General features: G+C 39.5%; 4 protein-coding genes across 10 annotated transcripts; 2 read left to right on the top strand and 2 right to left on the bottom strand.

Moving 5' to 3' along the window:
- Positions 1-34,567: 34,567 nt before the first annotated feature.
- LOC145133992 (uncharacterized) lies at positions 34,568-36,617 on the bottom strand. The gene is made up of 4 exons (XM_079068930.1): positions 36,232-36,617; positions 35,180-35,870; positions 35,011-35,080; positions 34,568-34,923 (listed from the first exon to the last, which is right to left on the bottom strand). Exons 1-4 carry the CDS (start codon positions 36,485-36,487, stop codon positions 34,804-34,806), a joined length of 1,137 nt encoding a protein of 378 aa, XP_078925056.1. The 5' UTR covers positions 36,488-36,617; the 3' UTR covers positions 34,568-34,803.
- A 170-nt stretch (positions 36,618-36,787) lies between these two features.
- Positions 36,788-38,457, top strand: LOC145133993 (ARM repeat superfamily protein). Of its 2 annotated transcripts, none has more exons than XM_079068932.1 (6): positions 36,788-37,026; positions 37,237-37,303; positions 37,499-37,606; positions 37,676-37,774; positions 37,864-37,989; positions 38,116-38,457. In XM_079068932.1, exons 1-6 carry the CDS (start codon positions 36,997-36,999, stop codon positions 38,262-38,264), a joined length of 579 nt encoding a protein of 192 aa, XP_078925058.1. In that variant the 5' UTR covers positions 36,788-36,996; the 3' UTR covers positions 38,265-38,457. The 2 variants fall into 2 exon arrangements, with proteins under 2 accessions (XP_078925058.1, XP_078925057.1); XM_079068931.1 differs by having other exon boundaries at positions 36,789-37,026; positions 37,490-37,606.
- Positions 38,458-39,725: 1,268 nt separating this feature from the next.
- Positions 39,726-42,565, top strand: LOC145133282 (uncharacterized). Of its 6 annotated transcripts, none has more exons than XM_079068229.1 (3): positions 39,726-39,901; positions 40,241-40,370; positions 40,453-42,062. In XM_079068229.1, exon 3 carries the CDS (start codon positions 40,507-40,509, stop codon positions 41,911-41,913), a length of 1,407 nt encoding a protein of 468 aa, XP_078924355.1. In that variant the 5' UTR covers positions 39,726-39,901; positions 40,241-40,370; positions 40,453-40,506; the 3' UTR covers positions 41,914-42,062. The 6 variants fall into 6 exon arrangements, with proteins under 6 accessions (XP_078924355.1, XP_078924352.1, XP_078924354.1 ...); XM_079068226.1 differs by having other exon boundaries at positions 40,227-40,370; XM_079068228.1 differs by having other exon boundaries at positions 40,074-40,370.
- A 622-nt stretch (positions 42,566-43,187) lies between these two features.
- LOC145130216 (uncharacterized) lies at positions 43,188-43,562 on the bottom strand. The gene has a single exon (XM_079065053.1). It carries the CDS (start codon positions 43,560-43,562, stop codon positions 43,188-43,190), a length of 375 nt encoding a protein of 124 aa, XP_078921179.1.
- Between the last annotated feature and the right edge of the window lie 28,527 nt (positions 43,563-72,089).

Genomic DNA, 72,089 nt, shown 5'->3' with positions numbered 1-72,089 from the left:
TTAGGTTAGGTCCCTTGTGATAGGTGTTTAGGGACGTAAAGTGAGGACAACGGGAATGGGTAATCAGGGTTATTGTTGATTGGTGAACTTAATAAGTTATTATTATTGTGGGTTGAAAACCCTATATGCTCCCAAGGCTCCCAAGCCTGACCCACTCAGCTTTTTATGATTACAGGTAGTGGACCCCGAGCATAGTCGGAGGACGATGAGAGATTTTTGGATTATAGGCCAGTAGTTGTAAATAACTGTTGTAAGGCTTATAATGTCTTGTTTATGCTTTTGATCTGTATCGGAACATGACATCCCGAGGTTTTGATATATATGGAAAATATATACCTTCTTAAAGAAGGGTTTTGATAAACTTTTATCATGTATTGTTTTGGGGACCAATTCCGCAACATCTTTTAAAAAGATTTCTCTGATTTTGTTTTAAAAAGCATAAAATAAATCGGTCTTTTCTGGCCGAGAAATTAGGGGATGTCACAGTTGGTATCAGAGCATTAGTTTAAGCGAACTAAGAAATTGTAGAATTTCTAGACTTAAACTTAGAATGCTAAGTGATGATTGTGAGATGAGTGTCTACCATATTTTAGACACAAGCACTAGTTTATTTTAGGAAAGGTGCCTAAAATGCGTTTATGTGCTAAATGATATATGATTGCCATATGTGCCATTAATTGTTCGGATCTATGGTCTGTTGCCGACCGGATCTGGAAACCTTATGTGTGTAGGATTCTAAGCGTATGATTACGAGATTAGAACTAACATGTAAACGTTTCGGAGTGATAAGGGAATTGAAATGTCTAACAAGGATAAAGACCTAAATTCGCCTTATTCGGTATATAGATTGTAATGGCAAGAACTCGAAGTGGAGCAGGAAATGCAAACAGAAACCAACAACCTCAACCCGAAGTGGTGGAACAGGTGCCTATAGTAGGAGCTGCACCAGAACCCATCACTATGGATTGAGTACGAACTATGATTCAGACCATGATGGCTGAACAGAGGGAGGAATTGAGGCAAATGTTGCTGAACAACAGGGATGAACCTTCAGTTCCTGTTGAACAACGTGAACTAAATGACGATCGATCTGAAGAAGGGAACAACAGCAGATCGGTTGGTCATAGTGAACCGCTTGTGGTTAGGAGAAATAACCACGAGGTTAGAATGGAGAGAAATGGGTGCAAGTATAAGGACTTTATGGCTTGCAAGCCATCGACCTTCACTGGAAAAGAAGATCCCGTCGGAGTAATGGACTGGATCTCGGAAATGGATTTGGCTTTCATGACTTGTGATTGCCAAGGCAAGTTACAAACCACTTTTGCAGTGCGTCAGTTCAGGGGTAGTGCTGCTCGTTGGTGGAACACTCTGGGGAAAACCCTAAGCCCTAATGAGCCACTGCAACTGACTTGGGCAGAGTTCTTGGTGAACTTTAAGCGCAAGTACTGCTCGGCCCAAAACGTACTTGAGTTAGAAAACCAATTTCTAACGTTGAAGAAGGGGAGTATGACCGTTGACGAATATACGAATAACTTCACAGACAAAATGGAGTTTGCTTTGCGTATTGTCCCAGATGAGCTGGTGAAAATTGACAGGTATGCAAAGGGACTTCCATGGGAGTATGCGGTGCCAGTACGTCAGGCATTTACTTTGGAGGCAGCTATCTGGGCTGCCAAGTCTGTTGAAGATATGATAGAGGGGAGAGCCGCCAGCAAGGTTGAAGTTGGCGAAAAGAGAAAGTTTGAAGGAACTTCAGGTTCCAATAAAAAGAACAAATTCTCGAAGTCTGGTTCGAGAAAATTCGGAGGAGGAGCCGAAGCCAAATGGTGTGACAAGTGCAAGAAGAAACATGCTGGGAAGTGCAGCGTGGAACTCACTTGTTACAAGTGTGGAAAGCCAGGGCATTATGCCAATAATTGCACCTTCACTTATAACGTCTGTCATGGGTGCCACGAAGAAGGGCATATTTTGAGGGATTGCCCGAAGAAGAAGGACGCAGCAAAACTCAATCTTCCACCAAAGCCGAAGGCGAGAGCCTTTCAGATGACACTCGAAGCTGCAAAAGAAGAAGTCGATGTTGCTTCAGGTACTAAGTACATCTGTAGATAGCCTCCTCAGACGCTGCTAAGTACATCTGTAGTGTTTCCCCCGGGAGCGGGGAGGCGAGAGTCGGGAGTTGTTGTAGTGCATCTTTTAATTTTTGCAAGGCCACATCTGCTTCCGCTGTCCATTTGAATTGCTTTTTGTCTAAGCATCCTTTGAGTGTTTGGTACAGAGGAAGCGCTTTCTCTGCGGATTTGGTGATGAATCTTCCAAGCGTCTTTAATTTGTCGTTGATATCCTGTACTCCTTTAAGGTTGTTGGGAGTTTTCGACTCGAGGAACTCTTGTATTTTGGTGGGATTAGGTAGAATCTCTTCCCTGGACACCTGATAACCAAGGAATTGTCCCTCCTCGACTCCGAAAGTACACTTAGCCGGATTTAACTTCATTTGCGATTTGACTAGCATTTTGAAGGTTTCTTCCACATATTGGAGTAACATCTCTTCATTGCGGCTTTTAAATACCATATCGTCGACGTGACTTTGATATTCCAACCGATTTGGTCGGCGAATACCTTGTCCACCAGTCTCTGGTAAGTAGCGCCAGCGTTTTTGAGCCCAAATGGCATTTTTTGATAGCAGAAAGTGCCATTTTCGGTACGGAAGGTTGTTTTTGCTTCATCTTTTCGCTTCATACAGCACCTGGTGATAGCCCTTATATGCGTCGAGAAAACATTTGAATCGGACACCTTCAAGTGATTGGACTTTCTGATCGATCTCCGGGAGGGAATAACAATCCTTTGGGCAGACGTTGTTGAGATCTGAATAATCTATGCACATTCGCCATGCCCCATTGGATTTCCTTACCATGACCGGGTTTGCTATCCATGTTGGGAACATTACTTCCTGAGTATGCCAGCACTCACCAGGTCGGCCACTTCTGTGTTAAAAGCCTTATTGCGGTCTGCCGCTTGTCCTCGCTTCTTTTGCTTCACATGGTAACTCCCAGGTGCGATATTAAGGCTATGTTCTATGACCCGTCGATCGACGCCCGTCAGATCCGTTGGCTTCCAGGCGAAGACGGTGGAGTATTGCCTCAGGAGTGCCACCAGTCGTGCCTTAGTTTTGTCTGTTAAGTGAGCGCTGATTCGCACGAGCTGCTCTAGATACTCCATGTTTACCTGGTGTTGTTCGGTGGAACATCCCTCCTTAGACTTCTTTGACGCACGCACGAGTTGTGGGGCGGCTATGATTTGGTGGAAATGTTGTGCTCTGTTTCTTGTGGCGAGGACCGTCGCCGATCCCTGGCGTGTGCTGAATTTAATGATGCCATGTATCGTCGATGGCATGAGATGGAGTAATGCGATTGCTGATCGCCCAAGCAGAATGTTGTGTTCTGCTGGGTATCAGATCACAGAGAATTCAACTATCCTTGTGACTTGGTCCCTTTCGTCGTGGCTAACCAACGTTAAGGGCAGCCGAACGGTACCTAGAGGCCACAAGCTATGCCCGATGAATCCTACTAATGGTCCACCGGTTGGGGGTTGTAGCCCTTCCTTCCACGTATCAGGTAGCTGCCTGAAACAGTGCTCATAGAGTATATCAGAGCAACTACCATTGTCAATGTATATTCGGTGGACCTTTGTGTTACGAATGAACCCTGATATAAGGAGTGGGTCTCGTGGATCCCAATTTGATAGTCTGGGATCATTGCTCGAGAAACTGATGTTAAGTAGGTTTCTCAAGAGTGCCTCAATCTCGCTTTCTGCATGGTGAGGTGCGTTCCTCTTACGGGAGTTAGAGATAGTGAATACCTCAGTGCCCTCAAATGGATTTGTCTACAACAAATTGGGATTTGATATCGTCATCTGATTTGGCAAGATATCTGATGACAATTGTCGGAAACTGCTCTAGAGGCCTGGTTCTGCTGTTGTTATCGTGATTGGTGGGATCTGTGTTATCAGCACCTGGGATGGTTCGTGTGTTTCGAACAGATCTTTTATTGCCATCCCAGTTACTGTTGGGCTTAGATCTCCCTTATATAGAGAACCAGAATCGTCTATTGGTTGTATCACTCTAAGGGTACGTCCAGCTGGTTTGGATGCTGAACGATGGATCCGACTTGGGTGCCTGCCTGAGAACACAGTCACAAAAGAATCGTTAAAGGACGACCGGGTGTTCTCCCGGGACGTCACTCCGACGATCAAATTAGTTTTCTGATAGAGAGAGAAAATCTGAGAGTTATTCTCATAAGAGAGAAGATGGATCCCTCCCTTGAGGCGGAAGAGATCCTTTTGTACCTGTTACTAACGGATCGTGGGGACCATGCCTCGTGAGCATGAAACGTGGCCTCCTCTTACTGGGAGAGCTATTCACGCTAACTAACTATCAGGTGACGTCAGTTCTGGGCGTCACCTGGGCTATTTTTTGCCTTCTCATTGGCTGTGGGTGAATGAGAAGATCATATGGAATGTTCTTACCATGTGATGAGAAATGAGTTGCTGCCCTGGCCTTGGCTCGCTTAGGCCAAGACCGGGTCTTAGCCAAGGATGTAACGTTTCTGTTACATTTTCCATTACACTTAACGTGGCCGTTAGGTAACGTTAACATTACTCTACCCTAATATCCTATCAAGAACATCAAAAACTATGATAATTATATATATATATATATATATATATATATATATATATATATATATATATGTGTGTGTGTGTGTGTGTGTGTGTTGGATCTATATGCTCAAGAATCATTATTGAGTGATATTTCTAATGACATATGATCCTATAGGGTCACACTTTAATCAAGTTGGTAATTATTGAATATTTATTAAGTATTTTATTATTAATAAATAAATTCTACTATTGTATTTAGTTAGAGAATTTTTTTTATGAAAATAATAAAAAAAAAACAACAAACCGGTTATTCTATCATATGGTATGATAAATAAGTCATATACATAGTTTTTGGATACTTTGGCTAACCATGATTTAAGTGGTTAATTAGATTTTTTGAATAAAGAAACTAGCAAACATCTTTTGTCTCTTTTAGGCTTTATGGTCGTAAGTTTTAAGAGAGTGTGGAGGTTGTTTGTCAACCTCCATGGTTTGTCTCTCTTACGTTTATGCTTTATAATACTTTAGATTATTTTATTCGTTTGACCTTACCTTGCATGGGAGTATATAAGGATGCCTTACGCACGAGAAATGGACTAGTTCTTTTCCCTCTAAACTCACAAAAAATTCATAGCTTTTTTGGCTCTTTCTTCCTTTCATCTTTGGAAGTCAAGTGTGAAGAATTGGTGCTTGCTTTATGTCTTCCTTTAGTTCTTATTTCATTAAGCACTTAAAGGCTTAAAGAACAAAGCATATAAGAAGGAATCTAGCAATTATTGGTACCTTAATCTTGGTGTTGGGTACTTGTAGAGAAGTTCAAGCTCCTTGTTCTTTCCATCTTTATCAACACCCCAAACCCAAGAGGGTCCAAAGGCTCCAAAGGTTGTTATTCTAAAACATCCTATGGTTGGTTTTAATGTCATTATAACCTCTTTAAAATGATCCTTATTTGTTTTATTTTGAAAATATACTCGAACATTATAGTAAATTTTATAGCTTCCATTGCCCGGTTTTCATGAAAAACTCTCTTATTTTTGTATCAAAACCCATCAGTGGTATCAGAGACATATTTTTATATGTTAGAATGATTTTTCATTTTTGATAATCTTTGGTTTTTGAAAAACAAGCATGGAGTTCTTTTTAGCTAAATAATGTCGAGGCAAACATCAAGAAATCTGGGAATCAAGTGTTGATGATTCGCAAGGGTCAAATCTCTAATGAGAAAATTGGTAATGCTAACGGTAAGGGGAAATGCAAAGTTGCCAAGAAAGGAAAGGGCAAGGGAAGCCTCGTGCTACCAACCCAACTACTAAACTCGAACCTGTTGCTGACTCTGATTGCTTTTACTGCATTGAAAAGGGACATTGGAAACGCAACTATCCCAAGTACCTAGAGGAAGTTAAGAAAAACAAGGCTAACCAGGTCAACACCTCATGTATATATATATATATATATATATATATATATATATATATATATATGTGATTGAATTATATGCATTTCGTACTGATTCTTGGGTATTCGATACTGGAAGTGGTACTAACATCTGCAATGATTTTCAGGGACTAGGGATGGAAATTCCACCCGAACCGGTAGGGAACCCGGTTGACCCGCCCCAATGAGGGACAGGTATTCCCCGCCAAAACGGATATCGGGTACGGGGTCGGGGATCCCCATTATGCTAAAACCGGGGATGGGGTGGGGGCCGGGTATAACAATCCCCAACCCACCCCGCCCCCGCTTTGATGACTATATATATATATATATATATATATATATATATATATATATATATATATATATATATATATATATATATATATATATAATATCGATCATTTATTGAATTTGAATTAAGTCCACTAAAATGAATTGATCTATATTAGACCATTAGAGATAGAGTCCATATACCAAATTATGTTCCCAATTCCAAGAGTTCATCAATCGTCACTTTGTTCGTCGATCTGTATACCAAATCGACACTTTTTGTTTTGATGCTTGTTAAACTTTATGATTGATGTAAAAAAAATCTGTTTATGGCATATGGTTTTGATCACTTATTAAACTTGGTTTTTTTTGTGTAAGTTGAGTTTAATATGTTGATAGATTGGGTATGGGTTGGGGATGGGCTGGGGAAAAGCCCAAAATACAAAGGGGAGGGGATTTGATTCCCCACATCTCTCGAGGACTGGGAAGGGGATGGGGACGAGGTTAGACACTTGGGGATGGGGACAGGGATGGTCAACCCCGCCCCAAACCCGCTCCATTTCCATCCCTATCAGGGACTAAAGTGTCACATCCGATTTTCAGGTATTTTTCATTATTGGTCCATTGAGTGAAAAATCTTTGCATTTCAGCATGTACGCTGGGCGTACGTGAGGAACGTGCAGCGTACATGATCAAGCCTTGGAAACGCGGGACTCATGCTATTACGTTGCGCGTACTAGCTCAGACCCTAAACCCTAAATTTATGGGTTTGCTCCCTATTTAATCAACATTATACCTTCCTTGGACCTTCTAGAGACAACTTCCATTCCTTCCAAACCCTAATCTCGAGTCTCATTTTTGTGTGTGAAGATTTTGAAGCTTTTTAGTGATTTTGGTGCTTTCTTGTTGAAGAAGAAGGCTATTGAAGAAGGTGGTGTTGCTTGCAAACTTGTGGATCCAGAAACTACCTCACTTTGTGCATCTTTTAAAGGTATAAAGTCCATACCTTGCTGATGTTCTTTCTAGATCTCTTTAGATGGGCTTTTATGAGCTTTTTATCCTAAATTTTGGATCTTTGTGAGTATGGTGCACTCCAGAGCATATTAGTTGTCCTTTCATGTGTTTTAGGTCATATAGAATCATAAAAATGCTTGCTTGAAGGTCCCTTTCTTTCCATGCAAGGGTGTGGTGGTTATGAGTATAGTTTAAGTTAGGGTTTTGAGGTTTAAGCTTATGTCAGCCATGCAAAGGCTTAAATCTATGGACCATATGGATTAAGACATTCTAAGGAGGTTATATCTATGTTTGGGTTGCATGTCTTAATGATTAAGACGTTGTGGAGTGACTTTTGGGATCAGACAGCGTACACTCAGCGTACTTATGGCTACGCTCAACTTAGCCAGGCCTGACCCCGACTCACCTTGTTCTTCGATTACGCGGGGCGTAGGGAGCATATGCCCAATGTACGCTCTGGATGGTTGACTTTTGCTGACTTTGACTTTTGGTCAAAGATTTAGGGTTTTGGACCATGGAAAGGGCAAAATGGTCTTTTTTTCCCTTCAGGGGCGTAGTTGTGGGATTGAACCAAGGAGTCGAGTTATAACCCTAAGTGACTAAAGTTACTTGTTGTGTTCTTTTTAGGCGGAGTCTAGTTCCTACAGTTCGGGTGTGAGATTTATCTGTCATCAGCATCAGGTGAGTCTCCTCACTTATTCTTACCTATGTGGTTGAATAGTTGTATCTGTGATGACCAACTGGGTCTAGCTGTTATTATTGTGTTATGTTGTTTATGTGTGACTGAGACCTCGGGTAGTCTCCAGGGTTGCTGATAACCCACAGGGCGTGCTGTTTGCCCACTGAGACTTTGTGTAGTCTCCAGGTTGCCGATAACACATAACTGTTTATGTGTTGTGCTGTATGAGATATCTTGGGGAACTCACTAAGCTTTGTGCTTACAATTGTTGATTATATGTGCTTCAGGTACTTCCTAGGATCATGGGAAAGCGAAGGTCTGATTGTACACACTAACTGGGATATTTTATTACTGGGCATTACGTGGCACTCTGATATTTGTAGTGATGATTTGTACTTGATACTTGTGATTTTCTAATGGCTTGGTTTATGAACAATATTTTGGGTAAATTAAAAATGAAAATTTTGGTTTGAAATTTGAGGTGTTACATAAAGAATGTTAGAAAACTTAAGGATGACGATTTGGAACTCGATGTGGGCAATGACACTCGAGTAGCTATCAAATCCATATGAAAATATCATCGTTTGCTTCCAAATGGTCTTAATCATGTTTTGAACAATTGTTGTTATGTACCTGTTGACGTATCCCACCGGGAATCTGTCAAAGATAACGGAACCGCTAGTTCGACATACGGATCGGTCAAGGAGCAACGCATGACTAACTTCGGGCCTTCGCCCTCGCCCTAGAGACCCCGTATCCGTTCCTTGGTGCCCATGCGCCAAGGCTAACATTGAAGACAAAACATTAACAAGAGTTCCCCAGAGCGACAGGTGTAGTGCTCTGGACGCCGCTTCTGGTAAAATCTGCACCAATAGCGAACAACCACCCATGGAACACGATCCTCCAATCAAAAGCCATCAACCCTTGCCAAACCTGAAAAGCTAGAAGATATTGTCGGGGATCTGTTCCCCCTAGCCACATGTATAAAAGGCACCCTTCTCCCCCAAGAGAAGGGGTCAAGATTAAGAACCCTTCAACACTCTCTTTACGCTTTTAACCCTCTCTCTCAGACCCACACTGACTTGATCGTCGGAGCCTCGTTACGGGACAACCTCCTGGACGACGACTGGTGGTTTCATCTTCTTTGTTGTGATCCACAGGATCTTTATTCCTGCCCTCAGAAAGACGGAGTCAAGCCGGTGACATATCACAACAGTTGGCGCCATCCGAGCTTGCACTCAGTCCTGCAAAACCCATTCAACAACACCAGGTGTCAGAAATGACGGACAAAGGACCACAGTGGCAAGAAGATGACACCACTAGCCCAGTTAGACTAATGCAGTCCCTCGAAGGAAGCGGTTCGTCGAAAATGGAAGGACAACCGCTAGCACAAACACCGACAACGCCGCCAGTCGACTCCATGGCGGAGTTCATCACTAGTTTATAGCGACTGACACCCTCCACAACGGCACATTCAGCCACGACGACCACCATGACGCCCCAAAGAGCACCGACAACACAATCACAACTAACAACTCACCAGCATCCATCCATGCACCAGGCAGGGACCAACACTTGGTGCCCGAGCACCATCACATTCGCTATACAACCAATGCTTGCATGTCACCTGTCTTCCCTGATGGCCGCCATGTCGCGCGTCCCGCTATTCGCACAACAACTAGTGTTCAACCCATACTCCTACTACTACCAAGGCATGTACCCCCCCCCACCCCAACACATCCGCAAAACAACAACAGTCAAGGCACACCGGTGCAAGGGACACACTCACACACCATGGGACCAACAGAGTCGAACTCAAAGTCAAATCAGTTGGTGCATGCATACCCCACACAGGCAGTGTATGTGCCACAAACGCCGAGATACAACCACGGGTGCGATTACGAATATGGTGAAGCGTACAACAGCCCCTATCACATGTAACACGTAATGGCCAGTGGAGCACCTGCATATCCACACATGCACGACTCAGTATCAAGCATCAGTTCGGCATTTTGCCAGGAGCTCTTGCAGTAAGAAACACCACATTTCGCCATGATCCCAAATATCCCAAAATATAACGGCACGACAGATCCCAACGAACACATATACACTTATGAATGGACGATGACATCGCTCCGAATGGACAAGAGGTTCACCTGCACTTACTTCCCAGTCACACTATCAGGAAACGCCATCAAGTGGTTCAAGGAGTTACGACCGGGAAACATCTCCAGCTTTGAACAATTGAGACATCTACTCCTCCTCAATTTCATGCAATCGAGAAAAGTCAAAGGAGATGTCAACTCGATCATGGCATGCAAGCAAAATGAGGGAGAATCCATCCGATCATATTATGACCGGTTCACCTTAGCAACTTTAAGTGTCTCAGGCCATGAAGAATTCTTAGTCACAGGCGCCTTCATCCAGGGGCTACTCCCAGACCCCCTGTCAAGAAAAATGCAAGGCACAGTACCGAAATCCAGAGATGAGCTTAAATACAGGGTCGAAAAATACTTCCGACAGATCGGAGGAGAAGAACGCAAACAAGCAAATTTAAAGGCTGTAGCGAACGCCTACCTCAGACAAGAATTATCCGGCTCCTACTCCCACCACAACTATAAAGAACACAACGATGGAAACCACGACAAACAGAACAGACATTCGAGACATTCCTCCTGCAGATTCTGCCCGTTTGTCAAAGGCAATCCGAGGAGCCACAGGTCAGAATTACACGCCGTAGAAAAAACCCCATAGTGGACGGAGAAGGAAAAAGCAAATACTACGAATACAACAAAAGCAAAACACACAACACCGGAGAATGTGCGATACTCAAAAGAGAAGTAGCGGACAAGCAATTGAAAGGAGACCTAACAAAAATAGCAAGGACCCTGCGGTGAGAGTTCGAAGCTGACCAAAAAGATGGGAGAACACGCAAGGAAGCAAGCAAACAACCAATCAAAAAAGAGGAGATTTTCACAATAGCGAGACCCAAGGATCAAGACAAGTACCAACGGCCGGCCAAAGGCGATGCCATCCCACCCGGAGGCACTCTAAACATCAGTTTATCGCCATTAGACCCGCGAGTGCCAGACTGGGACCCAATAGATCCAATCGTAATCCCCGCCACGATCATACAGCAGAAGACCTGGCGAGCCTTAGTCGCTGGAGGTAGTAGCACTGATATCCTTTATGAACACTATTTCAAGCAACTCCCGCCATGCTGGAGAAGGAACCCGAAACACCCAGCCCAGGCACCACTCGTTGGCTTCACGGGACACAAGTTGTGGCCACTCGACACCATAAACCTACCATTGACTATAACCAACATCGATGGGAAGGAACAAGTAACGAGGATAATTGAGTTCTCAGTAGTCAAGCAAAGGTCCGATAACGATATAATCCTTGGGCGCCCGACTCTTTTTCAATTACAGGCTATCCCATCGACAATACATGGCACAATCAAGTTCAGAACAACCAAATGTTCAGCAATGGTCACAACCATTAACACACGAGCAAAGCCAATCCGGGAAATCATCGTGTGGGCCATCGCGTGCATCCTAAAAAGAAGACGAACCATGATACTCACATCCAAAAGGGTCAAAGACGAGGAGAAAGACACCCACATCCCCAATAAGAAGAAAAAGTGCAAGCCCCGGGCATGTAGCCCAGAAGGGGAAGGGCACGGTAGCCACAACATTACCAAGCTAGACAGATTGCATGTTGTTAGTATGAACACCAAGAAGGGTTGGATACCACTAAGCATACCCATGCGCCTTCGCGAAGTGAAGACACAAAGTACGAAGAAGAAGCCTGACAGCAAACAAAACTAAGAGATCGCAAAAGCTGGGGGGAGGAAGACAGGGAACCACCCTGCAAAAGAAGATACAGACAGGAGGCTGCCAGCAACGGCAAAAGCCTGCAATTGACAAAAGATTCCCCCAGGACGGCACCTGGTCCAATCCAATTGTCCTAGCTTGGTAGGTATCAGGAGAAGGGGCTATGCGATCAAACTCCCATTGGATAATCACACCCCAACTAGCCAGTACAAGACCTAGAAGTAGAATAACATCAACTATCGAACCTCCGATACCTACCTAAATGATGTAAGTGTCTCTAAGACATAAAACAAAATATATATGCAATGAAAATTTAGAATGAACAAATATCAATATACTTTCGTACAAACGGCAAAAAAAAATGGGCTAATCACCCGTGCCGCATAACAATAAAATCATGGAGGAAAACACAATTGTAAGCCTTAAGGGCTCATAATTTCCCCTTAACAAACATGTCAACAAAGTCAGCAGAGCCGCAACTCCAGACCATGACAAACAAGAGGCTTTAAAGGATCATATCCTTTCCCTCAAAACATATAAACTCCCAGACTTTGAGGTGACGATGTCAGTTTGGTTCAGATAACAAGGGCCAGAGTGCAACTCTCCTTGGCCCGGGGCATAGAAAAAGGCCCCAAAACAAAGTCCCTTAGTTAAAAAAGGGACGTTCCAATGAAGCAGGCCATTTAGGGCCCGTACCTAAAAGCCAGCCAAAGCCTCACACTACGAGGTTAGGCCAAAGGATAAATAACAGGCTCAGATGCTCTGGATCACCAAAACTCATCAAAACAAATAACAACCACCCCCAAAAGGGCGACACTAGCCTCTAAGAAGAATTCAAGCCAAATATGGCCAACATAAACCATCAAACACAAGGACAAAATGAAACAATAGTGTAACAAAACAATAGAATGGGAATTTAACATACACAAGATAAATTGTCTACCCGTACAACCCCTCGGGATTTGCACAAAGACCACGCAGGGCCAAAAAAAACCAGTGAAACATTGTTTAAGTACCAAACAAACATAAACATTGTTTTGAAATATTCAAATAGGAAATAAAAGCCATCACTTTACAGGGGAAGCACAAGCATGAGAAGAGCCACCTTCGACCTGACTATCCTCAGCGTTAGAGTCATCACACAACTGTCGAAGGCCTGCCATGCCGAGCTCGCCCAGGCGGAGGTAGGAGGCAAAGTCTGTCTCCATAAACGCTTTCACAGCAGCGTGCATCACATGAATATGCTCCGTGGTAACAACTGCCTCCCCATGGACAAACTTCCCAACAATGACCTGTTCTCGGACCTCCTGTTTGCCATTCTCCACACCAGCGACACGCCATCTTCATCCACTTCACTCCCATCACAAACTCAAAACTTTCAACCACCTTTTCCACCACACAGACAATTCCTTTCTGAAGCAGCTACCCCAGATAATCTGTAACGCCCGCAGATTCGGGCTAGTCACTTTAGAGACAATAAGCGTCAAAAATGACTTTTGATAGAAGATTATTTAGAATAAATAATCATAACTAAGTTATAGTATATATCACAAGGGTTTCGTACATATAAAGAACGCTGAAATCCGAGTTATAACGAAGAAGTTATGACCTGTCGAAGTTTTACGGCAAAACCGGCACGACACCTGGAATGGTAAATAGTGAGTTTGTGATAAAATACTTTTTAGTCTTAGCGATGTAAATGAAGGTCGTAGTATATGTTAAACCGAGAGCGTGCATAAAAAGAACGTCCAAATCTGACTTCGTATGAGGAAGTTATGATTTTCTAAGATTTAGCATAGCAGTGCACAGCCCGGAATTCGAATTTTAGATCGACCAATTTTTAGTCGACACAATCTAAACGAGAATAGAAGATCTCGTTAATAAGAACTCAACGGTATAAAGACAGATGAAAACGGACGTCGGATGACAAAGCTATGAATTTTTAACGGACTTTACCTGTCCACGCCTGTTAAAATATAACTTTAAAAATAAAGTCAAAATTAGCCGACGTAGCCTAAACGAAAGTTGTAGATTACGTTGCCACCTACACGAGGATATAAAGAACGTCAAAAACAGAGCTCGTATGCGAAAGTTACGGAATTTAGAAGTCAGGATTATGCTGATGCGAAGAGGGTGACATGGCTTAATCTCGGCCCTTGCTTCCTCCCCATGGCCTCGCTTCGGATGACTGACAACTACCCCCTCGTACGCGCAACGTATCCTCATACACGCAGAGAACCCCAAGGAGTACGCCCAACGTAGTTCGAAGTTGTGGGCTATAAATAGATGCGAGGTTTCTCCCATTTCTTCACACCACAAGCTTTCTTTCTCTCTCAAACATCTCTCTAAACCCCTCCCAATCCCTAGTACTTCCCAAGCGCTAACAGGCGAGTCCCGGAGCGCCACAAGGCTCCGAGAAGAAGAGCTTTTGGCTCGGAAGTTCTGCCCCCGCAAAGCCCGATTCCTAGCCAAACCCTCTTATAATTAAGTTATTCTTACCCTACTTTAAGTATAGCTTATGTTTAAGTTCAATATCGTTATTATGAACCTATAAACAATATATGTATTATAAAATATAATATACAAAGTGTTATTATAATATCTTTAACTACTCGCGGTACAAGGAATATGGTTTGAAGGGCCACATAGGGTTGTTGGATTTCAGAAGTGCTTAAATGCCAAAATGGTCATGCCCTCCGGTGTTTCATGTATGGCCCCTGTCTGTACATAGTGGTTGAAAAGTATTATTTAACACTTATAAAACAATGTCGCTCGTAAATAGTCTCTATAAATATTAGACTAAAATTTAGTGGTAATGATACTAGGTTTCGCCGAAGGAAAATAGAATTGTTAGAAGCGAAGCGTTGCCCGAGTTTGGAATTATCACTTTAACAAGTGAGTGCATAGTCCCTTTCATGAACATGATTTTAATACAAGTATTGATTAAAGTATTAAATATATGTTTGTGTGTGAAATATTTGTTATTTCCTGAAATACGTGTTAAGATCATATATGATAATATATGACGATTTAGTATACAAAACTAACCTAAATTAATTGAGATGGATATCGGGTAGTATCTCCTTATGAGTGTGGGTGAGATATACACGGAGGGTCGAACTTTAAGATTTGTCATTGATCCGAGAGCATGGATTAGACATAGACATTTGTCCTTAGTCTGAGAGTATGGAGATGACATAGTTATTTATCATTAATCCGGGAGCATGGATTAGACATTGTCAATTGTCCCTGGTCCGAGAGTATGGAATGGGCATAGTTATTGATCTGAGAGCATGGATTAGACATACCTGATTCGGGAGTATGGATTAGTTAAAGAGGTTAATTTTAGATCCGAGAGTATAGATCGTGTCGTCGTGAGGATCGACGAGGTGGGGTAAAATTTCTTATATGAGGTGAAATTGTATATATTGTGAGTTCTAAAACACACACACACACACACACACACATATATATATATATATATATATATATATATATATATATATATATATATATATATATATATATATATATATATATATATATATATATATATATATATATATATATATATGATATAACATTGTGGGATTGAAATACCTATGTACTCATCAGGTTTCCCGACCTGGTCCACTCAGTTTATTTGTATCACAGGTATCGATACGAGGACACATTACACTGAAAGATTAAATGAGATGTAAATCACTAGTGTAAATGAATGTAATGTCTGTTTATGCTTATGTTTCTGTATTGACGATGACATCCCAAATTTTTAATATAAACAAAATACATTTCTTCGGAAATGCTTTGATAAAGTATTTATCATATTTTCTGGGAGTAAATTCTGCAATATTATTCTTTAAAATGAATACTCTGATTTTCAAATAAGCATAAATAAAATTTTTAAAAATGACCGTGAATTTGGGGATGTCACATCATCCTCCACGCTCTTCCTCTTCACCACCTCTTCCCCTAACTGCTTGTTAGCGTGATCCACTTGGTCCTCAAATGCCTTATTCTCTTCCACCAACACCTCGATATGCTGGGAGAAACGCTCCACTGACCCGTCTAAAGCAACGAACTTAACCTACAGAGACGCCTTCTCCCCCGCCAGGAGATTATAGCGCTCCTCGAATGAACGCTTCTGCTCTTCTAATGCCAGCAACTTGGCCCTCAAATCATCCCGCTCAACCCTGATCTGAACGAGCTCGCCAGAACTGGAATCGCCTTGATGAAGGCGAGATGCAGTCGCAACCATATATGAACCAACCTGGGAAGCCGCATATAAGAGGATATTAGAAAGATGAGCATTCTAGAGAAGCTCCAAGGCCTCGATGGCGGCGGGGAAAAAGCATGACGACCCCAATCGTATGCCACCGTGTGCTGGGAAAGGTGAGACTCCCGAGTTATCCCCCACCCGGGCACGTACACGGCCTGCGCAGCCGGAGGAACAAGAACAGAGCCCTCAGCAAGGTCTCCCCCAGCCAACAGCAGAACTGGCGAGTTGGGAGCACCTTCATGACCGGCTTCCTGGTCCACACCAAAAATGTTTTCGGCAGCAATATCCACCGGTTCTTCCTTGGGTTCACGGGACAGTTATGTCGCCCCTTCCTTCATCCCCTCCGACTGTTTCGGAGTGTCATCATCGGGGATATCCACAACTATCGTGTCTTCCCCCATAAGGAAGTCCACGTTCCGTCTCTTCAAACGACGATGCCCCGAGGAGCCAGCCTCGGCAGACTCCACCTGCGGCGAGTCCAACCAGGAAAGCCGCCGTTTAGAAGTCGCGCGTGTCCTACACTGGACTAACCTAGTCGACGGATCCTCACCCTCGGTATCATAAGGCAGAGGGTCTTCACGAGAAACACTGCCAACAGGTGCATCAACCAGAACCTGGCCAGCAGGAGAATCAGACCCAGACAGAGAAACGACAGAAGGACCGCCGAGAGCCAAAGCACAGTCAAGACTGACCGGCGGAGGAAGCGTTTCAACTAAGGGCACATCCCGATATTTTAGGGTGCCCTGAAACGGCCCCTCAATACCATCTCGAAGGGAAGAATCCTCTCATGACCTGCAAGCGAGGAAAAATCGAAACACAGTTCACACAACGCATACGCGAGAGTATATCAAAAGGGGGGAGGGGAAGGAGAAGTGATAACCGTCTTTCTCAATGTAGAACTAGGGCATCATCCCTCGGGCCCTTCAGGCAACACTCATCCCAACCGCAGCATGCACGTAGTCCTCCCAATCCTTGCCGCTAACATAAATGGTCTTCAGTGCGTGTACCACAGTGGCATTGGCCCCAAACAGTTATGACGATGGATGGGAAAAAGTGGTCAAGCGAGGATAACCAAAAACCACAAGATTGTGATTCACCCAGAGCCACCGATCCTGCCAGTTCTTCTTTGGAGCTTTTTGGTTGATGATGAAGGCATGAACACCCCGTCTTTGGGAAAAGGTCTGAACACCGGATTGTGTAGAAGAAATGAAGAAATCCTTGAAGGCCCAAAATTGCGGCAGAACTCCAAGGGCCCGACAGACGAGTTCAAAGCCAACGATCTTGTTGACGACGTTTGGAGTCAGATCATCCACACGAAAGCCATATTGGCGCATTATCTCGTTAAACAATTCCGTCGTCTGCAGCCTCAGCCCGTCCTCGAAGATCGGAATAGGCACCCCCACCTTCCCCTCCGGTGGACGAGAAATTATCGCCCCCTTTCGAGGATACTCCACGCCATGCTCGGGAAGAAAACCAAAACGCTCTTGAAGAGCGGTGAACTCACTTGAAGAATGAACAATCTCGGTATTCAACTCAACCATGGTTCGTCGAAGAAGTAGAAACAGGAGAGAAAATGAAAAGAAGCGGCAGAAATGAAAAGAACCAGTAAAAGGAAGTTCGGCCCAAATGAGGAAACTTTTTAAATGCAGGCGGGAAGCCCAACCGGTTACAATGATGAAAACCGTCTGTGAAAATGCCTCCGTCATGTCAGCAGTCATCAAAAGCCATCCTCGCCAAACGCATATCCAGATCCATGCTAGAACAACTCAGCTACCCTAAGCAAATGCTGATGTCTACTAGCTTAGGGGACTTGTTGACGTATCCCATCGGGAATCCGTCAAAGATAACGGAACCGCTAGTTCGACAGATGGATCGGTCAAGGAACAACACGTGACTAAAGTCGGGCCTTCGCCCTCACCCTCAAGATCCCGTATCCGTTCCTTGGTGCCCAAGAGCCAAGTCTAACATTGAAGACAAAACAGTACCAAGAGTTCCCCAGAGCGACAGGTATAGTGCTCTGGACGCCGCTTCTGGCAGAATCTGTACCAATAGCGAACAACCACCCATGGAACACGATCCTCCACTGAAAAGCCATTCAGCCCCTGCCAAACCTGAAAAGGTAGAAGATACTATCAGGGATCTGTTCCCCCTAGCCACAGGTGGTGAATATCTAAGTTATAACTTTGATGAACATCTTAAGAATTGTGGCATTGTGTCACAACTCACTCCTCCGGGAACACCACAACATAATGGTATTTCAGAAAGGATAAATCATACTCTACTTGATAGGGTACGATCGATGATGAGTCATACTTCCATTCCTCATTCGTTTTAGGGTTATCCCTCGATACCACAGCTCGAATTGTAAATATGGTGCTAACTAAAAAGGTTAGTAAGACTCTTTACGAGTTGTGGCATGTTAAAGTTCCATCAATGTCTCACTTAAAGATATGGGGTTGTAAGGCATATGTTAAAAGATAGACTTCTAGCAAGCTAGACCCTAGATCACAAAAGTGTATCTTTGTGGGATACCCAAAAGAAACCATGGGTTATTACTACTTCCAGAAAGAAGAGAACTGAGTGTTCATAGCCCGAAAAGCAGTGTTTCTTGAAAATGATTTTTTCTTGTATAAAGTAAGTGGGAGCCCCATTGATCTCAAAGAAATTTGTGAAACACAACCTTTAGTTGAGAATGATAATTAACAAAACATTGTTGAACCTGAAATTATTGTTAAGATGCCAGAAACCACACCAATTGTACGATGCTCCAGTAGACCTCGTCAGGAACTTGATAGATTTGGATTTTTCATTCCTGAAGATGAAGTCTTCTTAATGGATCAATGTGAGCCCATCAACTTCAAGGCAACTATTGTAGATCCGTAATCTGGTAAAATTAGCTTGAAGCCATGAGAGCTGAAATTTAGTCCATGAATGAGAATCAAGTGTAGGACTTGGTTAACTTACCTCCTAATAGTAGGGCTATTGGAAGCAAGTGGATCTTCAAGAAGAAGATCGTCATGGATGGAAATGTACATACACTCAAGGCACGACTTGTCACAAAAGGGTATTCTCAAATTCAAGGTGTTGACTATGAAGATACTTTCTCGCTAGTTGCTAAGATTAAATCTATTAGGATTATCATGGACATAGCTGCATATTACGACTATGAGATATGGCAAATGGATGTCAAAACCGCTTTCCTTAAGGGATATCTTGAGGAAGATATATATGGAACATCCTCAAGGTTTTGTCAACCTAGATAACCTAAGGAAGGTGTGCACACTTAAGAAGTCCATTTATGGATTGAAACAAGCATTTAGAGCCTGGTATCATCATTTTGATGAAAATAACAAAAAATTTGGTTTCTTAGAAAGTCCCACTGAACCATTTGTATACATCAAAGCAAGTGGGAGCTAAATGATTTTTCTAATTCTATATGTCGATGATATATTACTGATTAAGAAAGATATCCCAACATTGAAAGAGACTAAGGCTTACCTTAGTAAGTCGTTTCAAATGAAAGTCATAGGGGATGTTGCATACATACTCGGTATTAGGATATATAAGGATAGATCCCAAAGACTGTGTAACACTCGGTTTCGAATAGTTTCACTGTGCGGGTCCGTGGCCCAGTTATCAGTCATCATAAGGCTTTGGGCATTGGGTAAGGAAGGATTTGTCCCTTCTTGGATGTGAGTGTTATGGTTTAAGTGATCCAAGTGTTCGGTGATGTTTCCGGAGCCCAAGGGTATAATCGTAATTTTACAACTCGATTTTTTTTTATGAATTTTGGGTTTTTGTTCAGGGAGTTTTAAGACTATGGTGTGTTGTTAAAAGCATAGGGCTCCTTGCCACCTTTCCGTGGATATAAAGTTTGTTGGAAACAGGCTTATAACGAAGAAGTTATGGTAGTTTGAAGTTTTGGCAAGTTTGGCCCTTGGTGGAATAAGCTGGCAGATTAGTCCCATGTGTTGAGCTAAGGGACGCATGGGTGGACCAAGTACGCTGGGCGTACCTAATGGTACGCCCCGCATAATGGTCAGAGTGTCAAACCTTATTTCTAGGGTTTGGGCACTATATAAACATCATTATAACCCCAAGACTCCCTCATTTATCAGCCTCCATTGTTCTAAAACCCTAATTTCGAACCCTAGCCTCCTCCAAGAGTGTTTTGAGCTCTTTGTGTGCATCTTTAGTGGGTTTTATTGATTATTCAAGAAATGGAACTTGATGCAAGGTGGTGGATCGAAGGAAGGCTTGTGGATCTGGACTCTCTTCTTCATTTCCATCTCATTAGAGGTATAAAGCTCTAACCTTGCTCATTTGAAGCCTAGATCTAGTATTATATGAGTTTTGGTCCCATTTTGGTCTCATGGGTGAGATCTAGTGGTTTTCCACCACTCCAGGAGCTTTAAGGTTCTACTCTTAGTATCTCTGAGGTTATTAGTTCATAAAGATGCTTGCTTGATGTTTAAAGATGGACCATGCATGTGTTAAGGTGGTTTTTATGGGTCTTAAAGTGTTAATGTGCATGATTGGGCCTCATTAAGACATGCAAACTGATAAAGTTGCCAACTTTATCAATTAAGAGCTTATTTCGAAGGTTTCATGAGGTTTTGGGGCCAAGTGCTTAAGGGATTAAGTCATGAATCAAGTTTGGATAAATCGTGTCTACGCCCATCGTAAATGATAGTATGCCCTGTATACTGATGGATTTGGTAGTACGCCCAGCGTACCTGTGGGTACGCCGCGCGTAAATGGCCGAGTGCCATTTTGGGCTCGTTTGACATTTTTGGACTTTGGGCTTTGGTTTTGGGTCTTGGACTTTGAGAGTTGGATTTCTTGGTCTGGGGAGTTACTTTTGGATTTGGACTCCTCTTTGGATTAGATTATGGGATTTCCTTGTTGGGCCTTTGTGGGCCCAATGGATTTGGGCCTTAGTGGGCCCAATGGATTTGGACTAATAGTGCGGGAGTCAGTTCGCAGCAGCAACGGTAGTGTAGGATTATTCGCGTAGCATTTAAGGTGAGTCTTCTCACTATATCCCTGGTTCGAAGGCACCAATGTCGGCCCATTACGTGTTATGTGGTATGCTAGGTGTCTGTGTGATACTTGCATGGAAGACCTCGGGGGGAGCCCGTGGCAATTGGATATCAGACCATGGGGGAGCCCATGGCATTCTAGGTAAAGACCATGGGGTGAGCCCATGGCATACCAGATAAATACCATGGGGGAGCCCATGGCAACTATATGTATGTTGCATGATAATCTGTGGTTGTATGTTGTATGGTATTTTGGGGAACTCACTAAGCTTTATGCTTACGGTTTTCAGTTTATGTTTCAGGTACTCCGGTTTTTGTAAGGTCCCAATTCAGTGATCCAAACCAGTGATCAAAACAAACAAGAACAAGAAATAAGTATAACAAGTAGATGATCAAGCAATGCACACGTTCATTCACAAAACGTCTGGTACACCTTGAGTTACACACAGTTGACCGTAAACACTATAGATACGTCACTACTGACAGACTCTGACACATACTATTTATAGGGACAGACTGGCCATGAACGGGGTTCATGGCCGAACACTGGTTTACGGCCGAACACCCGTTTACGGCCGTAAACACCAACCCAGCTGTAAACACACACCAACTACCAACATGACCAAGACCCTACCAAGACATACTGATGATTGCCTAGCCCAAACCACAAATCTATGACCTATCAATCTCCCCCTTGGTTTGCGGCTAGCATGAGCTCGGTCTTCTTTTATCTTGGATTCTCTAACAGCACCACATCTGATTTATCTATTGCCCCCATCCATAGCCTCTGGTCAATTATCTTAGCAATCATTTTTGTGAACTTCTTAGTGGCTGCCTCCATGATTTCCGATTTACAGATTATCTGATGTCTTGCCAAGGTGTGAATATCTCACTCCCTGAACCTCAGAAGATCTTTAGCTTCAACAAGTCGAAGGACAGTGTCACTGTCTGAAAACTTGATTACTGCAGTGGCTGTGACCTCATCAAAAGCCCAGAATTCCATCCGATCCAGATATCCATCTTGAAAGTGTTGAGGGATTGGAATTTCTTTTAACTGTTTAGTAGCAGGCCACAACACTATCTTCATTGACTCATTTGTTTTGGGATCAAGCACCTCCGGATCTCTTCTAATCATAGAGTTAGCTGTCGTCATTCTAGAGAATTTTTCTTTGACATGTCGCTCCAAAAATAACTTGAAATTGAAAGCCTGAGGGTCCTTGGAGGGATTGTGGAATGGAGCATTTGAGAGTTCCGTAAGATCGACTTTTGTCCAAGAACAAAAGCCGTGAGTACTCTTGTAGTATTCAGGAGCGCCAATGTTCCTCTTCACCAACCACAGTTTTAAATCAGCATGATATCCCCACATCTTAATTCCCGATCGATTGCCATACTTGTCACCAAACCTCCGTTTTTCAAGATCAGTCATTGTGAGTGTAGCAAGTGCCTTTTCTTGTTGTTCAACTTTATCAAATTCTTCATCGGTATAGTCTTCGACATCCTTGTCAACAGTTGTTCCATCCGGGAGTATTGTGGTGATTCTGATCGGTCCTTTCAAAATGCATCTCCAAATTTTGAAATTTTTCATCTTAATATATTTTTCCATACGATATTTCCATTCCGGGAAACCCTCAGTGGATAACAAACGTGGGATGCGTGTGGTTGTGCCCATAACGGAATCAAGTTCATGGTGTTGTGAATCCATTTTTTTGTTTTTGTTTTGTTGTTTTTTTAATTTTCTTGATTAAATAAAAATGAACTTAAAATCAAAGAGTTTGAGAAAAATAAGTGTTTACGGCCGAAAACTGTTTACGACCGTACACTCAATCACATTTCAATGGTTTACGGTCAAACACGAGTTTGCGGCCTTTGAAGATCAACTGTTTACGGCTTTTGAAGATCAACAGTTTACGGCTTTTGAAGATCAATAGTTTACGGCTGTATAAAGTGTTTACGACCGTACTCCCTTCAACACTACTAACCGTAAAACCCCAGAAATGATGAGATCAAGTGTTTTTCGTGTAGATTTTGATTCCCTTAGCTGTGAAAACCCAAACAGATACAGAACCAAGCTTAAACAATGAAGAACACAACAATTCCTTTCACCGCAAACGAGACTTGAATCTGTTTTGACACTGGATCTGCTCTGATACCAATTGTAAGGTCCCAATTCAGTGATCCAAACCAGTGATCAAAACAAACAAGAACAATAAATGAGTAGAACAAGAAGATGATCAAGCAATGCACACGTTCATTCACAAAACGTCTGGTACACCTTGAGTTACACACAGTTGACCGTAAACACTATAGATACGTCACTACTGACAGAATCTAACACATACTATTTATAGGGACAGACTGGCCGTAAACGGGGTTCACGGTCGAACACTGGTTTGTGGCCGAACACCCGTTTACGGCCGTAAACACCAACCCAGCCGTAAACACACATCAACAAGTTACAAACACTACCAACATGACCAAGACCCTACCAAGACATATACAGATGATTGCCTAGCCCAAACCACAAATCTATGACCTATAAGTTTTCAAATGGAAGGGCTCAGAATGATAGCAGAGCACATACTACATGTTTCCGCATTTTAGGAATTACTCTGATTTAATGGTGTTTAGCTAAAACTTGTTTACCTTGGTATTATGGGAAAGATATGTATTAACGATTTATTAGCCTACAAACAAAAAAAATTTATGTCTTGATTTTTGGGACGTTACAATTGGTTTGAGTCAGAGCACATGCATTGAAAAAGTCTTAAAATGCTTTTCAATGGATAACTCAAAATGAGGAATTGTACCCATACTACCTGGCACCATTATTTCTAAGGCTGACATCCCTAGTACTAAATATGAGATCAAAGGAATGAGTTGCATACCGTATACTTCAACAGTAGGTTCATTTATGTATGGTATGACATGTACAATGTCACACCCCCAAACCAAGGATGGCGGAAACGTCCGGGGGTGGAGGACTTCATGTATAGTATCATAACAACGAGTATAATAGTGCTCAAAGTAAATATAACCATCATGGATATAATCGAAAAAGTTACACCATAGTATGAGTTTACATGTTTCAAATCAATTACACTATGATGACAAAATGAAATGTTTGACGATTTAACGTCCCATCCTCAAAAGCGGTTGATTTCCTGTTTCACTGAATTCCTGAGAATACAAGTAGTTTTGAAAAAGTGTCAACAATTAAGTTGGTGAGTTCATAAGAGTTTTATTTGAGAAAGAAGCCGTTTTCCATGTAAAAAAAGCGATAGAGTATGATTCCAGAAAACAATATTTTCTTTATTAAACGCGAAATGAACTCTCCTATGTTATGCAATAATGTACCCTAGAAAGACCTGTAGATTCCTTCTATAATCACCCAGTGTATATAAGTTATATAAAATTTAAGTTAAATAAACTGTCGAATATAATGGGTCTGCCCTAGGTCCACAACCAAACAAAGAACAGGAAGTAAGGCGGGCCCACCAATTCTAGGTCGATTGCGACTAAATTCATATATAACTCTAACATGCACACTTAGCAAATTATAGCGGAAGTCTAACAATTCTAGATGAAACGTAGTTTTAATACCATGAAAGCCATTTAGTAATGAATCTGGTACTTTGTCATGTATACTTCAAGAAAAATCCCTTATTTTCCTTATAAAAGTTATGTAGCCTTAAATCCCAAGACCGAGAATATGAGTGTGTGTTTTTTACTTGTGATGTTTATAATCGTAATGCGTTTCCAAAGAAAATCCAATATTTTCCTTATAAAAATTTATGTAGCCTTAAATCCCAAGACCGAGAATATGAGTGTGTTTTATACTATTAATGTTCAAGTAGTTTTAAATAGATAAAACCCCTTTTTAAAGTAGAATTTTCCCTGTAAACTTGAAAGATTGTTAACTCCCTATGTGAGTTGTTATAACCATACTATAACTCGAGGACCTCGTACTCGACGTTCTTCAGGCGTCGGAATGATATGACACTTGTCACCTCAGACATGCCGGTCTAGCTGTTGCAAGCAGCTCAGGTGCGGGTTTGTCAGACCCAATATAGATCTATACACAACTATCACGCTCTCCCTACAAGAGATTCTGATTATAACTACAGGACTTTTCTGTGGTACTTAAGAGTACCCCGAAGGAGAATGTCTCACAATTTACGTTAACTAGTTTACATATAGTTTTAGTATAAAACCTCTTCCGTGGTAGAAGTGAAATCACCTTTTATGAAAATAAATTAGTGATATGAAATCCATAAACTATCACTATTATAGTTATCATGTAGTATATGAAAAACCCATTTGTTTTGAGAGTAAAACCTTTTCCATGTAGTATGCTTTTATCGAAAATTTATAAACTATACTTAATGTAGTTTATTATATGTGTTCGAAATGAATGGAGGAAAAACATTAACATGAATGACTAATTTATGTTTATGATGGTAAACTAATAAGAATGCATCCAAACATTTAGAGACTTATTGTTATGCACTTTGCTCAACATACTACAAAGTGTTGTTAATATGGTAAGCTATGTAACTAGTTTTTACCCTTGCTGCACTCTTTTGAAAACATCATAGAAAAATCATACGAAGTCGAAAACTAAATCCGTAAACTCTGAGAGTTTAGAAAATATGTCTAGTTTATTCATAATTTTTATTATGATTTTTAGAAGTCTCTAACTTATGTGAAAGTGTTCATATTCACATACTGGTCCGAATTCATTTCTGAAATGATAGGCAGTTTTGTAAAAATCACCATAAATCGTAGAAAAATCTTATGGAGATGTGCAAGTAGTCATTTTAAAGGTATGAACCTGAACTTTTTTCATATTAAACAGTTTTGAAAGATATTAAGTTTAAGTTGGGTAAAACAGTTCGTGAACAGGTCACAACTTTTCTGTGGTAAGTTGTCAAGTTAAGTTTCAAATATGTTTTGGTGTTTTGACTTGTATTCCCCTCCCCCCCCCCCTTAAAAACTAAAGAAAACTGGAAAATGTAGGGGTATGAACTCACCTTGAGTGATTTCTTGAAGAGTGGAAGGTCGGAGACGAGGAGTATCAAGTTAAGAACACTTGATGAACACGTGAAAGCTTGGATGATCCTAAGAACGATTCTTTGGTGTTAAAATGTGTGTAGATGATCCAAGAGTGTTAGGAAAATATGGAATAACACTTTAGTTTAGATGAAATACTTACCAAAAAGTGAAGTAATAGCTCAAGAACACTTCAAAAGTGTGGCTGGAAGTTGAGAGAAAAAGAGGCTTTTTTGATGGTTAAGGAGTGTATATGTGTTTCATGGAGAAGAAAATGATCAAGGAAATCCCCATGGATTTCTTTATATGAAGGATTGCTGGAGCAAGTGGCTAGGGTGAAGGGATGTTTACCTTGATATGTGTGATGTGGATAAGGGTGGACCAATGAGAAATTGACACATAAGTGCAAGTGGGCACACTTGACCCACTTGTAACATAAAATATCCTAAGCCCTTTTCTTTAATGTAAAATATTGATTATAATTAATAAATCCCTGGGATGTGATTAAAATATGAATATATAGGGTCTTATATGTCAAAATATGAGTTTGGGTGAAAATACCGCCTTAAAATCACGAAAAACGGGCTCAAAACGCTAAAAGTATTGAAAACCAGGTAAAAGTTGCGAATATCCGAAGTTCAGGGTCGGAGGTTCGGTCCTAGCCATTAGAAGCGAGAGTAGATGGGAACCGAGAGGAGGGTTCGGTCTTGAGCAGCTTCACATGCGAAACTGGGGAGGAAGCGAAATGGAGCGAAGGTAGTCTCGGACCCGAAGGTAGTATCTCGGACCGAAGGGTCCAATCCGAACCGAAGGTGCAAGGAGCCGAACCTGAAAGTGCAAAGAGCCGAACCCGAAGGTGACTTCGGTCCCATAAGAGGCTTCGGTTCCTTATTAGGGACTTCGGTCCTATAAGGCTATTTTTCAAGGAATCTTCCCGTTTCGAGCGGTTTTTCACCGAGTTAAGTGTCGGGATGACCCGAATGATTATAAAAAGTTGAGGGAGGTTATGAGAGAGATTTGAGAGAGATTTTATATAGAAAGAGATAGAGCGAGAGAGATTGAGAGAGACTTTGTTTGTGACCTTTGCGAGTGTTTAACTTCGAAGTGCAAGGTTTGTAACCCCGTTTTGCCTTGTTATGAGCTTTATACGCCCCCGAAGGGTATGTATTAATGTTTTATCGAGTAGTTCCATCACTCACCCTGATTAGGGTTTAGATTTTTCCGAACACGTGAAGACTCAAAGTGATACTTTGCATAGAGATAGTGTGTTGTACAATAGTAAACACGATGGAAACCCTAATATACAAGAGTTAATTGAGTTGACCGGTTTGACTTGTTGACTTTATTTGACTTTGACTTGACCGGAAATTGATGGTTGTCACATACAAGGCCCAATGTAGCTTATGCTATTAGTCTAACTAGTAGATACCACGCTAATCCTGGCGAAAAAGATCGGATAGTTGTAAAGAACATACTTAAGTACTTAAGAAGGACTAAATACATGTTCCTAGTTTTTGGAGGAGTTAAGGAAGAGCTTACTGTAAGATGTTACACTGATGCTAGCTTCAACACTAATCGAGATAACTCACAATCCCAGTAGGGATACATGTTCACACTTAATGGAGGATCCATTGTCTGGAAAAGTTCAAAGCAAGAAGTGGTTGCACTTTCTACAAGAAATATGAGTATATAGCTGCGTCTAAGGTAGCTCAAGAATTTGATTGAATGAAGAAATTCATCGGTGATCTGAATGTTGTTCCAAGCATCAAAAATTCCATTGAGATGATTTGTGACAACATTGGTGCTATCGTTATCGCAAGAGATCCGATGGTTACCAACAAGATTAGACACATTCAACGGAAATTCAATTTTATTCTTAAAGAATTGGAATTGGGAAATATACGCATTGATAAGGTTCATATAGATGATAATCTAGCAGATCCATTCACAAAGCCTCTTTCTCAAAACAAGTTTGAGAGCCATGCAAAAGGAATCGGTCTTCGATTAGCTAGTGATTGGGTTTAAACTCTGTACTTTACTAATATCTGGATATGCTGAACTGTGTAGCAATGGTATGTAATCTCTTTTGATATATGAGATATCTCCTTTTTGTGGATATTTTTGTGTTCTATGTTAGCATGTTATTTAATCCTTGAATAATGTCATAATTCAAAATTGTCCATATTCAGTCATTGTTGTGGGATCAACTGCGAATTAAGACTAATATGAATCAAATTGATTGATTTCAACTGGTGAAATAGCAAAGTGTTGCATTCAAATTCATAAGTACTTGTTAGAGAACAACTATCGGATATGACTCGCGTCAAGAGTCACTTCATGGATCGTTATCATAAGTGAATCTTGAACACTGGTAAAATATCTTTATGTATTTTGATCTGAGATACATATTAGAGAAATCAAGTATGGATATTGTTATACTTTGACATGGTTAAACGTTGTTCGTAACCATGCAGTTATAAAAGCTTTCGTTGGGTATAACATGAACTATATGAGAGTCTATGTAGTCAAGATGAGATTTTTTCCTCTTATGTGTTGAGAGTTAGACATCTAAGGCGCCTTACTTTTAAGTTAGATGTCAAATGAGAATGATGACGTTCCATGTATCATATCCAACATGATGTCTGAAACAAAGAGAATATTGATACACTTACCTTATACTTCAATTATAGCTTTTGAGCTTCTGGAATTGGATGTTGATTGATGGCAACCCTTCATGTGTTGCTAGGGGTGGTAGCCCGTTGCTAGACGCCAACCACTATCTATGTCAGTCTGTAATGAATCTTGTGCAAGTGGGAGATTATTGGATCTATATGCTCAAGAATCATTATTGAGTGATATTGTTAATGACATATCATCATATAGGGTCACACCTAATCAAGTCGGTACTTATTGAATATTTATTAAGCATTTGATTATTAATAAATAAATCCAACTCTTGTATTTAGTTTGAGAATTATTCTTTTTTTTTTTATGAAAATAATATAAAAAGAAACAACAAACTAGTTATTATATCATATGGTATGATAAATAAGTGATGTGCAAAGTTTTTGGACACTTTGGTTAACCATAAATTAAGTGGTTAATTATTCTTGTTAAATAAAGAAACTAACAAACATCTTTTTTCTCTTTCTAAGCCTTATGGTCGTAAGTTTTATGAGAGTGTAGAGGTTGCTTGTTAACCTCCATGATTTTCTCCATGCTTTGTCTCCCTTACCTTTATAATTAATAATAATTTAGATTATTTTATTGGTTTGACCTTACCTTGCATGGGAGTATATAAGGATGCCTTATGCATGAGAAATGGACTAGTTCTGTGCCCTCTAAACTCACAAAAAATTCGTAGCTTTTTTGGCTCTTTCTTCCTCTCATATTTTGAAGTCAAGTGTGAAGAATTAGTGCTCTCTTTGTGTCTTCATTTAGTGCTTATTTAATTAAGCACTTAAACGCATAAAGAACAAGGCATACAAGAAGGCATCTAGTGATTCTTGGTACCTTAATCTTGCTAGTGGATACTTGTAGAGAAGTTCAAACTCCTTGTTTCCATCTTTATCAACACCCCAAACCCAAGAGGGTCCAAATGCTCCTGCCAATCTAAAACATCATATGGTTGGTTTTAATATCATTCTAACCTTTTAAAAGATCCTTGGTGGTTTTGTTTTGAAAATATACTCGAAAATTAATATTATAAATTTTATAGCTTCCGTTGCCTAGTTTTTACGAAAAACTCTCTTATTTTTGTATCAAACCCATCAATATATATATATATATATATATATATATATATATATATATATACACGTATCCGTAAAATTATGTAAGAGAATCATATTAAAAGAAAACTAAAGATATAAATAACAAGATCGATAAGCATACTATAAAGTTAAACAAAACAATTTTTAAATGAGAACGATAGTATTCATCATTTAGTTGATTAGTTTTTAGCTAACCCTGACTTATAATCGTTAAATCTTAAGTGAGCGGGAAAGATATGTATAAACCTATACGGGGATGACGCCCCACTTGTGGTTGCTATCCATAACCTTGATGGTCGAGTCACAACAAAAATAACTTTGTAAACTATTTTACGACGTCAGATGAAGCGTCGTGTGGGGAAAATATCTAGTCAAAAGCTCGATTAGAGAACTCACTGTAACAAATGTTCGGTCAACCTTAATAAAATAAACTACCTAGAGGGGAACACCTTGATGTAGTAATAGTATGTATCAATAAAGCAAAAAGGGGTGAAAATGTTAGAGAAGTTTTAGGATAATCCAGAGGGGTGATTTATCTTAAATGGAAAAGTTATGAAATTACATCTATACAAGAAGTTATATTAATATATACTCAAGTAACAAATACAAGAATAATGATAAATACTATTCTAAGCATCTTATTAAATACCTATTCGAAATTAACTAATCGAGTGCATAAATTTGGATTTCCCTAAAGAAAGATGAAGTGAAATAAAAAGAGTATCATAGAAGAATAATAACATATTATGAGTCAAACATTGAGCTAAATTATGTTTGAAAACATGAGGAATTATAAACAGAGTCTAAAACCCATGTACTCACGAGTCTTCGGACTTACGTAGTTTTTGCTATGTACCAGGTATTAGAAATGAGGAAAGAAAGTGCGACCAGTGAAAATAAGAAATGTATAAAGAAGTTTGTAAATCATTTTCTCTTTTACTGTGGTTATTGATATTGTCTAGTAACACCGAGAATTGTAAAACTCTGATAATTATTTGATTAATTTTATAAAAGTAATTTTTATTATAGCATTGTAGGGATTTATTTTGAAGTAACCATTAATACAATGTAAATTAGTAAGCATAAATGTTTAACAACATGAGGATGGGGTTGTTGTGCAATAATTTTAAGAGAAATCAAATATGTTTTTATTTTTTCTTCTTACTATCTTCTTACACATTTAAGAATATGACATTCATCATGTTTAATAAAATTAATAAATTTTTATCATACTTGTCATTATCTTAAAATGGTAGGGAGATTGGTAGGAAGAAAATGTAGGAAAATATTTAATTTCTTTAATTTTAATTGAAGGTCTAAAGTCTGAAACATGACACACCCGAAAATATTATTGCTACTCTACAATAGTACAATTTACACATGTATTAAGCTACGAGAAAAGTTCAACATGAGTGTCTAGAAAATAAAGTTAACCGTTTTCTTTTGACCATGGTTGATGATTGACCTTTTATGTTTTAATCATAAATAAGAAGACGTTACCTAGATAGAAAACAAAATATTGGTAATCAAAATTTGTTTGATTAAGGATTGTGAGTTGTTTGGCTAGAGCTGCCGTAGACAGCTTATGTTGTCCAACAACTTGACTTTCAGACAACTTGAGTTGCTTTCGAACAAACCCAAAATCAACATGTTTTTTGAATTTTTTATTCATTAAGAAAAGATTTTTCCATTACATTCCAAGTCAAAAAATATGAAGAGGTTTTGAGGCACTGCCCTTGAAGCCCGCAAGGTGGTGCGACCTCTCGACCCCCTTATTTTGTCGTATCTGGAATCAAATTCTTCTTATAAACAAATATGCATTTCACACCTCTTAACTTTTATTAGATCACAATTTAAATCATTCATTTGACACAAATATTAATTCCAATCATATACAATGAACGGGAACAATAAAATCACCAACATACGTGTTCTATATTCCATGACAAGTCAAGTATGATAATGTTTGTCTTTTTTTTTTTTTTTTTTTTTTTTTTTTTTTTTTTAATAAAAACCACTTATCGCTACGCCGCGCAGCACACACACAACACTTGACCTTTCATAACCGTTTGTTTTATAAAATACTTTTGACTTAAAAACTGTTGTACGTGTGCTGTGTGGCGTAGCATTTGACCCTCTTCTTTAAACCCTTTCCCACCTTATTTTAAGTTGTATTATTCAACATATATTTTTTCAACAATATGTTTATTATTTTAATAATATTACGAATGATATTATTAACAATTCGAATATATTTTACATAATTTCAAAACTGTTTGGTAAATTTTATATAAATATTTTTTTTGTGTTACATTGTTTATATCAAAATATTAATAAATTATAAAGTTAATCACTAAAATTATCAAATTTATTGAACCTAACCGAAAAATAATCATAGTCTTCGAAAATTTAACAAAATGAACATGTTCGCTAAATTAACAATTTTATTAATTGTTATTTAGCAAATATTATGTTTAATTATTTTATACGAACGTCTTTAAAAATCATATCATCATAGTGATCTTTATATTTGATTTGCATATGATTAAACTAGATAAATTATTGATTTAGAATTATTTTTAACTATTGTATGGTTAATTTCAGTTTATTTCAGCAGCCTGCAGGCGTTAAAAAACAAACAAACATCTTATTACAGACTACGTCCGCAGAGTTCAAACGTTTTCGATTCGAAAAAACAAACACCACGTATAATTTTTAGGGAAATCTCCAGAAAAGTCCTATAATTTTAGTCTAATTTATGAAAAAGTCCCAAACTAATTTTTGTTTATAGAAAAGCACAGAATACCGGCTAAAACTTCGAAAAAACCCTTTTTGCCCGGTTTCAAAGATTTAGCCGGTATTCTGTCCTTTTTCGTTAGTTTGCTCAAAATATTAGGATTTTTTTGAAAATTACCCAATAACCAAAATATTGAGACTTTTCTGAAAATTACTATGGAATTAATGGATATTATTATTAATAAATCATTTATAAACATATAATTTTTTTTTATTATAAACAAAGGAAATACATTTTTAGCTAATTTCTAGGAATAGAATGGTCGACTATGTACTTCTCTATTGTTTGTTGACCCCTTCAAAGTCCTTATATTCCTCTTATATATCGTTGTGGGTGTCATAGTAAGAAGTAACTTGTTAGGCGTGACCAATACAAGATTTGGTAATATTTATTAGTACACAATCAATAAGTGTCTACTTGCTATTAGGCATGACGCTATATAATCACATGTTATTAGAAAATATCATCACACAACGATTCTTGAACATATAGATATTTTTTATGTTCTTTAATCTAATTACCACCTAACCTCCATACATTACCCGGTAACAACCATCAAATTACACACATCTATAGAGAGTGAAAAGTAAACTTTGAATGACAATTTAAATAGATAATCACCCTTCCCTTGTTTCCATATAAACTAACATTCATGGATCACTTTTGGCATTTGATAGATGAACACCAACATTAAAGGAACACTAACCGAGTACATCTCACTATCATATCCACAATGATGCATAGGAGGAACGTAAAGTGTTTGAGTGGTCAGCAAGCAATAGATGAGTACTTAGACAACCAATTTATTCCTAAAAATTAGCAACAAATGTATTTCTTTTTTTATAATAAAATATTTTTTGTGTTTATAAATGATTTGTTAATAATACTATCCATTAATTCCATGGTAATTTTCAGAAAAGTCCCAATATTTTGGTTATCAAGTCATTTTTGGAAAAGTCCCAAAATTTTGACCAAACTAACGAAAAATGACAGAATACCGGCTAAATCTTCGAAACCGCCCGAAAAGGGTTTTTTCGAAGTTTTAACCGGTATTCTGTGCTTTTCTATAAACAAAATTTAGTTTGAGATTTTTTCATAAATTGACCTAAAATTTTAAGACTTATAAAGATTAAAATGATAGGTTTATGGTGATATGAATCTTATCATAGAAAAATAATAATTGAAAATCGATCATAAAGTGTGTTGAAAACGGACTAATCATGTTGTAGATGAGTGTTTGAAATTTTCTTGGGTTTGGTAAACTACGTAGAAACATTCAACCATTTATTTCAACCCATTGCAGAAAAAAAAAGTAATAAATGACAAGTCAAAATTATTAACTTTTTGTCCACAAAAAGAATACAAGTATCGGTTGCTTTCATTATTCGAAATGATAATATAAAATTGAATAAACGTTCAATCAAAATTTAAGTATTTAAATATTTCTAAGTTGTCAATTTACGGTTAGCAAAATGGTAATTGGAGACTTTTTTTTCAGCTAGAAGCCTTTGACTTATTTTTTTCTATAGAGAAGTTGTGATAACGTGTCGAAACCAGAGAAGTCAATAGGTATATGCATTAGGTTAGATCTGGATTAAAACAAAATCAAAATCAAATTATTATTTTTTATAAATGATATTTAAAATCGATTTGGTTATAAGTCGAACTACACCGTGTTATAATTGATAAACCTGTTATAAGTCGAACTACACCGTGTTATAATTGACCAAAAACATGGTTAAAAACAAAAATTTATTCAACCAAGCCACCAAATTTACACAACTTTAATCGACATGTTCTAAAAAGTAAAAACTACTGCCAACCGCAAAATGGTCAGCACACAACACCAAGGACATGATATATTCAGTAGATTTTGACATAGTTAAGTGTGACTATACAAGAAACTTAAAAACATGTTTATGCCACTCCTATCATAATAATCAAGTTGAAGTTATTCCTGTTCTTTTATACTCATACTTCCTCCACTTCTAGTTCAAAGTCATCAATCTCTTTAAAGTAAGCTCTTTGCTGCTCAACAAATTCTTGTGGTAGCACATATTCTTCAACACTCTCCTTTGATGAGCATCTTTTCTGTAAAAAAACATAGGTTATACACTTGCTTACTTGTTAAAGGGCAATTTAGTGATTTCATTATTAGTCAAAGAAAGTCAAAGATACCTTTTTATTGGGAGGAGGCCCTGTTTGTAGCTTAGATTGGAATGTATCTTCTGATCCATCACCTTGATTCCTATTCAACCAAAAAGCATAGAAATATCATCAATATAACTACTACTAGCATAAATTAGATTTAAGTTACTAAGTTATGATATAAAAGAGAGAAGGAGACCTATTGATTGCAGTTCTCAAAAGAGGTGGACAGCTACTTTCTTTATTTTTCTTCAGAGTGCGATGATAGAGAGGTGTAACAACAACATTTCCTTCATCTTTTTGGGAAAGATCAAAATGGGTAGAAGAACCTGTAACCCTTTCCCCTTTCTCCTTAATCTTCACACCAGAAGAAGGTGCAAGAACTTCCATCATCTTAGTCTTCATAGGATGATAATTAAGCGGGACTGCAATTGACTTTCCTTTATCCTTTCTCTTCATTAAAGAATGTGACAAGTTGATATTTGTGTTCTCCAAGTGAGGATAGCTAGATTGAACAGCATTTTCTTTCCCTTTATCCTTTACTTTCATGGTGGAATGAGGAAGAGGAGTGTCCATGATACTCTTTGTGTTCTTCATATGATGGTCGCTAGATGACACATCAATTGCCTTCTGTTTGTCCTTAATCTTCTCCATTGAAAAGCAATTAGGGGCCATGAACGTCTTATTCCCATCATAAGTGGTTTTCTGTACAGAAGACTGATTTCTGTTCCCCAATGTAGAAGAACAAAGAGGCACAGATACTTCCTTCCTTTTGCTCCTTGTTTCCTGGGAAGATGTCTGATAAGAAGGCACATCAGCCTTCACCTTGATTAAGGTTTTCCGAGTGCTCCTTCTTTGAGTATATGATATCTCATCACCAATCAAATGAGCTAAGCAATGCAAATGTAATACTAGGTCATAATCTTATACTTAGTCATATTCAGTATCAGAAGACACAAAAACACAATTTGATATTCAGAATTGTGGCATATAAATTGAATCTGTATCAGTCCTGCTAACAGTAGAAGAGCATCTGGCGTATACAAATTCGATTTCAATTTGAATCTGTAGCAAATCTTAATCTTAGTCATATTCAATTTCCTAATACACATACACGTTACCCAAATCTGGATTTCGATTGAAAATCGACTTGACTAAGGTGATTCAGCTAACAGAAAAACCCGACATGAACAATTGCATGTAGTGAAAAGATACATCTGGGCATGCGTCTTTGAAAAGGAGAGAGCGTACCTGGCGTGAGTGTCGGAGGTGTAGAAGGAAGAGGTTGGTCCGGCGAACTGATAAGTGGGTGGTTCTCATGAATCGGGTTTTGGGTGGATCCGATACTTGAATCAGAGGCGGTGGAAGATCCGGGTCTCTTCGATTGTGAGAATGGAGAAATTGGGTAGGGTTTACGGACGATGTTAGTGAGATTAGCAAAGGGTTTTCGCTTGATTGATGATCTTGTCACCATATTTCGTTGTTTCTCTAGTTCAGCTTCCTCCATGACTTTCCATTCGGTACAAGCCTCTTATATGAAGATCCTATGCAGCTTGTTAGAGACGCTAGAAGAGAGGAGATTGTAAGAGAAGCTTTAACTGACAATGGCGGGATTTTGGGTGTAATTTGAAAACCTAGTGCTCTTGTCTTGGATTAGATCAGGTATAAGCCCATTATTAGTATTTTTGCTTGGGCCCTATAGACTATAGGCATACGGCATACCTTCTGTGGTCGATTGGGAATTTGGGCCAACTTTAAGGATCCAAGCACCCAGATCCGGATTCGGCTAAATTTACCCGGACTTGCCCTGTTTTGCCAACGCAGGCGAGGTCAAGGCTGCTCCCCTCTACCCTCTGGTCTCTGCTGATCTGCTCCGCCTCCGCACGACTGCACGAGCTGCCGGTGCCGCCTTCTTCGGCCTCTTTCTTCCATCTCCTTCGGCTATTCTATCTACCTGTAAGGTTGCCTCCCTCTCTGTCGCACAAAGGGGTTTTCCTGTTTGCAGTTCCAATCGTGATGCGTGGTTTAGCAGCTGGGATCAGCTCCGTAAGTCCCTGTTCTCAAATGTATTTCATTGATTCTTCCTAGAAATGGTTTTGAAATTTTGATTTGTGTGATTTCGGAGTTACGTGAACTGAATCTCCATTATCGCGCATCCTTTGAGTGATGATTAGCAGTTTATTACTTTGTTTATCTTTTTATATGCTGAATTCCTTGAATTCTCTAATGATTCCATTATTTTCTGCTTAATTGCAGTATTTGTGCAGAAGAAGACCAGTAAATGTTCGATCACGCCAGTATTCGTCATCATATCACGAAAGAGGTCATCCACTTCTGAACTATGAGCTTAATGATCGTCATTATTTAGTTGTTTTAATTGTTTTGAAGTTGAATCCCCCCAATAAATTTTCTTAAAACGCCTAGAATCCACAGAAATGCTTCAAATTACTCATATGCCAAGCTCCCTTTTAAATGCTGCTAACAATTTAGTGGTGTACCCTTGTTCTAGGGTTTCCAGATGAACGAGCCATGGAGGAGGAAGCAGAAAAGAAATTCGGATGGCTTTTCAAACTTCTCTTTATTGGAACTGCAACAATTGGTGGATACCATATCTTTCCATACTTAGGTATCCACTTTCTTTCTAAAATCATTTATCAATTACTTTAGGCAAGATTTTAACAATGGGTATTTTTAGGTGATAATCTGATACACCAGTCTGTGTCACTTCTAAATGTCAAGGACCCACTATTTAAAAGAATGGGGGCATCAAGATTAGCTCGTTTTGCAACAGATGGTATAGTTGATCTATATATTTATATATTCTTTAACAAACAATTCAATATTACCATGTCACACTAGTTGACATACAATTATACATTTTAGATGAAAGAAGAATGAAGATTGTGGAGTTGGGTGGGGCCCAACAGCTTGTGGATATGTTGGGTGGTGCTAAAGATGATAGCACACGTAAAGAAGCTTTGAATGCTATTGTTGCCATTGCTCGTTCTGGTTTGAGTCTTTTCTTTAATCTTGATCTTCCTTTTTCATGTTTTATCTGCTGCATAATTATATGCAAAATTGAAACATGTGTCAGATGATAATGAAATTTCAGTGTGTTGTTTTCTAATATATTAGATGAAGCTGTTGGGGCTCTGCATAGTGCTGGAGCAATCTCAGTCATCATGGGTACTCCACTATCCAGTGAAGATGCTGAAATCGAGAAATTTAAAGTGAAATTGCTGAAAAGATTTAGAGATCTGAGATACGATGAAAGTTCATCTTGAAATTAAGCTACTTTTGTTGAATGTTTGATTAGAACTAAATAGAGTATAAGACTAGACAAAAGCTGTAAGGCCATTTAAGGTTACAAGCTTTCCTAAGTTATTTCCTGCAGCTTTATATGATTGTATCAATTCCATATCGTGTATTTTCCCATCATCAAGATCTGTGGTATGATCTGAGAACTAATTTTTGATCTTTGTGTTTTTTTTTTTTTTTTTTTCCATATACTTCTTTCTAATGTTTTCAATTATGATGCTCGATTGAATATGGGTATGATGAGATTTTGGTCTATGTTCTATGTAAACTTGAGTTCTGTAGTAATCCATAAGTTTCATATTATCTTGATTTCAATAAATCAAGATTCTCTTGTGATAAAATCTTTGAATTTGATTCGAAAACTACTCCGAAAGTTATTATAGTTGTTAGTGGTGCCAAACAAAGAATAAGGGTAAAATCGTTATTTTCTTTTCATATGTTCGGTTTGAAAAAATCAATTTTGTACAGACAATGTTTACTCCAGACATATATCATTCATCAACCATAAGCCTTTTGGCCTAACTGGATCCGGAGTGTTTATTTAAGTCATGGTAGACAGGTTCTAAGTAACATGGTGGACAAAAGGTGTATAAAAGATTCATGATTTATAAAAAAGGCGTCTTTCATCATTTGGATTTGAGATAGATATTATTTTACAAGTAATATTTCTCTCATTAATCTATATATTTCCTGCTTTAGGCCTTTAGCTATTAAACAAAATCTTGGCCTACAAAATAAGACTTTATCCATTTTGCTGCTTTAGCTATTAAACAAAATCTTTGCCAAAAAATAAGACCACCTTAATAATACCTTTTGAAAAAGAAAACCTCGTGACATGTAATATTATTTTAAAAATAGATAAAAGTATATTTTCACACCCTTGAATATTGATTAATCCTAAAGAGTTACACTATAATTTATTATTCAGTTATTGACTTTCTTAGCAAGGGGCGAAAGATCGACATTTTGGTCGTAAAGGCTACCTTTTCTACACATTAACTTCTTTTGATTTCACATCCAAAATTTCATACTTTTTAATTTTATTTCTCCAAAAAAATAAACTAAAAATCAGAACAAGAATACGTGTCCATTACTCGTTTTGGTTCCCATTTTTTTCCCATGAGCTCAAACTATGAATGAGGAAAATATGGAGTCATTTTGTTTAGAGTTTAGACACACACCAAAAAAAAAAAAAAAAGAGAGAGAGATAATAATAACTGAAACTTCTTTTATCATCAAAATTGGTTCGTAATTTTCATCACCTAATTACAAGCCATATAAAAGATAAGGCACCTGTAAGTCATTGATTACATTTAAAGGTAAACTATGTCAAAAAGAATTCTTCAAGGACTGTTTTTGTAAATGTTCCCGTCAACCGATGAATGTGCCACCTTTTTAAAGGTATAAACCGGTGGATGGAGAAAAAGCAGTACACCAATGCAGCACAACTTTAGACAGCATCCTACTGCCGTCCACCTGCCCAATCCGAACTCTTTTTCCTGTAACAAACAAAGAATCTGCGAATTGCAATTTTTTCTCTCAATTTTATCATCAATGGAGACAAAAATGAACTCCATCTAAATTGCGTAATCATCCCCTACAGGTACGTATTTTCCTTCATTCTTATGATTCGTAGATTTTATGTTTTTGCGCGATATATACGTGTTGAATACTTTTAGAAATCTCAATTGAGGTTTGAAGTCGATAATATCGATCAATCGCTAGGTTTTAGTGGATGTTATCGCTCAATTCTCGTTTTGTGTATGTTCATGAAGTATTTGGGCAAGATGAGGAACTCAAATTTGACTTGATTTGACATCTCGAGTTTCGAGCTTGATTTTGTTTTAGCTCTACATATTTTTTCTTCTGGCAACGTGAATGATCACTCGATTTTCTTCAATAACCATTATCGTTGAATTCGACACCAGTTTGTGATACACAGTTTATTGAAGAAGATTGATGCCAGTTTTCATAATCATCCAGTAAGGCTGGAAGGTGAAATTTGGGATAATCATGTTGATTTTCGATGTGGTGATGATATTCAAAAGAATTTGCTCGGTCGATTTGTATCCGTATGTTTCTCAGTTCTTATATTTTCAGAAGAAAAGTGAACCATTAATAGTGATCTCTTTTTCCTTCTTACTTTACATACAGAATGATTCTCCTTGAACATAGAGCGACTTAGAGATTGGCTGTGAAGGTCAAAATATGACGTTGATGACTGAAAACAGCGAAGTTCAAGATGAAGAAGAATCAAATGGATCTAAACTCAAAACTCCTGTTCCTCTAGATATCAAAACCTTCAACATACCTCATACAAATGAAGATCCTCGACTTAATGACATCCACACTTCTCCAAGCAACAAAAGAGATAATTCATCACCTTTAAATTTGCAACAAATTGTCAACGAGAGGGATCAACTTTCACACATCATACGTCGTCCCAATAAAATCAGCCATGTTTTTCAGCAAATCTTGTCCAGAAAACTTGATCGAGAATCCCTTCAGAACATGGCTAAAGAATGGATAAAATCCCCAATTAACATAGTTCTCTTGATCTGGATCATATGTGTTACAATCTCAGGTGCAATTCTGTTCCTTGTCATGACAGGCATGTTAAATCATCTCCTTCCACAAAAACACCAAAGAGAAACATGGTTTGAAGTCAACAACCAGATCCTCAACGCTCTTTTCACTCTCATATGTCTATATCATCACCCTCGTAGGATCCACCATTTCATCCTCCTTTTAAGATGGAAATCACATGACGTTTCAAAATTGAGAAAATTATATTCCAAAAACGGAACTTATAAACCACACGAACGTGCACACATGGCGATAGTTATCTTCCTCCTTAATCTCAACTGCTTCGCACAATACGCATTATGTGGCATAAACGTAGGGTACACCAGATCAGAAAGACCAGCAATCGGAGTAGCAATCACCATCACCGTCGCAATCGCCGCCCCTGCTTTTGCCGGCGTTTACACCATTGTTAGCCCGTTAGGTAAGGATTACGACACGTGTCCCGATGAAGAATCCCAAATCGAAACCAGATTTTCATTTTCTGAAACTAATCCAAAATGGAGCGGAGGTGTTCTCGACATCTGGAACGACATTTCCGTTTCACATCTCTCGTTGTTCTGTGGGTTCTGTGTTTTCGGGTGGAACATGGAGAGACTAGGGTTTGGAAACATGTATGTTCATACAGCGACGTTTCTTCTATTCTGTTTGGCGCCATTTTTGATATTTAACATGGCGGCGATCAATGTGAAGAGTGAGGTTGTAAGGGAGGTTTTGGGGGGTACCGGAGTGTTTCTGTGTGTGTTTGGGTTGCTTTACGGTGGTTTTTGGAGGATTCAGATGAGGAAAAGATATAATTTACCGGCGACTAACTGTAAGTTATGGTGTTGTGGGAAAGGTGATGATGTTAGTGATTGTGTTTCATGGCTTTTTTGCTGTTGGTGTTCTCTTGCTCAGGAAGTCCGTACGGCTAATCTGTATGAAATTGTTGAAGATAATGGAAAAAGCTCAAACAGACGGGTGGCAGCTGTGGAAGATGCAATTTTGGAACCACCATTGCGTTGTTTTGTAAACAGAGAAGAAGGCGATTAAGAAGAACATTTCTAAGTTTGTGATTTTGTGTGTTGGAATTAGAAGTAAGTTTTTAGATTTATATATTTATTTAGTTTCGATTATTTAAACAAATATTGTTAATATTTTTAAAAGTTTTCAAAGATGAAACATTGAGTATTGTTAAATAACTCGCATTACCTTTTTTATTTTCTGCTTGGTTTGTAAAAAGACGAGGTTAACCCTTAGAGGGGGTAAGGGCGTAAGGCTCCGGTATACGTAACTGAAATAAGAAACAAGAACTGAGACAATTTTCCCATATTTTTCCTTAATGCAATCCTAGCTTTTTAAATATAAAAAAAGAAACAAAGCAAGCTAATAACGTGGAAACAAGGAAAAGAAAATGGAAACATGGAAGATAATGGATTCTTAAATGCATGCAGAATCAAGTCTTCAAGTCTTGCTGGCCTCTTGGTGATTCTTTTAGGTCGTTGTTGGGTTGTTGTGTTGGATAGGGGTGAGCATGGTGCGGTTTGGTGCGGTTTTAGGGCCAAACCGAACCGCAAACCGCAAGGTGCGGTTTTTGAATTCTAGAAACCGTTGGGTGCGGTTTTTCAATGGTTCGGTTTTGCGGTTTTTGAGTGCGGTTTCGGTTTGTACCGGTTCGGTGTCGGTTTTAAACCGAGTCAAACATATGGTGCGGTTTTTTATGTTCACCGGTATGTTTTTTTTAACCGCGATGTTCATGTGAAGATTAAAGATTGTATGACATGGTGTCATTTCGTTTCCTCAAATTTAGAAGTTGTAATTTTGAGTTTTTTATGTTGTTTACTTGATCACTTCATTTGCAACCCATATTTCCAAACTCATTTTTTTATTCAATTTGTGCTTTAGAAGTTACAATCTTGCAAGTTGTAGCCCACATAGTGTTTACACTTTACACATAATCATTAAGTCACAAACACAAAGTGACAAACTCACATATTAAACCTAATACCTAATTACTAATTACCGTCAAGTTCAATATATAATATATGTATAAATTAAAATTTATTAGTTTTTTAAATAATATGTATAATTGTATAATATAAATTAGAGATTTATTTTATTGTTAATAAGCTTGCGGTGCGGTTCGGTTTTGGTGGTCCGGTTTCTAGATAAAAACCGCACCGCACCAACAAATTCGGTTTTTCAACAAAATAAAATCCGCACCATCGGTTTTTGCATCGGTTTCGGTTTATTGCGGTTTTTGCGGTTTTTCTTTTATCGGTTCGGTTTTTGCTCACCCCTAGTGTTGGACTCTTTGGATTGGTTTACTAGGCTCGTATCATCACTCCCCTCTTGAAAATTGACATTGTCCTCAATGTTGGTAAAAAAAATGGGAATTGTTTATGGATGTCTTCAACTTGTTCCCATGTTGCTTCTTCTAAAGGTTTGCCTTCCCATTTGATGAGGATTTCTTGTTTCCCGTCTTGATTAATTATGGTCTGTAATGTTGATTCGGGAAGTGTGTCGACTTGGTGGTTTTCTTCAAATCCAATTGGGTCGTCTTGTTCTGTTGAGGTAGCAATACCATGAGTTGACTTAAGTAGGGAGACATGGAAGATCGGATCTATGCGGGAGCTGGGTGGTAGAGCCAAACGGTGGGCTACTTTCCCTATTCTTTCTTGTATGGACCATAGAATCGACATGCTAGCTTGTGTGATTTTGGGTTGCCCACCGATTTTTGTCTGTAGTCTTGTAGACGTAAGTAAACTACATCGTTGACTTGAAATTATTTATCTAGTCGTCTTTTGTTGGCTTGTTTTCTCATTCTTTCTTGTGTCGTGCTGATAGCTTCCTTGAGCAAGGCAATGAGTCGTTGATGTTCCAACAAGGAAGAATCTATCGAAGCTGTTTTATTTTCTCCCGGGATGTAGTCATGAATCGATGTTGGATCTCTACCATAGACTGCTTTGAATGGTAACATCTTGATGGACATGTAGTAGGGTGTGTTATACGAAAATTCAGCCAAGTAAATGTATTTTTTCCACGATGTTGGTTCGTTGAAAACAAAGGCACGAAGATATGTCTCGAGGCAATGGTTCACCACTTCCGTTTGGCCATCCGTTTGTGGGTGGTAGGCACTGGAGTGGAGAAGTTTTGTACCAAGTTGTTTGAACAATTCTTTCAAGAATTTGCTTATGAACAGGGGATCTCTATCTGATACAATGGTTTTAGGTAGACCGTGCAAAATTTCCTTCATGGATATGGATGCTAGCTGTATGGCGTTGTATTGAAAGGGTAACAGAATAAAGTGTGAAAATTTGTAAAGTCTATCAACTACAACCCATATTGTTGTTTTGCCTTTGGAATTAGGGAGGTGTGTAACAAAATCCATGGATATCTCAAGCCAAGGAGACTCCGAGACTAGTAGGGGTTGGAGAACGCCAAACGGTTTGTGTGTGGGTGTTTTTATGGCTTGACATATCTGGCAATTCTTGATGAATTATGTGACTGCTTTGCATAGATTAACACATGAAAACATTGTGGCAATGCGTTTGATGGTGGTTGTTATTCCGGTGTGACCCCTATTGAAGATGCATGAAATTCTTGGAGCAGATTGTCACGAAGGCTCTGGACCGGCGGTACCATGATGCGACCGTAGCGATATAGTAATCCATCTTGGATGGAATGATGTGGAAAGGCTGTTGGATCTTCCAAAATTTGAGCAACTAGTTGTTTACCCGCTTCGTCCTGCTTGAAGTAATTCCTGATTTCGTCTAATCAGGTTGTTGTTAGATGGGACAAAGCATGTATCGTACCTATTTCGACCCTGCTGAGAGCGTCTGCTACCAAGTTTTCTTTTCCAGGTTTGTAATGGATCTCGAAGTCGAATCCCATCTGCTTTGTTACCCATTTATGTTGTGCTTGTGTCTGGATCGTCTGTGTGAGGAGATGTTTGAGGTTGTGATGATCGGTGTAGATCCTGAATCATCTGCCCAGTAGGTATTGGCGCCATTTTTTACTACTTCTGTAATGACGTACATGTCCTTGATGTATGTTGATTGACTTTGCATGGTGGAGCAAAACTTCTTGCTAAAAAAGATAGTGGTTTGTTGTTTTGAGATAGTACTACTCCGATAGCCATTCCTAAAGCATCCGTGGTTACATTGAACTGAGATTCGAAATTTGGTAGGGATAACGTCACCAAGTCTTGCATGGCTGTCTTAAGTTGTTCAAACGCCTCATGTGCCGATTTACTCCACTTAAAAGATTTGAGTTTAAGAATATTAGTTAGAGGTGCTGCAATTTTGGCGTAGAGGGGAACAAATCGATGGCAATATCCCGTCAATCCTAAGTAGGCGCGCAAGGTTGTGAAGGATGTGGGTTGCGGCCATTGTCGTATTGCTTGTATTTGTCCGCTTCTGGTGCTACTCCTATTGATGAAATTTTGTGTCCCAGAAAGGAGATATCTTGCATAGCGAGCATACATTTGGATGGTTTGGCATGAAATTGGTGGTCCTGTAAGCTTTGAAAACAACCCGTAAATGTTCGTAATGAGTATCCAAGGAAGGACTGAAGACTAGGATATCATCAAAGAAGACTAACACGAACCGTCGAAGGGCTGATCTGAAGAGATCGTTCATGGCGGACTGAAAAGTAGATGGTGCGTTTGTCCGGCCAAACGGCATAACGAGAAACTCGTAATGGCCGTCGATTGTACGAAACGTTGTTTTATGAACGTCTTTTCTTGATACTCGTATTTGGTGGTAGCCGGAGCGGAGATCTATCTTGGAAAAAATAGTGGCTCCATGTAACTCGTCAAGGAGTTCATCGATGGATGGAATGGGGAATCGATCCCGTACTGTCACGACGTTTAGTGCTTTTTAGTCTACGCAAAATCTCGAGGAGCCGTCTTTTTTTTTTCACTAATAGCACTGGGGAAGAAAAAGAGCTTTAGCTAGGTCTGATAACGCCATTCTGAAACATCTCTGTTATTAATGTTGTCATGATTTTTTTCTGGAACTGTAGATAGCGGTATGGTTTGACATTGATGATGGTATTTGGATTGGTTAGGGGAATGTTGTGGTCGTGAGGTCTAAATGGTGATAGGGTTTGAGGTTCTTGAAAAATCTCTGAGAATTGTTGGATTAAGGCGTGTATTTTAGGATTGTCGTGGGTGAGGGGTGTGGGGTTAGTTGCCTCGTTGACTGGTGACGGGTTGTAATTGAGAGTATGTAGTGATACAATAGTACCTTAACGTATTAGCGTGGACAAGGTGCTAGGATTACGTGTTGGTTCCAAGGTTCACCTGTTAAGGTGCATGGTTTCCATTCATGTTGGAGCGTGTTCTATGGAATGGAAAAGTCAGTTGAGAGCCTTACCAGCGTACTAAGCCAAGTAACACCCAAGATCACATCTGCCCCTTCTACTGGTAGGACGAAAATTGACACTTGGAAGCGAGAGTTAGACAACTGTAAGCGTACATTAGGACATAACCCTTGACATTGGATGTGTTGACAATTGCCAACCATTACTGAGAATGGTTGAACGGATTTGATTTCCAGGTTGAGAAGGGAGGCGACTCTTGGTTGGACAATATTGTGTGTACTTCCAAAGTCAACAAGGATTTTAACCGATTTGTTGGCAATGTATCCTGTAAAACGTAGTGTTTGAGGTGATGATAACCCAAAAAATGCTACATGCGAGAGGGACAAGAATGCTAGTGGTGGTTTGTCGGAACTTGTAACGGTTGGTTCTTTCTCCATGCTTTCTTGATCGTCGTTGTCAACAACTAAGAGAAACTTAGGCGGCGAGCATTTATGGTCAGGGGTATACTTCTCCGGGCATTTGAAGCAAAATCCAACTTTTCGTCTTTCCTGTAAAGCATCGGTCGATAAGCGGGTGAATGGTAGTGTAGAATTTGTTTTCATTGTTGATGGGGTGTTGTTCAAAAGTGGAGTCGAAGTAGGAGTGACGTTGGGGTTTGTTGGAGTATTTGTTGACCAAGTAGATGGGCTGGTTTTAAAATTTGTGAAGGGTCGAGAGTTGGTTATTGTCCCAATCGTGTCTTCAATTAATTTGGCAAATAACAAGTTTGATGTAACGAAGTGGGCTTGAGGATGGAGAGCTTGTTTTGGATATCTTGGTGTAACCCTGAAATGAATCAATTCTTTAAACTTTGTGGAGAGAGGTCGTTTACTCTATTGTTGATGCGTTCGAACTTCGTTTGATAGGCTTGGACTGTAGAATTCTGGCGTAACGTGAAGATTGATGCTTCATGGTTCTCGTAAGACGATGGTCCAAAGCGAATTTCATGTTCCCTTTTGAATTGTGTCCATGATCCTAGCAGATCGTTTTGAGCCAAATGTTTGTACCAGGATAGTGCATCGTTTGTGAAATAGAATGTTGTGAGGGGAACACGTTGTATGGGTGGGATTTGATAAAACGTGAAATAATTATCATCCTGAAAAATCCAGTCCAATGGATTAGATCCGTCGAACATGGGTAAGGAAATTTTGGGTGGTCTTATGGTGTTGTGGTGTGTTAGTGGTGGGTTGGGGGTGTATTCTGGTTGTTAGTATTGTGTAGGTTTCGTTCGTGGGAGTCGTCTTACGAAAGTTGGGCGGATAGCATGGTAATATGATTAACAAGGTTAGCGGTGGTTTGTGATTGGGAATCGAATTTGGCCGTCAACAATTTCATGGCTTTGATGAGGTTGCTAAGGTGGGTTGTCTGTAGGGGTGAGCATAGGCGGGTACCCGCCCTATTTGTCTGGAACAGGAACCGGAACCGGCGGTTCTTGGAATGTAGGAACCGGAACTGGAACCGGCTATAACGGTTCTTTTGATTTTGGAACCAGAACCAGAACTGTCGGAGACTGGCTTCTCGGTTGTTAGTAACGACTCAGACAGAGCTGCTTACCTTGCTATGGTGAGTTATAGAATCAATTGAGCGATGCTACCTACTTTGTTGATCTAGTTAGAGGACTTCTTTCAAGAAGGGCTTGAATCCAATGAATTGTGTTTCCATTAGAATGGTGAAAATGCTAATGCTTAGATTGGTTACAGGAGCTTCTTTGAAAAGAATCAATCAATCAAGCTTGGACCCGTGCTATTTAGAGGCCTCCAAGAACCTGTCCAGACTATCATCTTACTCCCCGGAGATGATTGCTTCTTTTACTATTGCTTCTTAGTTCGTATCACTACAATAGATGTGACCATTTCATTTATTCATAAACTCGTATGTAGTCAATGAACGACACCTCTCGATTCTACTGCCTAAGATGTCCCTCCCGGTACCTGCTTGAGTTAGCGTAAGCGGCTCGTAAGACCAAGGAGTTAGCCAGCTTCCGGGTGAGAGGAAAACTAGACCCAGAAAGGGATAGAGCTCTGAAATAGTGAACTGGGTGGGAACACAATCGATGTGTCACAAGAAGGCAGTGATGAAGTTGGTGATTGTCGCCTATTAGTATTAGAGATGAAGACAGAGGAATGCAACCAGAACCGCCGGAACCGGTTCCAGTGCCGGGTACCCGGTTGTTTTAAGCTTTGTTACTATCTTTTCATTAGAAATCCACCATCATAAGCCATTAACTGTTAAAAACTAACATAACATAACTCATGGATAATTAGCTTTAGCCTTCACGAAAAAAAATGCTTAAGTTAGAGGCAGCTTGATGTTTAAAAAATATGCATTTATTTACGAAGCTATATATTCAAATAAGAATCATCATGTTTTTAAAGTTAAGCAAGATAAACCGTGCAAAATTGTAGGTACTGTATTACTGGACAAAACTCAAGTTTTATATATCATGAATTTACTAACTTATATATTGATCGTATTAGTCCAGACTATCAAAATGTGAATATATATATATATATATATATATATATATATATATATATATATATATATATATATATATATATATATATATAAACCGGTTTTGTCGGGTACCCGTCGGGTAGCGGTTCCGAAAAACTAAGAACCGGAACCGGAACCGCGTAAGGCGGTTTCGGTTCCGGAACCGGCAGTTCCGAGGCGGTTCCGGTTACGAAAGCAGGTACCCTGTTCCGCTGATCACCCCTAGTTTCCTGTTGTTGCGTTGCTGCATTAGTGGCGACGATTAACTGGGCTAATTGGCCGGATACAGTGGGTGGTAATTCTTCCGACATGGATGAAACATATTTTCGTGGCGGCATCTGGGATGGGTGAGATGTGAATGAAATCACCAATTGATAGGTTAACCCTTAACGGGGGTAAGGCTCCAGTATGTAATTGAAATAAGAAACAAGAACTGAGGCAATTTTTTTGATCTTTTTCCTTAATGAAATCCTATCGTTTTTAAATACAAGAAAAGAAACAAAGCAATCTAATAACGTGGAAACATGGAAAAGAAAATGGAAACATGGAAGATAGTGGATTCCTAAATGCATGTACGGAACATCCCAAAAATACAGTAAAAAAATTTCGTTTTAAAATCAATTAAGAAAAACCATAATTCATCAACATCATAATAAAATCATAAGTCATGTATCCCCAGAACATCATATCAAAATACTGTATCAAAATCACGTGTCAAAACATCAGAGTCTAAACATCCCAGGCTAAAAATTATGGTGTGTGTCATGCAGTCAACTCGAGCTCTTCCCCAAAGCTAAAAACTGTAAGCACGAATCTTAGTGAGTCTCCCCAAACTACCACATACCATACATATAACATGCAACTAGGAGATCCGGGCCCCGCCCACTCTCATGGAGATTCGGGCCCCGCCCACACTCCGCTGTCTAGGAGATTCGGTACCCTCCCACACTCCGCTGTATAGGAGATTCGGGCCCCGCCCACACTCCGCTGTCTAGGAGATTCGGGCCCCGCCCACACTCCGCTACTAACATGCATACAAGTATCACATAGACAACAAGTATATTTATTCCTATAAAGCAGTCATATATCTATACTCAAATAATACTACGAAATTCGGGCCCCGCCCACACTCGGCTACTATGAGATTCGGGCCCCGCCCACACTCAGCTACTAACATATCGCATCTACGGGCCGACCTTAGTGCCGTAGACCCATTCCTACTGAATGAAACTCATCTCGCAAAGCTGACTGCTGAAATCTCGAGTGAGGAATCTCCGACGGCTGCTCCAATGACTCCCCGACTATTAATATCACAATAGCACTTAATCAAAACATAATAATCCTCCTTAGGGTAAAATGACCATTTTACCCCTGGTCAAAGTCTATGCTTTGGTCAAAGTCAACCTTCTGGTTAACCCAACTCGCCGAGTTGCTCCATCAACTCGTCGAGTCCTAGAATCCTGAAATCACGATCTAACTCGTCGATTCACCTCCTGACTCGCCGAGTTCCCTGACTAATCATAACCGCGATTTATCGAATCAACTCGTCGAGTCCCTTCACCGACTCGTCGAGTTCTACCTTAAGCTAAAACGGGACTACATAATCCAACTCGTCGAGTTCCTCTGTCTGTTTGGCCATCTTAACAAATTAAGCCTCTACTCTCCAAATACAACGTCCATACTGCATCTACATACTAGAAATGCCCTTTTAAGGGCAAAGTTTCCAACTTTACCCGTTAATATCCCTTCTTAATGGGTTTAACTAGAACCCTAGTTCTTTCAGGATATAGATCTTTGTCCAACAACCTTATCACTCCAAACCAAAGCTTGAAAACCCAGATCTAGGTCCTAGATACCAAAATAACACGTAAACCCTCAGAGTTTCCTTCCATGCATGGCCTTTTGGGGCACAAAAGGCCATAAAAACACCTTAGAGCTTGTATGGGGGCTTTAATGGCATAAATTTTGCACCTTTATGCCTTAACAACCCTTAATGATCCCAGATCTGAAAGGATCCTTGCTTGGGACGTCCAAATCCCAAGGGTCAAGCTTCTTGAACCAAAACCCTCAAAAAGTGGAAATAAGTAGATCTAATGAATAAATGATCAAGTTAGAGACTTGATTACCAGAAAGTGAAGGGAATGAGATGTTGCTTCTGGATCTACAATCTTCTCTTGGAGTCCTCAAGCTTCTTCTTCTTCTACAAGCTTCAAATCACACAAGAACACTTAAAAATGGCTCACACACTCACACAATGCTCTAGGGTTCCGTGGATTAGGGTTTGGGACTTGGAGGCTGGAAATGAGGCCAAAAGGTGGGGATTAAGATGCTTAAATAGGGTGAAAAACCCCGAAATTAGGGTTCCCTCTGGCAGACCTACTGGCCGAGTCGATGGCTCTCGACTCGTCGAGTAGATAGCTTAAAAACCGCGTCCAAAACTCATTTCTACTCGACGAGTCTGGGGCTCCCAACTCGTCGAGTAGCTCTATTAAAATGAATAATTTATAAATAAATGCGTACCAGAAACCAGGCGTTACAATTCTCCCCCGCTTGACTTAGACTTCGTCCTCGAAGTCTGCTGTATCTGGAAACAACTCCGGGTAGTGCTCCCTCATCCCCTCCTCGGGATCCCAAGTCCACTCAGAACCCTTGCGGTGCTGCCACTGCGCCTTCACTAGCTGAACAACCTTGTTCCTCAAGGTTTTCGTCTTGCGATCCAAAATCGCCACCTGCCTCTCAATGTAGTTCAGGCTGTCGTCAACCTGAATATCCTCTAAGGACACAATCGTTGTATCATCCACTAAGCACTTCCGCAATTGGGAAACATGGAAAGTGTTGTGGATCTGGCTGAGCTCTACTGGAAGATCCAATCGATACGCCACCTTGCCCACCCGGGCTATAACCCTGAAAGGACCAATGTACCTGGGGCCCAGCTTGCCCCGCTTCCGGAACCGGATGTCACCTTTCCAAGGTGACACCTTCAGGAGGGCCATGTCACCCACCTGAAACTCCAAGTCTGAACGTCGTTTGTCGGCGTAGCTCTTCTGCCGACTCTGAGCAGTCTGGAGCCTGCTTCGGACCTGCTGGATCCGCTCTGTAGTCATGAGTACTACCTCAGTACTCCCCATGACTCTCTGGCCGACCTCGCCCCAACAGATTAGGGTCCTACACTTCCTCCCGTAGAGCATCTCGAAGGGAGGTCGGTCTATGCTAGTGTGGTAATTGTTGTTATACGAAAATTCCGCTAACGGAAGATACGTATCCCAACTGCCACCGAAATCCAAAACACATGCGTGTAGCATGTCCTCGAGAGTCTGTATCGTCCTCTCGCTCTGTCCGTCCGTCTGAGGGTGGAAATCGGTGCTGAAGTGGAGACGAGTACCCATCTCGTCGTGAAACCGCTTTCAAAATCTGGAAGTGAAACGGACATCTCGGTCTGACACCATCGAGACAGGCACTCCATGTCGTGCCACTATCTCACGCACGTAGATCTCGGCCAACTTCTCGGCCGATATACTCTCCTGGATCGGGATAAAATGAGCACTCTTGTTCAACCGATCCACGATGACCTATATCAAATCTACTCCACGTGCGGACCTGGGAAGCTTGGTGATGAACTCCGTGGTGATATCCTCCCATTTCCACACGGGAATATCCAACGGTTATATCTTGTCGTGGGGTCGCTGATGCTCGGCCTTAACCTTCCTGTAGGTCAAGCACCTCTCTACATACCATGCTACTGTTGGATATAGTGTCTAAGTCCATAACTATATTTGGTATGTACTTGACCCGACCCGGCATGGTCCATTTGGGTTGCACTTCACCCGAACAATTTATGTATAATCGTTTGAGAATAGTATAAGTTATGATTTATTAATATATTATAAGTCCTAATATATTAATATAAAATCATATTATTTAATTAGTATTGATCTATAATTAATCTAGAATTAATTTAGAGATCAAAAGTATGACTAATTAAATATGGGCTCTTGTATTTATATAGTGTGGGCTAATGCTTATTTGGAATGGGCTAGGCTTGCATGGAAAGTCCATGGATACTCCATGGAGCTTTAACCCATGGATCTCATGGAAATGAAAAGACATGGGTAATAGGGTTTACATGAATGTAACCCTAATCCACCACACTATATAAAGGAGGCTTTGGTTCTTGAAATCACACGAGTTGTGGTGAGTAAAGTAAGAGGGCCGATTTCAAGAAAGGTGATTACTATTCTCTCAAAATTCCAAGTTTGTGGTGATTTGTGATTTCCATTTGAGGCATCCACACTATTGGTGCTAGGCTCTAAAACGCCAAGCAATCAACTACAACTACAAGGTAAGTAATTCTACTAGCTTTATTTGATTCAAGTTCCCCATGCCATGCTAGATAGGATAAGAACCTTGGAAAAATAATTATTTGCATGTATCTTAGTCAAACATAGATCCAAGGTTTCTAGGGTTGCATGTACACCATAGGAGTGTTAGAATGCCCTGAAAACTCCATCAGTGGTATCAGAGCCTGGTTTGTTTATTTGATACTTGATGCAAAAAAAAAAAAAAAAAAAAAAAAAACTTGAAAATCGAAGTTTTGTTCAAAAGCTCGTATCAAAATTTCAAGTTTTGTATATGTACTTACGATTCTTGAAATTTTTGATATGAACATTCATAAACATATGAGTTTAGAAGATCATAGAAATTATGTGCTAATAATTGATTAGATTAATTTTTGATCTTTATGTGTTTTAATGGAGTCCATAACTAGTTCTTAAGTTATGGATAACCAAAAGTCACATTTATAAATAACCATTAAAAGAACACATAGGTTACAAAAAATGAAGAGTCTTCATTTTTAATAACCATTAACTCATAAGTTATGAGAAATGAAAAGTTTTGAAAGCTTACAAAACTTGCCCTCAAGTTTTGGAACATGTAAAGTCATATTAAAAACTTTAGTTCCAACCCCTAGAATTTTAAAAGTTAAAATTCAACCCTTATACTTTATAATATTATAAGTTTAATAATATTTATATATGTATAAGATCAAGTCGTCTTACCGCTAGTACGCCTCATTCACGAAGCCGGTCTATAAGGGGGGTATAAGGTTGTTGCCTATAAAATGGCAACTTAATGGGTGTCCACTCTCACCCACCGCTTCCTTGATCGGTGGAGGGTCGTTAGCCGAACGGGTAGGACAAGGACTTATAAATTCTCATTAAAAGTATAATGATAATACTAAAGTAAGTAAACTTTATTGAATTCCCAATCTTAGTTATTTTAGGAAAATGTGAATAAGGTGCTAATCCATGAAATTACACTTTACACTTTGTTTAAGTCGTTAGTGGAGCGTGTGTGGTTAACCGGCACACTAACTTGAACTTAACAAGGTAGGTAAAGGGTGACTTAATGTTTATCATAGTATCGATGGAGCGTGTGTGGTTAACCGGCACATCGATTGAGGGGTAATACATTAAGGGTACCAAGTAATTTGCATGGTTACTTCACACCTTGTTTTGTGATCCTCGGCATCCCAGTCACAAAACTTGAAGGGCACACTCGAGATTGAAACATGCCATTGAAGAAAGTTCAATGAATCTCAAAGAATCTAGGAGTTTCTAAACCAATTAAAACCTAATTAAATATTTCGTTTTTCATGGTGGAAATTGGTGAATCGTCATTCACCTACCTTCAAATATCTTATAGCTTAGATTACGTCATCCCTCTTCTAAGTTATAAAATATTGTGTTGGGTCCTAGCCTTAATATTACATTTGGGTGTTTTGTTAAGGACTATCTCTATATCTAATCTAATATATTCCCTCTTCTTTTCAGATGTGTTCCAATAACAATGCTTCTGGCTCAAACCATACTAGCTCCTTCTCTCTCATGAATCTTTGTGGGAGAGTCATCTTTGATGGGTCCAACTTTACAGATTGGATCAGAAACATCAGGATGGTCACTCGGTATGAGAACAAAGAATATGTTCTCGACAAGGAGCTGAAGGTACCCGAGCCAACTGCTACTCCTCAAGAGCTTGCTGAATATGAGGTACATGAAAGAGATGCTACAAAAATGGCATGCATCATGATGGCCACCATGACAGCCGAGCTCCAAAAGTCCTATGAGGACTATTATCCTTTTGAGATGCACCAGGACTTGATAGACCGCTACCATCAAAGTGCTCGTCAAGAGCGATATGAAATAATCAAGTCCATGATAACAACCCGAATGAAGGATGGTGAACCCATCACGGGCCACATGCAGAAAATGCAAAGGTATGTGGACCGTTTACTGAAGCTGAATGTGAACTTTCCTGAGGAGTTAGCAATAGACATCATTTTGCACTCCTTGCCATCGTGTTATGATCAATTCCACATGACATATCACATGAACAAGGAAGAAGTCACCCTCAGCAAACTTCAAGGACTCTTGAAGACCGCCGAAAGTGGTCTAAAGGGTAAGTCGGTTGTTACTACTCCTACTCCTACTCCAACTACGGCCAATGTCTTGGCAATCGGGCATGGCAAAGGGAAGAAGAGAAAGAACCCTTCTAAGGGTACCAAGGGTAAGACCCTTGAAGGCTCCTCTTCAAGCAAAACCAAGAAAGGTTTTGTCACTCCTTCTGCTAACCCTAATGAGGCTGAATGCTTCTATTGCCATGAAAAGTCGCACTGGAAGCGAAACTGCCCAAAGTACCAGCAAGATTTGAAGGATGGGAAAGTAAAACCCAACCATGCAGGTATATACACTATATTGTCTAATAACTCACCTCATTCTAAGTCTTGGGTCCTTGATACAGGTTGTGGTATTCACATATGTTGTGATTTGCAGGGACTAAAAAGAAGTGAGAATGTGGAGCAGGGAAAGATAAACTTGATCATGGGAAACAGGAAAGCTTCACCTGCCACCAAGATAGGAGTTTATTCCTTAGTGCTAAATAGTGGGTTTACATTAGATTTGAATAAATGTTATTATTCGCCAGAAATGGCAAGAAATGTTATTTCCTTTCATGCATTGTATAAACAAGGTTTTACCTTTTATTTTGATAATAATAATGGTAGTATTGATGCTTTCTTTAATAATGTTCTTTATTTTAAAGCATTACCTTGTGATGGCGTGTATGAAACTGTATCTGTTGTAGATAATCTAGGAAATAATGTATTGTGTATTAACTCTTCCACTAGCTTAGATAAAGCATCCTTATGGCATTGTCGTCTTGGACATGTAAGCAAGAAACACATAGGCCAACTCCAAAAGGATGGAGTCTTGGAGTCATTTGACCTAAAGTCAGATGATAGTTGTGAATCTTGTTTGCTTGGTAAAATGACAAAGTCACCTTTTACTGGCACTTGTGCTAGGGGTGAAGGTTTGTTGGACCTCATACACACGGATGTGTGTGGACCCTTCAGAACCGCCACAAGAGATGCTAATCGGTTCTATGTGACTTTTACTGATGATTTTAGTAGATATGGATATGTCTACCTAATCAAGCATAAGTAAGAAACCTTTGAGAAATTCAAAGAGTTTAAGCAAGAAGTGGAGAATCAGTTGGGCAGGAACATTAAGATGCTTCGATCCGATCGTGGTGATGAGTATCTTAGTATTGAGTTCCTTGACTATCTTAAGGAATGTGGGATTGTCTCACAATTGACACCTCCTAGGACACCACAGTTGAATGGTGTAGCTGAGAGGCGCAATCGGACCTTGTTGGACATGGTTCGTTCCATGATGAGTCGAGCTTCGCTACCAATCTCATTTTGGGGGTATGCCTTAGAGACTGCCGCCCATATCCTTAATCTAGTCCCTACAAAGAAGGTTGCAAAAACACCTCATGAGGTGTGGAATGGAAAAGTTCCCAATCTAGACCACATCAAGATTTGGGGTTGCGAGGCTTTCGTGAGACGCGAGACTCACGATAAGCTCGAACCCCGAAGCGAAAGGTGTATTTTCATCGGCTACCCACAGAAATCCTTTGGTTACATCTTCTACAGACCCAATGATAATGTGGTCTTTGTAGCAAGAATAGGATTCTTTCGAGAGAGAGAATTCATGAGCCAAGGAGATAGTGGGAGGAAAATTGACCTTGAGGAAATTCAAGAGTCAAGTGGTGAAGGAACCTCAAACCCTAGCCCTCAACCTGAGGATGAAACTCCTGTTGAGCCGACTGAAGAATCTATACCTCTGAGGCGTTCCACCAGAGTTAGGAATGCACCTGAGCATTATTATGGTTTTCATATTACTGCAGAAGGTGAGACACTTATCAGTGATAACACACTGGTAAATCTAGATGAGCCTAACAGCTACACGGAAGCCATGGCAGGCCCTGAGGCTGCTAAATGGAAAGAGGCTATGGACAGCGAGATACAGTCCATGTATGACAATCAAGTTTGGAACTTGGTTGACAATGTACCTGATCGTAAGATAGGTGGGTGCAAATGGATCTTCAAGAAGAAGACCGACATGGATGGTAATGTACACACTTATAAGGCACGACTGGTTGCAAAGGGTTATTCTCAAACTCCGGGAGTTGATTATGATGAGACCTTTTCACCAGTGGCCAAGATTAAGTCTATTAGGGTTCTGTTAGCCATTGCTGCATTTCATGATTATGAAATATGGCAAATGGATGTCAAAACCGCTTTCCTTAATGGAAAGTTGGCTGAAGATGTTTACATGGTTCAGCCAGAGGGTTTTGTCAGTACAGAGTACCCCAGTAGAGTGTGTAAGCTCGAGAAATCCATTTATGGATTAAAACAGGCACCTCGCAGGTGGAATCTTTGCTTTGATGAGAAAATCAAAGAATTTGGCTTTTCAAGGAGTGAAGATGAATCTTGTGTCTATATCAAGGCTAGTGGGAGTATAGTCAGCTTTTTGGTACTGTATGTGGATGACATACTACTCATAGGAAATGACATCCCAACCCTACAGGAAGTAAAGTCCTGGCTTGGGAAGTGTTTCGCTACGAAGGACCTTGGAGAAGCTGCTTATATCCTAGGGATAAGGATTTTGAGAAACAGGAGTAAAAGACTAATTGGACTTAGTCAAAGCACCTATGTGGACAAAGTGTTGAAAAGGTTCAACATGCATAACTCCAAGAAAGGAGAGTTACCCATCCAGAGTAACGCCAGATTGAGTAAGACACAAAGCCCTAGTACTGAGGCTGAGATAGCAGAAATGAGTCGAATACCTTATGCTTCAGCTGTAGGATCGATCATGTATGCTATGACGTGTACTCGACCTGATGTAGCCTTTGCTTTGAGCATCGTTAGCAGGTATCAGGGGAACCCTGGCAAGGCACACTGGACTGCGGTAAAGAATATCCTCAAGTACCTACGGAGGACTAAGGACTGGGTCCTTACCCTCGGTGGCAGTGAGGACTTGAGAGTTGTAGGGTACAGTGATGCTAGCTTTCAGACTGACAGGGATAATTTCCGCTCTCAGTCGGGCTGGGTCTTTACTCTAAACGGAGGGGCAATTACTTGGAAAAGTTCCAAGCAGGAGACAATGGCTGATTCCACTTGTGAGTCAGAGTATATAGCAGCAAGCGAGGCAGCAAAGGAGGCTATATAGCTAAAGAACTTCATCGGAGACCTTGGAGTTGTACCAGCTATAAAGGAGCCAATGGAGATTTTCTATGACAGCAATAGTGCGGTTGCCTTAGCCAAGGAACCAAGAGATCATGGGAGATCCAGACACATTGACAGAAAATATCACTTCATTAGACATCGAATAGAAGAAGGAATCATCGTGGCAAAGAGGGTATCATCGGATGAGAACCCAGCAGATCCCCTCACGAAGGGACTGACTCGGGCTAAGCATCTCCAGCATGCTCGGAGCATAGGGCTGAAGGATGATATTAGTTTTAGTAGTTAGATAATCTTGAAATTTGTAAAATGTAATTGACATTTGATGATAAATAAAAGCTGTTATTTATGAGTAAAGTGTTGCTATCTCTTGTAAATCGTTTACTATTATTTCTTTTTGCATGTTTTGACTTCCAGAATAATTATGTTATGGTTTATATCATATTATTCAAACTCTCCACAGTCGGTCATATGTTGGAAGTAGATATGAATCAAGACTGTCATGGGTTGGCTTGTAGAGGTCTAAGATGTTAGACAAAGCGGGGCTACAACACTCATGAGTGCTCATAAGTTCTGAGTATTGGATTCAACCCACGCTCACTTGTATCACTTCATGGAATTTATCTCGAGTGATCGTGAGACAGTAATATCATATAAGTCTTCAAACCTAGAGATATGATTTGTTGCCTATGAGTTGGTTATGCATTGATTGCACGAAAACGCATTGGTAACTCGATGTTATAAACCGTGCTTTTGTGTGTAATTCAACAAGTAGTAGAGCAAACATATGAGTCGAAGTTTATCTGTTCCTTCTAGGATTAGAAGCGATATCTGGGCCCCTCGATGATTTTGTTTTGACCTATGTACCGGGCCCGGTCAGAACTAAATTGATGTGTTCAGTTAAGTTCTATGTCAAACAAATCGGAAATCGGGAAACAAATGCTGGACAATAAGCAAGACCATGTTCCATGTATTTGTCCGGCTGATATCTAGAACAGAGGATTATATGATCACTTATCTAAAATGGCGCTTCATAGTTCAACAGAGTTTAAAGAGCTACGATTGGTGATCGGTTCCTGAAGTCATACTTGCAACTATAGTTATTAGACTTATCCAAGTGGGAGACTGTTGGATATAGTGTCTAAGTCCATAACTATATTTGGTATGTACTTGACCCGACCCGACATGGTCCATTTGGGTTGCACTTCACCCGAACAATTTATGGATAATCGTTTGAGAATAGTATAAGTTATGATTTATTAATATATTATAAGTCCTAATATATTAATATAAAATCATATTATTTAATTAGTATTGATCTATAATTAATCTAGAATTAATTTAGAGATAAAAAGTATGACTAATTAAATATGGGCTCTTGTATTTATATAGTGTGGGCTAATGCTTATTTGGAATGGGCTAGGCTTGCATGGAAAGTCCATGGATACTCCATGGAGCTTTAACCCATGGATCTCATGGAAATGAAAAGACATGGGTATTAGGGTTTACATGAATGTAACCCTAATCCACCACACTATATAAAGGAGGCTTTGGTTCTTGAAATCACATGAGTTGTGGTGAGTAAAGTAAGAGGGCCGATTTCAAGAAAGGTGATTACTACTCTCTCAAAATTCCAAGTTTGTGGTGATTTGTGATTTCCATTTGAGGCATCCACACTATTGGTGCTAGGCTCTAAAACTCCAAGCAATCAACTACAACTACAAGGTAAGTAATTCTACTAGCTTTATTTGATTCAAGTTCCCCATGCCATGCTAGATAGGATAAGAACCTTGGAAAAATAATTATTTGCATGTATCTTAGTCAAACATAGATCCAAGGTTTCTAGGGTTGCATGTACACCATAGGAGTGTTAGAATGCTCTGAAAACCCCATCAGCTACGTCCCGCTTCATGCAGAGCCACCAGTAATCAGGGCGAAGATCCCTATACATCTTCGCCACCCCAGGATGGATGGAGAACCTCGACTTTTGGGTCTCATCCATCACAACATGTCGTAATCTGCCCCAGTACGGAACCCAGACCCTCCCATGCAGGATCAACAACCCACGACTGTCATAATCAAATGAGGCCACCTGACCTATGATCCGCTCGCACTTCCGCCGCTCCTCCTTCAGACCCTCTACCTGCGCCTCTCTGATCTGCTCCAGTAATGGAGTAATCACTGTCATCCTCAGACATATGTCTCGAATCAGGGCCGCTACCGCCTTGCGGCTCAGGGCGTCGGCCACCACATTGGCCTTGCCCAGGTGGTAAAGGATCTCACAGTCATAGTCCTTCACCACATCTAACCACCGACGCTGCCTCATATTCAGATTCAGCTGATCCATGAGGTACCTCAAACTCTTGTGGTCCATGTAAATGGTACACCAGACCCCATAGAGGTAATGCCGCCAAATCTTAAGGGCGAACACAACAGCCCCCAGCTCCAAATCATATGTCAGATAGTTAGCCTCGTGAGGCTTCAACTGTCTCAAAGCGTAAGCTATCACGTGTCCCCGGTGCATCAATACCGTACCTATTCCCGTAATCGAGGCGTCACAGTAAACCATGAAATCATCGACGCCCTTCGACAAAATCAGGATCGGTGCCTCGTACATCAGAGTCTAAACATCCCAGGCTAAAAACTATGGTGTGTGTCATGCAGTCATCTCGAGCTCTTCCCCTTGCTAGTGGAAGTACCAGAAACCAAAGTTGAAAACTTTAAGCAAGAAGCTTAGTGAGTCTCCCCAAACTACCACATACCATACATATAACATGTAACTAGGAGATACGGGCCCCGCCCACACTCCGCTGTCCAGGAGATTCGGGCCCCGCCCACACTCAGTTGCATAGGAGATTCGGGCCTCGCCCACACTCTACTGTCTAGGAGATTCAGTCCCCGCCCACACTCCGCTGTCTAGGAGAATCGGGCCCCACCCACACTCCGCTACTAACATGCATACATGTATCAAACAGACAACAAGTATATTTATTCCTATCAAGCAGTCATATATCTATACTCAAATAATACTACGAGATTCGGGCCCCGCCCACACTTGGCTACTATGAGATTCGGGCCCCGCCCACACTCAGCTACTAACATATCGCATCTACGGGCCGGCCTTGGTGCCGTATACTCGTTCCTACTGAATGAAACTCATCTCGCAAAGCTGACTGTTGAAATCTCGAGTGAGGAATCTCCGACGGCTGCTCCAACGACTCCCCGACTATTAATATCACAATAACACTTAGTCAAAACCTAATAATCCTCCTTAGGGTAAAATGACCATTTTACCCCTGGTCAAAGTCAACACTTTGGTCAAAGTCAACCTTATGGTTGACCCAACTCGCCGAGTTGCTCCATCAACTCGTCGAGTCCTAGAATCCTGAAATCACGATCTAACTCGTCGAGTCACCTCCTGACTCGCCGAGTTCTCTGGCTACTCATAACCGCGATTTATCGAATCTACTCGTCGAGTCCCTTCACCGACTCGTCGAGTTCTACCTTAAGCTAAAATGGGACAACATAATCCAACTTGTCGAATTCCTCTATGGACTCGACGAGTTCCTCTGTCTGTTTGGCCATCTTAACAGATTAAGCCTCTACTCTCCAAATCCAACGTCCATACTGCATCTACATACTGGAAATGCCCTTTTAAGGGTAAAGTTTCCAACTTTACCCATTAATATCCCTTCTTAATGGGTTTAACTAGAACCCTAGTTCTTTCAGGATATAGATCTTTGTCCAACAACCTTATCACTCCAAACCAAAGCATGAAAACCCAGATCTAGGTCCTAGATACCAAAAGAACACGTAAAGCCTCAGACTTTCCTTCCATGCATGGCCTTTTGGGGCACAAAAGGCCATAACAACACCTTAGAGCTTGCATGGGGGCTTCAATGGCATAAAGTTTGCACCTTTATGCCTTAACAACCCTTAATGATCCCATATCTGAAAGGATCCTTGCTTGGGACGTCCAAATCCCAAGGGTCAAGCTTCTTGAACCAAAACCCTCAAAAAGTGGAAATAAGTAGATCTAATGAATAAATGATCAAGTTAGAGACTTGATTACCAGAAAGTGAAGGGAATGAGATGTTGCTTATGGATCTACAATCTTCTCTTGGAGTCCTCAAGCTTCCTCTTCTTCTACAAGCTTCAAATCACACAAGAACACTCAAAAATGGCTCAGACACTCACACAATGCTCTAGGGTTTCGTGGATTAGAGTTTGGGACTTGGAGGCTGGAAATGAGGCCAAAAGATGGGGATTAAGATGCTTAAATAGGGTGCAAAACCCCGAAATTAGGGTTTCACTCTGGCAGACCTACTAGCCGAGTTGAGGGCTCTCGACTCGTCGAGTAGATAGCTTAAAACCCGCGTCCAAAACTCGTTTCTACTCGACGAGTCTAGGGCTCCCAACTCGTCGAGTAGCTCTATTAAAATTAATAATTTATAAATAAATGTGTACCGGAAACCAGGCGTTACAATGTAGAAAAGTAGGATGTAGATGACTGCTTCAATCTTCAAGTCTTGCTGGCCTCTTAGTGATTCTCTTGGGTCGTTGTTGGGTTATTGAGTTGGACTCCTTGGATTGGTTTATTGGGCTCGTATCATGAGGCTACTTTTTTTTTTGTTTATTCTCTTTTTATAGAAATGATTGTATTACAATACATCAATTCTTATTTATTTATGACATTTTATTTTTAAAATCCTTTAATAAAAATAAGTTCCTTGAGTAATTAACCCATAAGCAATTAACACAGCTACAAATTGATACACATTCTTAAAACTATATTACCAAATAATCAAGTAAAATACATACAACAAAAAAAGCTATATTGTTCTAATTTCCAAAAAAATCACTCACAACCAAGTATTGACGATACTTTACATAACATTGCCTTTTTAGTAAATTAATTTGTTCTTTATGTAGTTAACTAATTGGTTTCCTTAGAATATCAATATGTTGTTATTTATGTATGTAACTTATAATGCACACCAATTTACCGATAAGGAAATAGAAAGAAATTTATGGGTCATATCCTCCACATCATTTTGTTTGCAGTATCATGCCATGTTTGCTAGGAAGTACTTACGACAACTTCACATTATATTTAAGAGGAAAGAAGAATATTTTTTTAAAAATCTAATAACAGTCCAATTCTTCTGACCTTTGTGTTTCCCGGTGTTGCCATCTTCACATTCTACAACATGGTGTGGATGGTGTTTCAACCTTTTCCATGGTGTGGAGAGAGGCCACTTCAGCCTCCCCTGCGCCATTTTAGATCCATACCGATCAGTCTTAGCGTGTTAGCGAGTTATAGAAATCAACATACATGGCCGTTGGTTTGTTATAAATAATTTTTATGAGGTTAATTAGGTCTTTTTCAGGCCCGAACCTGACGGTGGGCAACCCGGGCGACCGCCCAGGGCTCATGACTCTAAGGGGCCCAAAATTTCTGAAATATATAGTATATACATAAATAAAAAAAATAATTTTATGTATTTTCCTTCTAAAGGCTCAATTATCAAATTAAACTAACTTCAACCCAATGAAATAACCTCTTATTCTTGTATAGATTGTGGAACACGTTTTGAGAAGTAAATGTTAAGCCACCATTTCCGTTTAGGGTGTCTTTCACGAATCCACATCAGACGAGAACTAGTTAATCAAATTGAAACCTTGTGAATAGTAATTTTCGCCTAGTGAATCGACATCAGAAGAATGATTCATAATCAGTCATACAATCGATTCTAAGTTCTAAGTTCCTTCAAAGTATCAGACTTCAGTTCATCAATCATCACACTTTGTTTCTGATTTGATATTTTGATTTCTCATTCTCGTAGTCTCATACCATACTTCAGATTGTACATACATCTATCTGATTTGATATTTTTATTTTTCCGTAATTCTTTTGTTTCTAAGTTATTCTTAGTTTCTGATTTAATTTCTTATTTACATTCCTTGTAGTTCTTTTTTCTGATTTTGTTTGTGTCTCATATTTCTGGAGACTGGACCGTCGATTCTTTATAGCTTTTGTTAGCCTAATTAGATTTTGGGCTTTATTTTGTATTGGGTTTTATATTGGCCCATTAGCTAGGAAACCCTAATTATCTAGTCTTATATTATGTCTTTTCCTTTGATTGTATCTTGTACTTCTCATTTGATAATAATATGAAACCCTAGTCGTTCTATGCCTTGTTAGTTTACATGGTATCAAAGCTCGGTATGGTTTTCCTGCTCGTTTCTGTATTCTGTTTGGTTTAATTTGTTTGTTTCGTCAATTTTGAGGGTTTCGTTTTACATGTTGGTTTTGTTGATTCAGGTTATTGATTGTTGATGCTGCTATTCGTATTTGCTGCTGTTTTGGTTATTCTCATTTGATTGATATTGAAATATGGCTCCGAGAGATGATTCTCTTCAGTCCATTAGTATCCAACTCGATGGAAAGAACTATGCCTATTGGAGTTATGCTATGAAGAATTTCTTGCGAGGCAAGAGTACTATATAGGGAATTATTATAGGTGACAAGAAGAAACCAATAGATGAAAAGGTTGAGAATTATGTAGCCTTACTAGATTCATGGGAGACTGATAACTCCAAGATCATTACTTGGATTAATAATTCTATTATCCAGTCTATTGGTACTCAGTTAGCGAAATATGACACAACAAATGAGGTTTGGGATCACTTGGCCAGGCTGTATACTCAGTCTAACTTTGCAAAGCAATATCAGTTAGAGCTTGATATTCGAGTCCTCTAACATAATGATCTTAGTGTTCCATCATTTTATGCAGCTATGTCGGATTTGTGGGATCAGTTGGCTCTTACAAAACCTGATGTGTTGAAGGCTTTTAAGCCTTATATTGATAGAAAGGAAGAGTAACGTTTGGTTCAGTTCTTGTGTAACGTCTCAAAATTGAGAACCAAAAATTTCATTTTTAATTAAGTAATTATAAAAACAGAGGTCTGAAAACATCCACAGTGCCAATCCATATCATAATCAAAACCAATATGTCAAATAACCAAAACATGTCATAGAAAATAATATCAGAGTACAAATCCCAAAGATCTCATGTGCGGAAAAATATAGTGTGATGCGTTGCGATCATGTCGGCTCCTTTCCTTTCGAAGAAGAAGTACCTGAAACCAAAACTGAAAACCATAAGCACAAAGCTTAGTGAGTTCCCCCATCATACCACATAATCATATACTGTCAGACATATCTGGGTGCCCGACCTACCCTGCCAGGCATATATGGGTGCCCGACCTACCCTGTTGAGCATACCTGGGTGCTCAACCTATCCATGTCAGGCATACATGGGTGTCCGACCTACCCATGCCAAGCATATCTGGGTGCTCGACCTACCTTGTCAGACATATCTGGGTGCCCAACCTACCCTTTGGTTTATTTCAACTGGTTACAGGGTCTATCTCACCCCTACCACTACCACATAACAACATATCATAACATACTGTCAGGCATATCTGGGTGCCCGACCTACCTTCTGGTTTATTTCAACCGGTTACGGGGTCTGTTTCACCATTCCTACCACTACCACATAATAACATAGCGTACAAGCACATAAATCTCTACAGATAGTGGCATACTAGACAATTATCACAAAGACAATCATTTCTACTATAAACAACTACTATTGGGTCGGCATTGGTGTCTTCGACCCACTCATATCGGGAAGGTAACTCACCTCAACTGTGTATGCCGAAATCGTACTCTTCGGATGGCTCGGGGCTCCTCTCCCTAAAGCATAATAAATCCACTAGTCAGCTATAGGGTCCAAGTATGACTCCCTTATGGCCCAACTTCTAATTCATATCCCAAGGCAAGGTTCCCTAATTCTTGTCCTTTTGGGCCTCTTTCTCCCAAGGCCCAACTCATAATCAAATTAAGGCCCAAATTGTAACATACACGTTTTGAAATCGTGTTATGTAATCCAAAAAGTTAAAAATATTATGAAATATTATGTGAAATTGAGTGTTGAGTTCTAACAGATAGTTTTTACTAGAAATGAAGTAAAACTATGTTTAGAATCACTCACAAAATATTGGAAGTCTTATGAGATTCCAATTAAAAGCCAAATAGTGAAATTTAGCGAAAATATAAAATTTGAAATAAGTAAAATTTTATTATTGAAAGTTGTATATAATCTCGTTAGAAACACGTAGGCGAAAACCTCGTCGAAATCCGAGTTATAACAAAGAAGTTATGACCAATCGAAGATCCGCGACAAAACCGGCACGGTGCCGAATGACGTAAAAAGTGAGCTTTTGATAAACTACTTTTTAGCCTTAGTGATCTAAATGAAAGTCGTAGTATTCGTTAAACCGAGAAATTCGATAAAAAGAACGCCAAAATCTGACTTCGTATGAGGAAGTTATGATTTTTCTAAGTTTCAGCTTAGCAGTAGACAGCTAAAAACTCGAATTTTAGATCGAGTGATTCTTAGCCGACACAACCTAAACGAGAATCGAAGGTCTCGTCATTAGTAGTACAGCGGTAAAAAGTCTGACGAAAACGGACGTCAGATGAAAAAGTTATGAATTTTTAACGGATTTACCAGTCGCGGTCTGTTAAAAATAATAATATAAAAATAAAGTCAAAATTTTCCGACTAAGTCTAAACGAAAGTTGTAGAGCATAATTTTATCTACGCGTGCATATAAAGAACGTCAAAAACGGAGACCGTATGCAAAAGTTATGGATTTTAGAAGATTTTGGCTCAAAAATCGAGAAATAGTGGATAATACCGGGAAATTTCGCATGTGTGGCTCGGAATTGGCCACGTCACCTCGCGTATGATCTCGCCTCGTGTCCGATGAGTCATGCATGCCACGTATCCGAAGATTCTCGCAGGTCCGATGCGTGTCGCTTCCGGATTCGACCAACTTCGCGACCAGTAGCCTTCCGACGCGCCTCGCACACCTGTCCGAGCCGAGCCACCTGCTTCGCTCCGCGGCCGCCGCGTGTCTTCCTTCCCTCGCTGCCACCTCGCTGCTGCTGACTCGCCCCTCTCGGCCGACCGAAGACCTCGCAGCCTATAAAAGGGAGGCCTGCGAGCCTTCCCGGGGAAAATGAGATTTTTGCTATTTTTCACCCAAAAACCAATATTCTTACTATTTTGACTTCCCCCGAAGCCCCGGTATCATTTTTAAAGCCCGAAACACGCCCCGAGATTCCCGAGAAGCCCGAAATATTTATCTTTTCGGTTTCGAAGCCCAACCCTCGCAGGGCCCGGTTTTCAACGAAGAAAGTAATATTTAGAGCCGAAATGCTGCCTGAATTACTATTTTGACCCCCGGTTATTTCACGGTGAGTTTAATATGTAGAAACAATTGTATGTTATGTGTTATATGTGCTATGTGCTTTTCCATGTTATCATCTCGAGTTGTTGTTTCCGCAATTTTTATAGCAAGGTTGTACCTCTGACTTGAAGTGTATGACATAGGCATCGCTTGGGTATTGGTATGAACCGTTGACCATTCAGTGTATGACATAGGCATCACTTTGGCTTCGGTAGTATACTAAGATAAGGCTTAAAGCCTAGATATTCTAGCAAAATGATATTCCTGAGTATTTTTTCGTGCTATATTTATTCGTTATTCTTTTTTAATAGCAAAAGAAATACCTTTGACCATGTGATCAGTGAAAGGACTTAGATTCATATTGGTACTGGTATGTAGCCTCTGGCCATGTAGAACATGTCTCCGTAAGAGAATGATTTCTATTCTATGGCATTGGCAGAAGGTTAGACAGGGTGGTAAGCCTGAAATCTACCAAAAGGTTAATCCGAAGTTATATGTCTTCTGTGCCATTTGGGCCAAAGCGTTATTGATGTATATCAAGTATGGAAATTGTTATGTCTCAATGATTGTATATCTTTGAATCAAATCAGTAATTGTTAGGGAAAGCTTATCACATTATGCCTTTGTTGTTCCTTGCTCCTATTTGCTTATGCCATATTGGTATATATATGGCATAACGTTATATTGTATCTATTATTAAACTCACTAAGCGTTATCGCTTACCCCTCCCAATGTTTAACAAATTTGCAGGAGATAAGTAACCAGTGTAGTCATATACTGTTGAAAGGCTTAGAATAGTTTGTAATAGTACTTTGTACTTCGGTTTATGTTTGTATAAAATTACAATATCCTGGGTAGTTATGTAAAATCTTAAAACATAGTCGGTTTGTATCCAATCTTTTGTAATGACTTTATCAATGTAAAAATATTGTTTTATGAATATGCATGTAGCATGTTTTGGAGTAACTATATTGTCAAGTATGAAGTTTGGGTCTTTCAGAAATATGAAAGTATAGAAAGGGGTTCTTTCAATCATGGTATCAGAGCAGTAGTTTAAGTGAACTAAATTCCATGGATTGGTATTTAGACTTAAACTATTGGAAGTTCAATATATGAACTGAATCATTGTAAATATATGGATACAAACCATAGGAAATACTTAAGTGGGGTATTGGGTAGTGATAAACCCGAGTATTTTAAGATATTAAGTTACTTCAAAAATTTTAGAGAATTAGTATATATATGAACTAGGAATTTTGAGAATTTCTAGATTTAAACATGAATTGTTAAGTGAAGATGATACAATATGTATCTGGTATATTTTAGGTTGAATACCTAATGGGGTAAGCACTAGAATATTAAGAGGAGATATGCCTTATATTCTATTAAATGCTAAATGATAAGTAAATATAGCATTCTTTAGGTTTCATACATATATTGCTATTACTTGAGAAAGTTTAAGGTCTGTTGCCGACCTTGGTTTAGAAAATTTTATGTTCAGAATTCTAAGAATTTTCGTAATAGAATTTACATGAAATTTTTTCGAAGTAATAAAGATACTTATGATAATTGATATTGATAAGTTTATTGATAAACGATCGAAGGATATCGTGAAATAATAAATATGGAATGTTATCGTAAATAGTGTATTAATACCTATAAAGTGGTAGTATGCATTTAAAATATGTAAGATAATATAATAACATCTTTGGAAGAAAGATGTGCGTTTGAAATACATTTGGATGAGATAAATGTTTTGGCATAACCGATGAAGTTGTTCAACCGCTGTCCAGATTAAAGCAGTGATAGTTTATAGAGTCGGAAGAACCGAGGGTGGTGATAAATACTTCAACAGTATTGAAATTAATGTAGTAGAAGATTTAGAAGAATTAAATGAAGATCAAGGAAAAGGCTAATGAAGTTTTCAGACTCAATAGGCCAAGGCCTTGTGATGTAGTATGTAGTTCGAGTAGTAACCATATACAAGATGCTCAAACTTAGTATATAATAATACTGAGTGATGATTGATTTCTATCACATCCTTATGGAAGTTCCATTGTGTGTTAAGCCGACTTTAACATACAAGATTGGGATAGTGAAATAGGTTATTTGGTTGTGAAAAGGCTGAGTGGCTTACTTGTTAGAGTAAGGTAGAGTACTTAGTTGAAGAAGATATACACTCATATTATTATATGAGAAGAAATGTTGTAATTAAGAATGACAGAGAATCAAGTTGAAGCTAGTAGAGCTTGCTGAGATGCAGCTATAATGCAGACTTCTTAGGATAGACTCCTATGAAGTAGACTTAAAAGATACAACCATGAGAAGAAGACTTACTCAGATACAGGAATGACGATGTCATGAAAGGATAATGAAACCAACAAATATGCATGATGGTTTGCATGAGTTAGAAGATGATGTAAGTAGTTGGAAACTATTTGTCTTTACACTGCTAGAGGAAATTTTGGGTGTAGTATGTCTTGCAGAGTGGACACTACCCGAGAAAGAATTTATATGAAGAAATGGAAGTAAAATTTCTATCGACCTATGGAAAAGTATTAGGATATACTAAATCGAGCTTATACATAAAAAGAAGGTGAATTTAAGTAACCCAAGATATGTTTGATAGAAACGCGAAAACCCTGGTTGAGTCTAGGAGAAATTGTTGTATGTATTTGTTTGAACACACTTAGGTGTGAAAGTTTGCTTTGTGAAAACTTTTGAATGGTGACTTGGGAACTGCGAGACAATACTTGGGACGAGTATGAGTAGGTGTGAATAGTAATAGAGGCCTATACTACTGGAAGCACAGGACTCACACTTGGATCAGGCAAAGTCACAAGGTTACCAAGAAGCTAGTAAATGATTCCGTTTTATTCATGTGTGTCGTTACCTTCGTTTCGGTAATGACTAAGAAGATAATTATCGTTCAAATCTTAATGTCATAAAGAATCGAGTCCGATTAGTATAAATCCGAGAAAGAAGTTGATTGGTTCAGAGAACCATGTCTTATATAGTGACAAAACTTCGGTAGGAATACTGAAGAAGTAAATGGTCGAGGTAGTCGATAGAAATATAACAATCTTCATTAAAGGATTGAGCAATCATTAACCAGAGATGTGACTTGCTATGTGGTGTTACTGGCCACAAGAAATGTTTCCGCCCTACTCTTACTAGTCAAATAGCGGGGAGTCAAGTTTCCGTTCAACAATCAAAGAGTACTCCAACTAAAAAGGAGGAGGTGCCAAAAGCTAAAAGATGTATATGTCCGAAAGCACGAATTAGAGATACGTGGTGCTATTCTTTCTGTTCCAAAGCATCCACATGTTGATCAAACTCTTTTCATTTTCTTTATTCCATCAGCTTGATTTATTCGATCTGATTCTAATACAAGAGTTTGGTTCGTTATGTGTCTTGTGCGTTATAAAATTAAAGGTCATTAGAATAAGACCATTCAAGTTGTTGTTATAGCAAAAGTAAAGACCTTATCTTGGGTTTAGTCTATAAACCAAGAAGGAGCAGGAGTTTGCAATGAGAATTGAGTTTTAACTCAAAGATTAGGATCGAAGGCACAATAGAGAATGATGAGCGGGTGCAGGTTGGAGCACCGCTAGTAATTAAGAAGTTTGAAGAGTTTGACAATCGTTTGGCAAACCAAAAGTTAAATATCGTACATTTTAGATTACCACAGAGGAAGTAAGTTAGGACTCAAATGTTGTGACTAGTAATTTTCTCGTAAACTTTAGATCTGCTCACATCTTATTTGATTGTGATGCCTCAGATTCTTTCGTGCATTATAAATTCGCACATTCTTTGCAAATTGCTAGTTACGCAATAGTCCAATCATTTCATATAGATAACATAGGAAATATATCATTACTTGCTGATAAAGTCTATAGAGATAGTGTTATAGGAATTGAAAGTTATAATCTTCCTGCTAACCTAATTTCTATCTTTGATATTATTCTCGACATGGATTGGTTGTTAAAGAACTACACAGAACTCTTGTGCTACGAAGAGATGATATGCATCCCTATCGAAAGGGAAGATTCTATTTATGTCTACGGTGAAAATAATAAATTTCTTTCTTAAAAACTCATAAATTTATATCGAAGGGATATTCTACTTATCCGGCTTATACAGTTAATACCTTGAAAGAGGAGAAGAAAACTGTGAATGATAGCATTTGGATAATTATCGACCGGCTGATGAAGAGTGCATATATTCTCGCCACACGTGAAACGACTCCATTGGAGAAATACGCGTAAGTTTACTTAGACGAAATCATCGCGAGACATGGTGTGTCAATAAATATTATTTCCGATCGTGATACTCGCTTCACTTCTCACTTTTGAGCGAGTATGAAAAGTGAATTGGGATCTCGAGTTGCTCCCAACACAGCTTATCATCCCCAGACAGATGGTTAGACGGAGAGAACAATCCAAGCAGTAGAAGATATGCTT

The sequence above is a fragment of the Lactuca virosa genome, chromosome 8, assembly GCF_052849685.1.
Source record: "Lactuca virosa cultivar CGN04683 chromosome 8, Lactuca_virosa_CGN04683_v6, whole genome shotgun sequence".
Lineage (NCBI taxonomy): Eukaryota > Viridiplantae > Streptophyta > Magnoliopsida > Asterales > Asteraceae > Lactuca > Lactuca virosa.
This window is presented reverse-complemented; position numbering and strand designations above follow the sequence as displayed.

Excerpts from the sequence above, each read along its gene's own strand:
- LOC145133992 (XM_079068930.1), bottom strand. The coding sequence starts at position 36,487 with ATGGAGGAAGCTGAACTAGAGAAACAACGAAATATGGTGACAAGATCA. Across the intron at positions 35,871-36,231 it reads ACCTCCGACACTCACGCCAG|CTCATTTGATTGGTGATGAG; the intron begins GTACGCTCTCTC and ends TGCATTGCTTAG. Across the intron at positions 34,924-35,010 it reads GGCCTCCTCCCAATAAAAAG|AAAAGATGCTCATCAAAGGA; the intron begins GTATCTTTGACT and ends GTTTTTTTACAG.
- LOC145133993 (XM_079068931.1), top strand. The coding sequence starts at position 36,997 with ATGCGTGGTTTAGCAGCTGGGATCAGCTCC. Across the intron at positions 37,304-37,489 it reads GTCATCATATCACGAAAGAG|GGTTTCCAGATGAACGAGCC; the intron begins GTCATCCACTTC and ends CCCTTGTTCTAG. Across the intron at positions 37,775-37,863 it reads AGCTCGTTTTGCAACAGATG|ATGAAAGAAGAATGAAGATT; the intron begins GTATAGTTGATC and ends TATACATTTTAG.
- LOC145133282 (XM_079068225.1), top strand. The coding sequence starts at position 40,507 with ATGACGTTGATGACTGAAAACAGCGAAGTTCAAGATGAAGAAGAATCA.
- LOC145130216 (XM_079065053.1), bottom strand. The coding sequence starts at position 43,562 with ATGTCGATTCTATGGTCCATACAAGAAAGAATAGGGAAAGTAGCCCAC.